We start from the raw sequence: 72089 nt of genomic DNA on the forward strand, positions 1-72089 counted from the left end.
TCCTCAGGTACAAATAAAGATTATTTATGACATTATTGGAAAACTTCTAGGTGGAACAATGCTGACTCCACTTAAGAAACCCAGTACTCGCACAGCAAACTTTATCAAATGTATTAACATTACTGAAATTTGGTTGATTAGAAGGTTGAAATGTCCAAGACAGAAGAAAGCGATGCCAACTAGTATGAATCACTGCTCGTTAATTGTGTCTGTTCTGTGGACTGTGGACGTAATTAACACCTCTCTGTGACTGCTGTTCAAAGCATGAGCGATGACTCATGAGCTGTATGTGCAAACTTTCTATTTTGGTTTTCAAGAACAGTCAACAGCAGACATACAAATACCACTGGTAAATCTAACCCAGCTTTTTGTTTCATTCATCTTTTACAGTAATGGTTTTAATTGTGGATAGTGCTGTTTGACATACCTCTTGCTGCTGCGATTTTAGCAGAAACGTGTCTGTTTCTTTTTTTTTTTTTTTCCTGCAAATTGACCTTGCTTTGTGGATAACAGTGATCCTTTTCAATTCCCATCTAAGTATATGCTCTTAAATTCACTGTGCAAAGATTTTCCCTTATAAAGCAAAGAGTAGAAGTCTTACCTGAATGAAATAAAATAAAATAAAATATGTATAATTCATAAGTACAGTAGACTGCAAGACAGAGAGAGAGAGAGAGAGAGAGAGAGAGAGAGAGAGAGTGAAAGAGATCTCCTTGAACAAGCCAACCTGGCTGCAGGGCCCCTGAACAACAGCAGACAATGAACCACACATGCGAGGGCATCCTGAGAAAGTGAGAGAGAGAAGGAACATGTACCTAAACTAGTATTATTCTGTAATTTCAGATTTCAAAGAGCTTCATGATGTAGTAATATCCTTTATATAATCATGTGTTCACAAAGTGGTGAACCTCGCTCCATCCTTGCTTGTGAACCACTGAGCCTTTCCAAGATGCCCCTTTCATACTCAATCATGATACTATCACCTGTGACCAATGAACGTGTTTACCTGTGGAATGATCCAAACAGGTGTTTTTGGAGCACCTGTCCCAACTTCTCTGAAACATGTTGCTGCATCAATCTCAGAATAAGCATATTTATTTCCAATTTTTTTTACAGCTGTTTGTTCGTCCCTGTCACTCTACTCCACAGCTACCTGAACAACCTGGCTTGACCAGACATAAGGAGAGAGGGAGAAATTATTACACTTGATTGGGTGCAACATGAAACATGATTCTAAAATTAGATCCAGAACTGTTGGAGCCCCCTGACAAAAGTGTGGCCTACAAAAACAATGCCACATAGCTTATGCTTAGCTATGTGGCATTGACTGTCTGCAGTAGCTGGCGTTCTCACTTTATGATAGCACTATGATTATGTTATCATTATCCATCATCATCATCTTGGCAAGGCGCACACACTTCCTTCCCACGTCCTCCCTGAGAATCCTTGTTTCCCAGCATACTTCTCCCTGCGCACTGCTTCAGCTGCATGCTCACTCTGTTCCTCAGCTTCCCTGCCACACACTGCTCCTCTTCCTGCTCCTCCTGAATGTTCATTTCTCTACCATAAGCCGTCTCCAAAGGCGTTTCAGACACTTTGGCACACCAGCCCAGGACCTCCACATCCAGCATGATCACCTCCAAGATTGTCTGAGACCAGCCACCCGGACAGCTGCTGCAACAATCGGTTTGCATAACCAAAGAATTTCTGCATAAACTGTCAGAAACCGCCTCAGGGAAGCTCATCTGTATGCTCGTCGTCCTCATCAGGGTCTTGACCTGGCTGCAGTTTGTCGTCATAACCGTCTTGAGTGGGCAAATGCTCACATGCCATGGCATCTGGCACGTTGGAGAGGTGCTCTCTTCACGGGTGAATCCCAGTTTTCACTGTTCAGGGCAGATGGTAGACAGCGTGTGTGGTGTTGTGTGGGTGAGCGGTTTGCTGATGTCAACGTTGTGGATCGAGTGGCCCATGGTGGCGGTGGGGTTATGGTCTGAGCAGGCGTATGTTATGGACAACAAACACAGGTGCATTTTATTGATGGCATTTTGAATGCACAGAGATATCGTGACGAGATCCTGAGGCCCATTGTTTATATTCTTCCATTTTTTTTTGGCCCATAACTTTTCCACGCCCCACTTCTTCTGTTTTTGCTTATCCATCCTGATAACTGACAAAAATGCCTGTTTTCACCCACAGACGTTTGGCTCTGGGCCACGGCATCTGACACTAGAAATAGAGAGGATAGGTGGGAGGGTTGGGGCTGGCCAAGTCAGAAGTGTGATTAGGCCAGTCTAGTGTCATTATAGTGAAGGAACAATGGGCCTCTGCTCCTGCTTTATGGGCTGAAAAACACGTCCTTGAATTTGCGCCCATCAGAGTTCCATTTGGTTGCTACTTGCTACCTGTGGATTACTTAATCCTCAAAGTCCCTTTGATTCAAATCACTCACAGGTTAGTAACACACACACATCCATACACACTGAGAGAACCATCATTGATTTTAGTGTCGGGACCAAATACAGAGAAGGTGCATTTAGAATCCAAGCAGGCTTCATCAGCTGTGAAGGTCAGCTAAAGGTCTTTTCTATCACTCTGTACCGCTCACTGCTGAGCCATCCCCTGCCTTACATTACTCACTTGAAGTCACTTTGAAAGCAAGGACGGACAGAGTGATTGACAGATACATATCAGTCTTTTCATGTGAAAGCCTTAGAAATCCATCTTCAGTGTTTTGCATCTTTGACTTCAATAAAAGATCACATCATCTCTTAGGGCTTATTTAGAAAAGTCTGTGATTCTCTGGCTTTGAAAGCTACACTGGGTAAACTCCGAGTTATGCTAATCGATCTAAAGCAGCAAGAAGGCTCAGAGCCTGCTGTACTTCATGAGGAGAGCCCTGTCGTTCATCTGCAGTGTCATGCTGCAGATGTTCTGTGCTCCGGCGGTGCCAATGTTCTCAGTTCTCAGACACCAACAGGATCGACAACCTAAAGCTACAGAGTATTATTAAGAACAACAGGCTCCTCCAGGAGCAGCTTCAGCACCAAACTGATGGCACCTACCAGGGCTGTTTCTGGATATTCTGGTGCCCCAGGCCAGAACATCCACAGCGGCCCTGAGGAGACTGATCTTTTCATTAATATAATATTTTAACAGTTGTTTTTAATATATAAATGTAATTCTGATTCAACTTAATGCTTATCTTCTGCTATGTGTCATGTTTTCACTGTTCATTTAGTCTGTCAGTTAGTATCTTTACATTCGTTGTTTCAGTGGAGTCTAGACAGGATAAAGAATTTCTTCAACCTAATTAGAAAATGCTGAAGTTCTAAAACGACACTGGTGTGGTGCACTGACAAAATGTCACTGAAATAAACAGAAAACAGCTACACTGCCACAGAAACTACTGATTGCTGTTTTTTTTTTTTTTTTTTTGTGGCTCAGTGAGCCACTCGGTCACAACATTGTGCCTTCAGTGTTTTAACAGAGCACAGAGGGACTTTTCTCACGGCTGTCATCTCTGGAACAAACATATGGATTTCTAGCTGATTACTATGAATCAAAAATTCCTGGATCGGCCCTGATTTCAATCCTTTGGATCATCGCTAACTTTTATTCTAATTCCAGGACACAGATTATTATTATTATGTTCACAGTACTGCTAATTAGTAGCTTGTCTGAATCCCATTTACAAATCTTATCCCAGGTACATTATGATGTTTGTGTGGAACACAAGAAACCTGGTTATTCATCCATGGTTCCTGCACAGCGGTGTGAGCAAGTGAACTGTGGGGGGTCACAAAATAAGCAGCAGCCAGCAGTTTCAGTTAATGATGTAACGGTGAGCTTCAGCCCCCAGGAGACAATCCTCATACAAACACTGCTTGTAGTCTCCTCTTATCATCATCTGTGTACTGCAGTGTGAGCAATGAGTGTATCTAACAATGCAAAGCAGGCGTTGGACATCTGTGAGATAGACTTTTAAAAGCATGCTGCAAATCTTATAAACACTCCTTACAGCACCTGAAAGCTGGCTTTAAATATGCATGGATTAATAAGCAACAATCACAGATTAAATGAACGTATAAAGTTTTAGATATTGAGAGTTTAGCACTTAAAAACAATCCACTTAATCAGGACTGCAAAGGTGTTGTTTCATCAGATCTGAGTGATTATCAGTGACCAAACCACACAATCAGATTCTGAGCCAAACGTTGCAAAAGCCTGATTTGTGCTTGGAAATAGGTGATGTCTCCTTTTCCTAACTGAACACTGAACACTTTGAGGGAGTGTGAAGAACAAAGGAAAACAAAAGAGAAATAACAGAATCTCTCTTGTGAAATGACCAAAACTGTTCAATCTTTGGTAGAAAACAGAGTGTTCATCTAAGTGTCTGTCACTTATATTAAGAAGGTAATGCAGAAAAGACGTTTTTAGGGGCTTTAGAGGAAAAACACTTTTTATAACAGGTTTTCGTTTTTTACCCCTGGCCATTGGTTCTATCAGTTGGAATAGCATTGTACTCGTCAAAGTAATTGCTGAGATCTCGCTAAAATAGAACCCACAGGGTGAGAAACAGAAGGGATCGGACTGTTTTAAACAAGCCAACATATAAGTCTAACTTATTTGGAAGCGAAAACTGGCACAAGAAGATTTCAAAAAGTTTAAACTGGCAAGTTATGAGTCTCCTCTTTTGGTTAATGGATATCACAGGGTGTGACACTATATTGTGATTTTTAAATGGGTAATTGTTTGAGAGGATGGCGTTCAGAATGGGGAGTGGAAAGAGGCTGCTGGGATGGGAAGTGGTGGTGGAGCAGGAGTCAGGGGGTGAGTTTGAAAATGAAGATATGAGACAATATGACAATGAAAAGAGGGGGATGGAGAGTAAGATTCCAGTAGGACAGTGATCACAGAAGTTTGTCTGGTAGGGATGTTTGCTGTGACTGAATCGAATGGGATGTTTAGGAATCCTAATGAAGTCGGTCGGTTTTTAGGAGGGAAACTTAGAGATGTTTGATCGCTCAAAACTACATGTAAGAGCATGTCTGCACTGTGAGGGAAACTATTGTGCAGAAGAAGTAAGCAAGTAAAATTGAATAAGACCTGAACAGAAAAGGGTTTGTCATACACTGCAAAAACAGCAAAAACAGAATGGAGCTGATCAGAATATCTGCATGGACATGAAAGGATTCAGACATTCAATGCCAAGGTGCTGGACGCTGACAGGAGATTCTTCAATGTTGTAGATCTACATGTTACACTGAGGGAAGGATTTGCACCAACTCAGACAATTAGGTCTGGATTATAGAATGAACAGTGTCATGAAAAGGATCGCTTTGGGTTGACACTGGAAATAGTTTTACTGTGAAACTGTTCCAATCCAGAAGGTGGCAGTAATGCAACTGCAAGAAACAGAAGAAGAAGAAGAAGAAGAAGAAGAAGAAGAAGAAGACCTTTGGGGAGGAGCCCCCCTGTTCAACAAGGAAGTTCAGTAAACATCTCAGAAGCAAAGACAATGTTTATAAGGTGAGTTGTGTTTTGTCGTTTTTTCAGTAAATCAAATCTGCTTGACACTCCCACTTCAGTCCCCTTTCTCAGTGCCTTTTAGTATGATGCTTCTTACACAAAAATGCCCGAGATAGGCCTATTTTTCATTATTACAGTTAAATCTGTGTTACAGTGGATGTGCTGTGAGGATGCTTGCGTGTTACCACAAAGCCTAATGTTGAGCTAAATGCTTGAAACCTCATTTGGTGGGACAGGACATATTATTGTGTGGCAGGTTTGTCTTTTTTAACATTTTTTTTTTGTCTATCGTCACATGAAGAAGGAGGTGTGCCTTCTCTACTCAGGGGAATCCATGCTTTCATTTGTCATACTTACACACACACACACACACACACACACACACACACACATATTATGTTCTTTTGTTTGTCATCTTGAGGCAGACACAAAAGAAAGATGATGAGTGCAGAAATACAGGGAGAGATTAAACGTCCTGAGGAAATCCCCCAAAAATGCACATTGAGAAACCATTTTCCTGACCTGTAGGACAATTTGCCCTCACAGTTTTTTTCACTAAATAGTGAACCTCACTCATACCCAATCATGATACCATCACCTGTTACCAGTGAACCTGTTGACCTGTGGAATGTTCCAAACAGGTGTTTTTGGAGCATTCCACATCTTTCCCAGTCTTTAGTTGCTCCTGTCACAACTTGTTTGAAACATGTTGCTTCATCAAATTCAGAATAAGAAGATATGTACAAAATCAATGAAGCTCAGATTTATTGTCTTTGTTCTGTTTGCAATTGAGTACATGTCAAATTATTTTCAAATCATTGCATTCTATGTGTATTTACAAGTTAGGCAGCAATCCAACTTTTTGGGGCTTGGGGTTGAAAATTAATATTTTAAATAAATGTTGAGAGCAGAAATAACCTCGCTGTTCAGCAGTGTTGTTGATATGATTTAATTATCAGTAGTTATCAATACTTACTAGTAGTTAATATTCAGCAGACTTAACTGTAAACAGTACTTGTGCTGTATATACAGATGCTATACAATGATTAATTGGACCATACTCTTGAGTTTTTTTTTCTTCAGCTGTCTTTGTCTGAATGTCAAATGCATATAATACAGATTGTGGTGTGGTCCGTCATATGGTGTGACTCTACATCATCTGGTGTGACAGTAAAAAGGTAAATAAAAATCGTTAACATCTCAATGGAACAGATGTGAAAATTGGATCAGAAAGTCACAAGTGTTCTGTTCAATTTATAAAAGGGTTTGTTAGAAATAATGTCAAATATACTGAAACAGTGAGGACAGATGTTTGAGTTTGAAAAACAGTGCAAGATGTAATGAATTTACACAAGGATATGCAGCATCTCAAGATAGTAATGATGAAAAATGATGATAAAGTGGTTGTCATATGTGTAACTTTCATGTTACACATATGACAGCTGTAGGCACACATACAGCTAACTGGTTGATAAATCCAGAATCCAATCCAGAATCTGAAAGACCAAATATGTGAGCCAGTACATCACAACTAAGTAATTTGTGTGTGTGTGTGTGTGTGTGTGTGTGTGTGTGTGTGTGTACACATACATATATACATAAACACAGTTTTTTGCAAAAAATAAAAAGGTTTTCATATTAGCGTATCATAATAATATATCGGTGATGGGCAAATATCAGTCAGGCTCTATTTATTATCACATATGGAGGCAAATAATGACCATACAAATGTACATTTTGTCAGCAGCTGAACACCTCAATGTGACATTTAATCACCACACAACACTTCGTGTTGAAATCTATGGATTCCATTCAGTCTTCACTCATCGTCTTCATCCAGGATGGTCAGATCACAATGTTTATGAATCTGAACACACTGATTTGAGCAATGCATGGGGAGATTTTTTTCCCATTCCGTAATCCTTAAACTAACAAACATGTCACCAAGATTTCATTTTATATTGCAGTACCGCATGATCACTTCTGATTTAGTGTGGTGAATGTGTTGAGTGAGGACACAATGATATCAATAAGGCCTATGCTTTCTAGACTTTTTTAAGCTTCATGTTTGAGGTTGAATTGACTGAAAATGAAATGCTATCAAAAGGTGAATAAAGAAAGGTGATATGGATAGACTTTCAGCTCCATTAAAACAAGAATACTCTCCTCATTTTTATCTCCAGGGTTCTTTTATTTCTATTTAATTTTCATGACTTGACCCCTTCCTGCTGTGATGCTATGCTCTTTTTCCCCATGTAACAGCTATTTGGGCATTGGCTTGACATAAGCAAAGAGATGAAAAATGGAGGAATGAGAACACCTGTGGAATTTGAGCAGGGGGATGCGCTGCAATGTGGGATGCAAGCTGTTGGCCTTTTTGTTGTTTGTTTTGTTTGTTAACTGCTGTAATTAACCTTATGCTAATTGTGATCGATGAATGAGAGCCAATTCATTATCAATTCATGAGATCACTGGCAAACATTCATGGGTGGCGATGACTCTGCTTTCTCAGTCAGTGAAATTATGATCAAATTTTCTCTTTTTCAGATGTAGCAACTGATATAGCATGATCAGGTTTGTTTAGGTAAATACCAAGTCCACACCTTTGAAAATACAGTATCGTATTGCTACTTTCTGTTTTTCAAATAATAGATTTGTGCATCTTTTAGGGAAAGGGGCAGAAACCAACACAGGACATTCAGAGTGTATGGCTCCCTCAGGAGTGAATAATAAGAAGAACTGAAGTAGCCCAAGTGGACCCAAAGATGGTGCCCACACCACAGCCACCCTATGATAATACATTTCCAAATGGAGTTTCATGATCAGGTGGACATCTGTGACAAAAGACAGATAAAAAGACGATTCTCTGGGTGTTTGTTCATCACATATAACAAAGCATTATTATTAAAGAATTATTGCTTAGCTCGTGCTTCTTGTTGAACCTACAGTTGGTGGGTTGGTGCAAAGGACATAACATCCTCTCTGTCTTTTGCCATAGACATCATGTTCCAGCGGACCCAAAGCATTCACTGAATACACACTGCTAGATGATATTTGTCTGATAGTCTCTGTGCAAGTGTGTCCTCGTTATATAAAACATACTAACAATCAAAAGTAAACTCTGCCCTAATGTTTAGAGTGCACTATTTTTACAGTCCATGTGCAGCAAATGAATGTATTTGGTACACACGGGAAGTCACCGGCAGCACACATCGCAGGAGCCATCAGCCTCATCGTCACACTCAGTTTGGCCTTGGACAGGAAAAAAACAAATAAATATCAACTTTGGAAGAGCTTTAGAACAAAGTAGACACCACTGAACAACATCAAAGGATCCAACCTCGAAGGCTCACAGTCACTTTTAGAATGAGGTGAGTGTGTGTGTGTGTGTGTGTGTGTGTCTTCTTTCAGCCTCACTGACTTCATGTACTTGTCTGGTCTCCCACAGAGCCCAGCAACACACAAGTGAAGTGGTTCGGTGTAGAGACGCAGAGAGCATCTAATGAGGCAGTGTGAAGTCCTTTCCTCTGCTGTTCTGTGGACATGTAGGACAGGATCCCCCACACACACTCCTCTAGAATTTCCTAATTTTAATATACAAGTAACATAAGCGGAATTCTTAAAAATATATTCTGATTGAAACTCTGACATTCCTGACAGTGCTTGTTGTCAACAGGACTCTTGATGAGGTCGTGTCCTTTTTCTCCACAGAAAGAGCTTTGTGGATGGAAATCACTTCAAATGTGTTCCAGGCTGTAAATGAACAGTGTCATAAAAAGCAGTTTACTCCTTTATGCCACAGATTGAATACCTTCAAATCACAGTGTAGAGGTTAACAGTCCAAATCTTCCGAAGTCAAAAGTCAGTCCAAAAATCAGTGACGTCTTAATTTAAACTTTTTTTTTTTTTTTAAATTCAGTTGTCCCTCCTGGCTCCCTTCCAGTCAAAACAGGGATTTAGTCATTGCATATTGTGCCTAACTTTAATGGATCATGACATATTGGTTAAGGAATTAATCTGGAAAATCTGGTCTGCAACAGCTAAGCCATGTTTCTGGTCTAACTGAAATGCCTTTGCTTTGTCATCTGAAGCGGTTATTGATCACTTGTGACATGTGATATACTGTACAACAGAAGTCAGTAAAGTAGGTCTATCAAAACTTTGAGTCAGAGCAGAGGTTCTCGAGCTGACAGTCAGAAATGTACCCAATAAATATTAGGCTGATCTATCAAGTAGAATGATCTCAGGACAGACAGACAGGCAGGCAGGCAAACAGACGGACACACACACACACACACACACACACACACACACACACACACACACACACACACACACACACACGACTGAAAACACAACCTCTGCCAGGCATAATGAATGCATGAAAGGAAAGAGGCGGTCCATTCCAGTCAAACCCAAGTGACAAAATCTCCAATATCAACTCCAATATTACACTTGTTTGATGAAGATAATGTAAGACCTCTTTTATGTCAGAAAACAAGTGTGCTGTACATTTGATAGCAAAAAGAAGTTGCATTTTCGTGGGTCATGCCTTCAGAAGGGGTCTGTAGTCTCATGTTAGAAAAGATTCAGCATACAGAGTTGCTAAAATACATGTTTGAAATTAACTTGAAGTCAGCAGCTGTCATGAAATGTGTTTGGACGACAACTTAACCTCGTTGGGTATCTACTCCATATTCAAATGCTGTCCTGCCACCCACAGCTGCTGGTGTTATTTGTTGCCCTCAGGTGGCATCAGATGTCTGTCCCACGTTTGCCAACATTCTTGCCAGCATCACATCGTGCAGGGAGATCAGATGCACCCCCTCTTTTGGATGCAAGGCTCCACTGGCCTCCAGATGTCTGAAGACAGACAGCACAGTATGTACCCACAACCACGCAATGTAAGTCACGACACAAACATTAAATCCAATTACATTAAATAACAATTTGATATTGGAGGGACTTCCCAGTGATTTTGGTCATTTTTGATGAATTGGGGAGGTGGGGTTGGGGGCACAGCAAGTAATTTTTCACACAGTTAAGTTTGCATCTGTGTGGTACAAAGCAGAGTTAATCTGCAAACGTATGTGCAGACATGTTTATTTGGCCAACAATTGCAATTGCTGCTGTGGTGTTGTTTGAGACAATTACATAACATTGTTAACTACTGATATTTACTATTTCACAGAACTGAAGAGGTGGCCACCTGCATACTTCAGTCTTTTCATGAATGACATTATATTTGGGGATTAATCCTTTTTAATGTTTTGTAGAAATGTTCTGTTATGTCTCCAGGGGATTACAAAGTATAGAAAGATGATTATTCTTTTGTCTCCTCGACTGCAGGCTCCGCTGAAGGTCATGCAATATGGGGAAATTTCACATTTAGAGTTCGTCAAGCCAACCACAAATCAGCGTCCTCAGTCAATTGCAAATGTTCGAATGCACTTGGATTCCAAGGCCAGTTTTTCAAATTACTGTGACTGTCCAACTTTGTTTAATGTTTTCCTACTGATCCTTTTTCAGGGTCATCCCGTATAAAATTAATCTGGAAACCATGATATGTTAAGTGATTACCAGCATATGAATGTGAAAAACATCAAGTTAAGAAATAAAAAATTTACCAAATGCTAACTAGGGCCATGGATGTTCCAGCATGTACCATGTGTGACGGCCACATCAAAAATGGCTTCCTGTTGAAGTTAGGCTGTGACACAAAGAGGCTTTTGTAGATCCACATATGATACACATGCCTACCAGTTTTGTACATATAGATGAAACGTACAGTGTGGCCTTCTGCGTTGAAATTTTGTAGGAGATGCTATGGAGCCATTTGTCACACACAATCCTCAAACTCCCATTCCAGATGTCTTCAGGTTGGGACTTTCATTGACCATGTGAAGTTTGGGGCACATTTGACCAAGTACACTCAAGTTACAAAACTGACTATTTCAAGACAAAGCATGGAATTCTGACACCACGCCACGGACACACCATTCGACCAATGCTAAAAATCTTCATAATTCAGCGACCAGAGAGGCAGAGACATCTAACACATTTGGTATGCTAACTGCCCCGTGGCTCAAAGTGGCTTATATTAGGTCACTAAAAGAGAAACATCTCAAAAGAAAGCGACATTGTAACTTATCTGGCCATTGCTAGGGATGAAGTTTAACAGGAGAAACTGAAGCAGCCTTGCTGCAGCTCAGTCTTGGTGACGTGTTACAGATTCTATGGGTGTAACCTTATCAAGCAGGTAAAAACAGGAGTAGTTCTAGAAACATCAAGCTTGACGCCTTTTCCTGACAGTTCACTGCCAGTAACTCCAGTGCCAAGCCAGATCCCATCCTGCCATCTACCTGCATCATTGCTGCTGTTTGCCGGGAATTGAGTTCTGTATCTGCCACCCCTGCAAGACCAGCCTGACCAAGGTAATGGTCCCATTAACGCATTGTTAGACCTTGTCTCAGTGACGGCTCTGCTCGGCTCTGCTACCCACTCCTCGGTCTTATGCTGGCTCATATCCCATTCATTTTGCCAGCAGAAAATTACCTTAAACCTCTTACCTGACTCTGTGTCTCTGTCTGCATTGGCACTGAATGCTGGCATTAAACATAAATCAAGAGATGTAGAATTGTGATCAGTGGACATAATTACTGTGGATAATGGGCTGTTGACTGTGTATTAGAAGTTTTATTACCAGCATGTGAACCAAGCATATGGTTTTGCTGTAGTATTAAACACAGTGACCCCATCAGTGCTTCTCTGTGAGGAAACTGTGTCAGTCAACAACTGTACTCCTCAAACTAAGCTACAGTATACTGTCACAGTACAGGACCACTGATTCAGGTTGTTATCACTTCCATCTCAATCACTGGCAGTTAACTTGCCGTTATATAGAAAAGTCAAGTAAGCAGGAGAGAGGGTGTGACTTTTTGTCAACGTGCAACGCTAAGGCTATTTCCTGGAAGCAGCACCCACCAGTGTTGACCTGGTGCACACTGAACTCAGCAAAGAGTATTTTAGACAGACAATTAGGTTAAATCACAGCAGCTATTACTACATACTGCATTGCACCATATCTGCATCAACTCACGTCCACGTCAGGTCCACAAATACACACCTCACTTTTAATTTACAAATACAGGTGTTCTTTGCCCATAGCTTTTTTTCCTTTTTTTTTTTTTTTTTAACTCAATGTGTTTGGGTGCAATCAGCCTCTGGATGTGATTTCCTCATCCGCTTGAGGGACTGTGTGTGGTTGAGGGGCTGGCAGGGTAACATACACAGCTCCTGCACTTCACTCTGGAGGAGCATTGGTTGGCTCAGCTGACATAGTAATTTTCTCCATGAGGTGCCTCTGCCACTGCAAACAGGAAAACGTTAGCCATGGCAGTGTACCACAGCATTGATTAATCTGGCAAAGATGGAAAACAACATTCATTGGCAAACGTTATTGCATTCTGAGGATAGAATTGGGGCAAATAGTTTGAGATTCTGAAGTTTGGCCGGACTTCATTTCAAAGATAAAAAAGTTTGCTGTTCATTTCTAATATACACAGACAACTAGGCCGAGCTTTCAAACAGTGACACTGGTGTCATTGAAGAAGAGTCAGCAGATGCCTGTCGTGTCTATCTGGATACAGATGGACAGACATGGAAGAAACAAAATTACAATTTGTGTCATGTTGTCCTCAGATATCAGGCACGCTGTGGACTGATGCTCTGTTGGACAAAATACATGCGAAAAGTATTTTCATTCATGGCAGTCTGAAATTATAACACAAATGTTCAGGTCAAACCACTGCTGAAAACAAGCAACACTGGGGAGAACAATATAGATTATCTTCATTTATCATGTGGAGAGAACAGCTGTGATAGGGAAAAAACAAAAAGCATCATATTTCATTAGAAACTATACCGCAATTCACAGTAATACGAGTCATATCAGCTAGATTTTACACTCATTCCTTTGTTTTTGGACTGAGGAGACTGTTACACTATTTAACATGACAAACAAAGTGTTTTATTTGCTTGTTTAATTAAACTAAGTGCTTGTTAAGAATGATGCAACATAAAGTCTGCCAAGAGATGAAAAGTAATTGAATGATGCCAAGTTCTGATTGGTAAAAGCGTTATATTACAACCATTATTCACTGTTTGTCATTATTTATGACAAACAGTCCTACAGCAGTACTGCATGCTTGATTTAACTCAAAATAAATAAATAAATAAAAATTAAAAATGTGATTAAATAACTTTTCACTTCCTCTTTCCTTAAGTGTCATGCAAATAGATATACAGTGAAATCAGCTGTGGTGGCAGAGCTTCAGGGTCCCTGTTAGTGACTCCGACAGCTGGCACTGCAGTCATCCAGAAATACTGTAAACCACAGCATTCATCATTGTAGAATGTGCCTGTGTTCACTGGGTGCATACAACCATAGCATGTTACTGAGGAGGTGCAGTGGTATGAGCAGAAGCCTTCAGTGCATTCTAATGGGGACAAATTGATTACAGAGGCTGTCCATACAAACACCTTGAATCTAAGTGAGAAATTAGCCTGTACTAGTTATGAGCAAGGACAAACTGCTGCCTCACTTAAAAAATATTTGGGATTGCATTTGGGATTAATCTTTCTATAATTGTACTATTAATCTGTGACTACCACTTGTACACGACCCTGTGGCATACATTTAGTTCCATACACTGAATGTGGGAAAGATTGGCAACACTTGTGTTACACTCAGGTTTGTTATTTGAAACACAGTAACACAGATGCATCTGTCAGCATTATTGTTATTAATCGTCTTGTTGTTGTTACTTAGGCCTCCATTACTGCAGCACTCATTTATCTTCCTCTACACCTATACACCAAACTTTTGCTGTTTCGCTCACTCTTCTTCTCTTGTTTCCCTCCTCTTGCTCCATCACTCCAGACATATGATACACTGTCCCCCCACCCCCCGTTTTTTCTCTCATACGCTCTCTCTACATAGTCTCACAATACTTATTATTATTGGGAGTAGAAATAGTCGTATTACTATTATTACTGTTATCATCACCATCATTATATATTTCAGTTTTGCCAGGAAGAAAACAGTTGAAAGCCTGGCCAGGGGAATTAGGGGCTTAACCAAAACTTTAACAGCAAAAACAAAGAGAAGAAGGAGGGGGAAAAAAAAAAAAAAAAAAAAAAAAAAAAAAAGAGCCTCTAATGAACTGGCTACCTCCCACAGCCTGGGGGCTGCTCAGGATGGGAGACAGGATATGTCCTCTCACTGGTCTGGGTGCAGCCAGGGCAGAGGCATTCCAACTAAATGGCTGAATGAATGGAGGAATGAACTCCCTTTCCAAACACACACACACACACACACACACACACACACACACACACACACACACAGGCATGAGCTAATCATCATCAAAAGCAAAAATCAGCAAAATCTGCTCCTTAACAACTCTCTCACCTCAATGAAGCCGGTGTTTCCGTGGTTACACAACTGTGGCTTCCTTATTAAAGCAGACGGTTCAGTGTGATAATGGATCTTGCCTTTCTCGCACCTCAATTAACAAGCTTCTGCACACCACAAATAATTGGCCCCAATATAAGGTTCAATTACTTCCTCAAATTACTTGCTTTAATTACTTACTTGAAATTCAATCACTTTTTAGATTAAACTCATTTTGAAGAGCAGTATCAACACCATTAATATTATTAGGCAACACTGGGGGATTGTATGTGGCCCTCCAGCCTGCTGTAACTCCACATAATTAGCAGGTAATGTGTGTATGTCAAACACCACTTCCACCATCTAATTCAGTTTGAGTATGAGTCTCTTAACATAGGCAGACATTAAATATGATTGCAAAGCCTATCGAAAATGACAACTGGTACTCTGGAAAGTTGTAGCTGAATGCCTTCAAATAAAGAAATCCTTGAGGAAAACTGTCACAGAAAAAGCTACAGTTCAGCATTTAGGTAAATATGCCTCTTCTCCCCATCCAGGCATTTTATTTCACTGAGTGAGTAAACATGGTTTTGGTGGCTTGTGATAATCTGGGCTATGTTTTGTACCATTTAATCACTTTCCGCAACTGAAAGTTAGGCTTTATTCCAGTGTATGGGTTTGACAGGGCGCTGAGTTCAACTGGCCTGACACACAGTGGCTGACCTGACAGCCAAAACCAAATGATATTTCAATGCATTGCTAAACTTTTATTCCCCATGCTAGTGAGGCTGTACTCAGCAGCACAGCACTGCTTGGAGCTAAATGCTAATGTCAATGTACTAACATGCTCACACAGTGAAAATGTTAAAATGCTGCAAATATTCTCCGTGTTGTGTGTTAGCACTAACATTTTAACACCATTCAGGACTAAACACACAGCTGTGATTGATGGCAGTGTTGCTGGTAACCTGTTTGGTCTTAAAGTACTGGACATTATGATGGTAACAGGTGAAAAGTCAGGGTATCACAAGTCATTAGATTCATTCAATGTGGACCATGATTGCCTGTGCAAAGCTGAAAGGCAATGGCCTACATAGAGAACATCCTTAGTTTTTAGGAAAATAAAACATGACCTGCACAACAGAAACAAATAAAACTGTCCTTTATTTTAATATCTATTTACATGAAGTTTATCAATGCTTGTCTTTTGGTGTTTCCTTCAAACACATTGTCAACTCCTCAGACATCTTGTATGTGAATAAATTCTGTGAGCGTAGTCAGTCTTCTGAATTACATTACAGTCACTCCAAAGCTGATGATTAAAACATGCTCCTACTGTCTGCAGATTGCTGCTTTATGCTGGAGGTCGCCTCCCATGTATCTCTGTGACCAATTTCCATTTTACATCCTGCTGTGGCACAAACGGGAATTAATGTGACCTCTCACACTGATTGGCTAGGACATCATTTCCAGGCATCCCATAATTAGGATTGGAGTTAATCCCTTTCTGTCTCGTCCCTGCTCGAGTTTTTCCTTGTGAGAGCTGACCTCTGTCGAAGATAAGAAGAACACCTTCCTTGTCTCACTCTCGTCTCTGTTCACACGAATACTCCCGAGCAAAGCTGATAAACCTCGCTTTGAGGAGACGTTTTGTTAGAACCTTGCCCTCCATTTCTTACTAGCTGGTTGTCTCTCAGTCAATCGGCAGCCAATTAAGAATACCTCATATTGGTTCTCTGCTCCTCTGCCATCCTTTCAGTCTCACAGATATTCACACAGTCTCTGTGTGAATATTTTGTCTGAACATTCTTGTTCACCTGTGAGTGTTGACAACACTGAAAGAAAGGTCATAGTAAATTGAACATGTAATGTTGTAAAATCTGGGTACAAGATAAAAAAAAAAAAAAATTGCTTGCCTGAGCTCTATGTGTGGCTTTACTTGTGTAATCCACAATTTTCTTCATGTGTGGGTGGCACCATGGTTACTGACCAAAGTGGTCTTACACAATAAAAAGTATAAAACAAAAGAAGTACAAAAACTAACAAATGACTCAAAGACCATGACAAAAACACACAAGGACATGCCTAAGAAACATTGAAATCCAGAGAAAACTGGTGGATTTTTAGCCTGGATTTAAAACATTCAATGGTGGGGACTGATTGAACATGTGCGGAGAGACAGTTCCAGAAACTGGGCCCAGTGATCACCTTTACACCTCAAACAGCTATGTGGGACGGAAAGCAACAGTTTATCAGTTAGCCTCTGTGTTCTAGGCAGACAACAGGGGTGCAAGAAGTCACTGTGGAGCTGGAGCTGTCTTGTTAAAGCTTTAAAAATGGAAACTAAAATGCTATAGTCAGTTCTAAAATCCACTGGTAACCAGTGCAGTGATGGCAAAATCAGAGTAACATGGCATGATTTTCCATCAGCAGACGTGTGGCACATTTTGCACCAGCTGAAGGTGTGACAGAGGAGTCTGGTTTACTTTGAAATATAGTGAAATAACCTAGACAAGAGGAAATAAAGGCATGATTTACTGACTCAAAGCCTCTTAAAACTCCTTTAAGGTAAACAGGTAAACAGATAAACAGGTAAACAGATGGCATAATAACAGCATGGATTCATTTATCAACTCTAAGAACAGGCTCAATGAAAACCAAGATTCTTAGCATAGGGTTTGACATAGCCATAGAGTGGTCCTAGGTCACAAGCTACATTTTTAGCGACACCTAGAGATCAAAAAACTGTAATTACTTACTCCTGTTTAGTTTTGGGATGTTACCAGCCGTCCAATGCTTGATGTCATTGCTCATCTTTATCACATTGGAAAATATCAAAATGTTCTTCTATGTTTAAAAAAAGAGACTGAAGTTGCTGGAAGTCAACCTTTTCATGTATCTCGAAAAGGAAACAAAGTTTTGAAATTGGTATTTAATCATTTAGATCTGTACGGTCAAGGTGGGAGATTTTGTGGCTGCAAGGTTGCATGTTTAGAGAATGCCAGTACTTGAAATAAGAGAGTTTTTTTAATTAGAGAAAACAGAGGTACCTACAGTGCCAGATCCCTAGAATCTCTAGAATAGCGTCAAGTTGGTAAGAGGAGGCTTTAAGTTATAGACAACTTTGATTTGGTGGGAGAGGGAGGTAAAAGTGAATTAATGAAGCTGTCTGCATTGGAGAAACTACAACATGGGCATCACTGGAACATGCATTAGCTCAGATAGATATTTTACTGACAAAGAAATTTAGAAAACTATCACAGCTCGGTGAGGAACCCTTGGTTGGTGTTTGTGTTTCGCTTCCAAATCTGAAATAATACCTCATTTTCACAGACACAGCCACTTTAAAAACCATTAAGGAATATTTCAACATGTTTCAGCATCTCATAAGACACTTCTTGCCTATCTTTCTTCCACTTTCTTTCTGCTCTTCTGCAGGCTTGTTTAAGCACTCTAGTGGTATTATCAAACAAAAGCTGAGATTTGGCTTTCAGTCTTAAGGGGGGTGTTACTGATGGAGGATGGTTTTGCAGGAGGAATTAAAGACATTGAGCAGCTTGTCTGGAGTAGAATTTTCCAGTGGGCTTTCCAGAGTCGATGTATTACATATTTGCAAAGTACTAATATTGGACCCACACAATAAAACCAGATCAGGGATGTGCACGCATTCATGCATTTATGAATGTTGAAATCCTCCAAAATTGGTATCATATTCATTTGGACACAGTCCAACAAAGGAAGTATGAGAGTCCAAATTACCACTTGCTTTAGGTGGACGGTACACCACAGAGGGATGCATCAAGCCCAACCTTTATCAGCTGTAATACAAGGCTCTTATAGGATATTGCAGGTAGCAGGAAAGAGCTACAACAGTTTTTTTAATGTAGCCCGTGGAATTAGAGGCCACACAGGACACAATACGTCAGGGGTTCTTGCAGCTTTAAATTTATTGTTAATCAGTCATTTATTGGCAATCAGAGTTTTTATGAGCTACTAGGTCTGTTGTAGAGCAGCTTTAATGCTTTCACAGTTAGTGGTGGTTTAACCAGGTTAACAAGTGTTGTTCAACAGTAAAAGTGGCAAATAAAATTTTAAAAAAAGAATGAAATAAAGGGAGCAAATACGGCAGTGGGCTGAGACTATTGACAGAAAAAAAACAGAAAACATTCCTGTCAAATGTGTGTTTCACGGTTATAAACCCACTTAATTCACTCTGCAAATGTAGCCTGTTCACTTACATTTCAAAACGTTTCACCACACACGAGGAACTCTCTGGAGATTGCTGAACCCAACACTGTCATGTACCTTCAAACAGAATTAAAATTAATGTAAAACTGTGTTCTAGTAACAAATAACTAGCACAGTATGGCTTTATGCATGCTAACTTTACCATGCGGCTAGGAACACAGTCATCACAGCTGCCGCCCGATATCGTTCAACATCTGTTTTTACCTACTTACTTGTACCACAATGTCTCAGCACCACTGTTACCGCCAATCTCTAGATTGTTCACATGTAAACAGGAAGCATAGACCATAATGCACTTGGCAAAGTGGCTACTCATTACAACCACCTTGCGGCCAAAACATGGAACCGCACATAAAATTGTCAGAACTTGCTTACAATTTGTTTTTCCATCTTAATTGCATTTTTAATTATATTTACAGACTGTGCACTACAAGAAAACAACAAAGAGTACACGTATAAACATTTTAACAACTGCGAGAGCTATTTACAACCTAAGTGTAGATAATATTTGACTAAATTTACCACCTGGTTACAATAAAACTGCCTGACAGCCTGGGTGAATAAAAAGCTGCAGTCCTCTGGAGAAAGTTCAGCTAAGGTGCCCGACTCACTGGCATTCATCCAGGTCTCGCACATGAGAGAGATGACCCCCAGATTTCTTTAATTTTCAAACTTTGTGTCTTCAGCCCCAGCTGATGCTGACTCGTGTGACCTGAAGGCATTTATATCAGATTTCACACTGCTGACTCCTGGAGATCAGCAGCTTCCTCCTTGCAGATGAGAGGAAGAAGTCACACTAAACTCCACAAATAAAACATTCAGCAACGCTATAAAATGTTTAACACTTTATCATATTACACCACGTATATTGAATACATATAATGTGAGACTTTCAAAATCGAGGAGTGAATCATATTGTATTAAGACGCAGAAGTTTTTCATTTCACACATGAGAACACACATCAGATGTATTCACAGATCAAAATAACCTCCTGATTAAGTGCTCTCACGTTCAGTTAAAACAGCGCCGCAGCAGATGGGCCGTATAACAGGAAAAAGTCACACTTCTTTATCAGAAGAGGTCACATCTGCAAACATTTGCTCTCATGTCAGACAGTGATGGAGATGCTGCATAGTGGGTGAGGAGCAGCTGCTGCTAATGTGAGAAACCAGCTACTCATGTGTATGTTAAGTCAAATGCGATCATCCTTGTGTGGCCGTTCCAGCTTCGGCTCAATCAGATGGTTTTGAAATGCGTTGAATTTGATCTCTGCCCTGTGGCTCCTTGTTAAGCTGATTTAACCGATGGAATACACACTCGGGAAAACAAACTTCAGCTATCATTCAGCGTGAGTGACAGAACGGTGTCCGCCTTTTTCTTCCGACACATGTTGAAATGTATAGTTTCCCAACAAGCTGACAATCCGCTTCATCCCTGTCTTCTTATTCCTTGTTAAGTTAATTTAAATGATGTATGATATCCTTCAAAAAACCAACCGCAGACATAAGAACATCACTCAGCATGAGCGACAGATACACGTCTGCTTTTTTCTGCTTACAGTTATGGAGGAAAGCAGTCAACACTTTCTCCCTGACTTTTATCTGTCTGTTTATTCACCATTATTCTCTATCATCTGTTAGTGGTGCCTCTATGTTCTTCTTGACAAAGTATCATTTTGGCAGCTGTTTTGAAGCTAGCTGTTAGCGGCCCAGCAGCATGTTTCCTTGCCTGCACCAGGACAGCAGTGAGTCTCTCTACTGCACACTGCAGTAGCTTGTGCAGATTGGCTGCAGGGCAAAAATGGACAAATATGAGAGAAAATGAAGAAAAGCTATGATTTCAAGAGTCCAAGACTACATAGCATTATATTCAATATAGTTGAAAGCAGTTTGGTTAGCAAAGCAATTAAGCAAACGATACATGGGTTTACCCGATTTACCTGTGAACCTTTTATATGGTAAATAAATGACATTTCCTAAAAGATTTCGAAGCTGATCCATAGAGGGTCCTTTTCTAAGAAAGGACCTGTCTCATTTAGTTGTGCACCGAAAACACAGCCTTATGGAATTGCTGCTCTTCAGAGAGGTGATGGGTGTGAAAACCTATTAATGAGTGAATTTTAAAGACCCACTGAAAATGCATTTTTCAAAGTGCTAATTGCTTTTGCTAGGCGATACACCCACATGCTGAAGAATCTGAGAGAAAGTGTGAGAATAGAACAGCAATTCAAACATTGGGAAGTACTTTAGATTGAAGGGATGCTTACAAAGAAAGTCAGGCATGTATTTATTGTTTGTCTGTCTCCTGAGTACCAACAGTATGACTTGGTGGAGACAAACTCATTACCACGCATGATACAAAGAGACAAAGCTCAGCTCAGGCTGGCTCTGGCTCAATTTACCCCCTGCTGGGTGTTTGGTTAAAATGGAGTTAATACCCTTGAGCGCAACAGCCAAATTGGTGCTTTGGCTGCAGGAGAGTGTTTAAAACCTGACCAACTTGTCAGCATTGCATTGCTGGATGAGGAAAGAGGCTGCCATTTTCAAGTGGAGCAGACTACTGTTAACAGTGATCATGTGATGGTTGTTTTCTAAAAATGGATCATCAACACTGTCTACTCATGTCTATATTTGTGTATGTGAACTAAGTGTGAATGTGCACTCAGAGCAGTGTTCTAGTACTCAAGTCAGTCAATCTTGGACCAGGCACTGAGAATGAGGAGGACTTTAATTTTCAGCTTTCATTCATTCACCCCAGTGATTAGCCTCTTAACCTCTGCACCTGATAATGTGGCTGCTTGGCTGTGTGCTTGACTGAAATCTCACGTCTGTGTTTTACAGCCACTGAGAGGACAGTGTAACACAGTGCGGAGGTGAGAGTATGTACTGTACCTCTCTACATGCATTATATGAAGAACAGTGTCAAATGTATAATAAAACTGAGTGGGAGAGAAATTATTGTTATCACTCATTATTATCACTGTGCTGAGAAATCTTACAGTGGAGCACAGAGGGTTAAGTAATGGATGTACCATACCGCTCTGTTCCAGTTCCAGGTTCACTACAAGTCAGTTTACCTGAGATGACTTGCTTAATTGCAAGTTGTACCAAAGTTCAAAAAAAAAAAAAAAAAAAAAAAAAAAAAAAGCTATGACATGGCCTGTATTGTTATTTTTTAGCCAGTGGTGGAAAGTAACTAAGTACATTTATTTAAGGACTATTAAGTACAGTTTTGAGGCACTTGAACTTGAGTATTCCCATTTTATGCTACTTTATACTTCTATTCCACCACATTTCATGTCCAAAATAATGGACTAATAAATTATGACATATTATTATGGATGAAGCTACTCAGCAGTATATAAAGTAGCTTTACCAGCTGCAGCATTAATGATGTTTACACATAATAATGCATCAGTGATTAGAATCCTTTTCTGAAATGAGCCATTTTGCACGAGTACTTTTACTTTAGATACTTTAAGTATATTTTTATGCTAATACTTAAGTAATTTTATTCAGGATTTTAAGCGAAGGACTTTTACTTCCAACATAATGTTTCTTCATTCTTTATTATAATTAGAATCAAATCAAAGTATAAATACATTTATTATTTGTGTTAATATTGTGCTCACATGGTGCATATTCCTAAATAATGTTGTGCTTAATCTAATTACACACAGAAAACAGGGTGTGTTTTATTTCTTAGCTTGGAGTACTGATTGGTCTCTGGGTTTCTGGGCATATAATAAATCTGCAATATATAGTCTGTTGTGGGCCTCACCACTGTAAAGGTTAATTATTATAGTGATCTGTTTGGCTTAGAGTACCTGGGTTTGAATCCAAGGCTAAGTGCAGGGCTAAATCTACACACTTAATAGTTTGCCTAATAGATTTCTGGTCAAGCCGGGTAAGCCCTCATCATCATCTGACTGTGAAACTCTACAATATATAAAGGCGCAAATGAGGAAGAGACTGAAATAATCTCTCATTCATACTGCATTATGTATACTGCATCCTCTGAAAATATTGATATTGAGGTCCAGAAAAAGTCCAGAATGGTAGGCAGAGGTCAAAAGCCTGGGCAGACAGAGCTCAGGCAAACTCGAACACCGTGGTGTAGAATGCTGAAGAGATCACCTGGAAATGAGTCGCTTGAAATCATAGACTGTGTAACTAGTTTACGGAGCTCCTGGATCAGAAAAGTGAAGCCAATGTGGAACTGCTTTACCTAAACTCTGTCTAATACTCAGCAGGGGATGACTGCACTGGTTGCAAAAAGAAATCAGATTGGATGTAAGTTTTTGAGAAAACGACCATATGTCTCAAATAGACTTCTGCTTTCGAGTGTGGCTTCCTTGCGATTGACAAATTGCTCCCATGGCATGTCTTTTGGTTCAAGGAATAAGGGAATAAGCAGGTGTGTGGATTGGGGTGGGGATCAGGTGCCTGTTAGGAACACAATGAGGACAACTGCTGCTACAACACCCAATGACAGGATGTGGAATGATGGTTGAGTTAGCGACTGGCAGGTTTAATGGACAGGAGACGATGTGCAAAAATTCCATCTGCGCTCCTCTTGGCCCTGCCCATGTGACATTTTTTATGAACCAGCCCGGGCAGGGAAACTTGCTTCAAGAGAGTGCAGCTTGCATGAGGCAGCAGTTCTGATGTTGAATCTCACTCAGATGAAAATCAGATAGCAGCAGGTAGTGGAGATACTGTGGTGAACTTTAATTTAATCTTTTTTCAGCTTTTAAGTGGGTCCACTGACAGTCAAGAGCATTTTCCATTTGCATTCATCCTCTACAGTTTTTGGCTCTAGAGATGGTCACCACTGGTCAGCTGGACCAGCTGTGGTCCACCTCTTTGGTCCAGACTGTAATATCTCAACCGATGTTGGATGCGTTACCATGAAATGTTGTACAGCCCAACAACCCCTAACCTTTCATCTGTCTCCATCAGCAGGTCAAGATTTGCATTTGTCCAATATTTTGGTTCAAAATCAAATACCTGCAAAATGACATTACCATCAGTCTCAGCTGTAGTGTGTGTTTACTGCTAATGAGCACAAGTTAGCATACTAACACACTAACCAAGTATACTAAACATCACCATGCTAGCATTACCATATGTGGTACTTTGTTTACATGCTGTACCAAGTTGTTGATTCAGGTCAGCATGTTCTGTTTTGTGTGCCTGAAATTGAGAGGAAACCATGTCCAACCAGCACAGTTGTGGAGTGTACAGACATCACAAATCACACTTGATCACTCTAGTATGAGATATGATGAAAGCAATAAATAGTCAGATGATTAAAGATCATCAATCCGAGGACTTGAGCCCACTTTGTTCATGCATGGGTGTCAAACCTAATTTAAATTCTTTCCTGAATGTGCGTTTCTCATGCCATGGCAACATGGCCAGAATGGTGCCCCATACTTTTTAATGCTTTTTCACATGAGCAGGTGTGTGTGTGTGTGTGTGTGTGTGTGTGTGTGTGTGTGTGTGTGTATGTGTGTGCGTGCGTGTGTGTGATGTACAGCAGCATTAACCAGAGTGTCAGATGTTGCTCCCAGCTGAGTGAGAATTTAAAGACAGCTTAATGAACATTGTAATTTTGCTCCCTGCCCTGTCAGCACTGCACTCCGTTTCTTTTTACTGTCACGACGGTGCAGGCCACACAGTACTTTCTAAAGTTTTAATCTTAGTTTTTATGAGTGCAGACATCCCTCTTATCCCTGACTTCATAAGCTAAACCATTGATTTTCCTGTATTCATTCTCTGAATAATGGATAGTCCTCTCTCTATAAAGGGACATACTGTACCAAGACAGTGTGCTGATTCCTGAGTAAGAGAACAGGCTTTTTAAACTATTCCCATCATGCAATAAAGACATGGTCTGTTCATTACAGGAGAATATTGATGGCATTCCAATGAAAACTGCCACTGTCATTGTCATTGTTTAGGTCTTGAAATGCTCTGTGTTGTTGTGTAGTTTGTTGCATATCCTTGTGCACTTTTAGCAAAAATAAACATAAGAGAACAATTGTTTCTTAAACGAAAACCAGGGTCAGATTGACTGGAGGTCATCCTAATACAGACAATGAGAGTTATCAATGAGTATGTCTAATGCTGCCTCTACCTCTGACATAATACTGGAGGCATAGGTTGCACTTTTGAACAAAATACCAGTGAACAAATATATTTCACTGTATTGAAATTACTTTTAAGCCCATCTTATTTTTGCCCATGTTTAATTTTCAAATCTCAATTAACAGCAAAAAGTGACATAATCATGTTAAATCAGTGACAGTGCTGTCTACGCAAAGTTAACAAGCAAGAATCCATTTACACCTGGTATTAAAATGCGACCTGTGTCTGGACTCATTATCCAGATAAGGACAACCGTCTGTTAATGCAAGGTGTTAACGTGTTTTGATCAAAATGTTGCATTATGTCCGGATGGTACGTAGGTGTAAATGTAATCTGTACGACATGCTGACATCTGTACACAACAGGAACCTGATAGCATACAGATATTTGTTTTAAGCTGATATAAAATGAAGGTTATTCACATTCAAAAAGCAAGCAGGTGAGAAAGCTGACAGAGACGCGGCTCTACTTGCTGATTATATGTCTATTCTGTGCCTTGAAAGCGCCAAAAATACATGTATTTCAACAGAACTATGTAAAAAATGTAGTAGCATATGAGCAATAAGTAGCACATGCCAGGACAACTTGACACATGTTTATTCATATAACGAAAGGAATGGCGTCATGTTTTACATTTGCAGGCAGATAATTAAGAATTTTCATAGATAGTGTTTTATAAAGTTTACAAAGTTTCTCCTAAATCCACAACCACAAAACTCTGCGGGTGTTTATAAGAGCCTAAGACTCATTTGCCACCACCTCTCTTTACCCATGCACAGGTTTTGCTCTGGAGGACAGGGATCCGACCTCAGTGAGGATATCTAGAATGCACTAAAAATACCAGGTGTAAATGCAACCAATAAAATGACCAATGTGAGCTGATAGCGCCAGCTTTAATTAAGGTAATTGAGCTTTTATTCTTACTTTTACTTCACCAATAAAACAGGATGCTGCCGTCATATAATTTCAGTCAGTGCTTCTGAGGTGTAAATGAAGTAGTTTGTGGTAATCCTGAAATAGTGCATGTACATCTGCTGGACTTGGCTTGGTTCCTCCATGTGTATACTTACAGTATATATATCTCAGATGTTTTGTCTGGCAGAATAACCATCATCCTCAAAAACTGAAAATACTTAAAATAAATGTTTATGCCTGATGGCGGTACAACAGTCAGTTGTTCATTGTGCAGGCTCTGTTCATGTTTTTGCCTGTTTTTTGGACATTTTCTTACTCTGTGTTTCTTTGATTATTGAGCTGAGTGCCTGCAGCTTGTATCTGTTGTTCCGCTGCTTAATAAATTTGGACAGATGGAGAGCACTTTGAAAATGACGATTTTATTATTTCTGAAGTTTGGTGTTCCTTTTTCAAAGAAGGGGAATAAAACAGTAGTTGGCCAGGAGTGTTCTCATTTTGCCTTTGGCAAACACAGCAATGTTTAGCTTTTACAAGGCTGTTGCTCCTCCTGTCCCTGAAGCCATGTTATGGTTCTTGTGCTTGCACAGCTTTTACAGTACAGTAAACCAATTATTCTCAAATGAATTACTCACTTACAACATGCACACTTGACAATCATCATCTAAACAAAGTGTTTCTGAGGAAATAAACTCCTCAGGCCTGCCTATTCAGTTTGTGTTGGAATGTGAAGGGTTAAAGGAAATAAGTCTGTTTATCTCCTTGAGAATTTGCTTTCAGCTCTGTGATTACAGAGAGCTGAGCAGCAGTAATTCAATGAGAGACTACTTGCAAATGACATGAAATGTATCAATCATATCTTCCCTCTAAATGGGTGAGCTTTGTTATGACTGACTTTATGACAAGTTCCGCCCGCTGTGGGGGACATGAATCACAAGCTAGTGTGGATGTTTTCTCAATGAAGATGTTGTTCACAATGGAAGTTGCCAATAATGTTCAAGCTAGTCAGAAGGACACTGTTTGGAATTTATTATCCATGAACTTTTAATGAAAAACTGGAGTTAATTGGCATAGGAAGCCTACACCAGAGCTTAAAGCATGTTTGTCTTGAAACACGTGGGGGAACCAGGATGGAGTTCCAGCTGGAGGAGCAACCAGGCTGGGATGTCACTGCTCATAATGGGAAGGTTAGGAGGATGTTGGATATTTTGAAACACCTCATGAACCACGTGGTTGTCTTGGGCAAGCCAAAGTTGCCATTCTGAGGTCACAGTGAAGGAGCAGGCTCCTTCAAAAACCTGGAAGGAATCATTGAGGATTCAGAATGACCTGACCACTGCCAGTAATTGGGAAAACAGTCATTATGCACATTCACAGTAACGTTTCCCAAATAAACTCTTATATATTTGATAAGCTGCTCCGCCAATCTAATGATATTAATCATTAACAATATTGCTTGTCTGTGGCCATGATTGCAGTTTGTTGTCCATGCTGCTGAAGTGTCTGTCACTAACGGTTGCTAAGCTGTGTGCGCGGTGGTTGATGTGTCGGCTTACTGTAAATTCTGTTGGTTTTGTGTGGTATTGTAAGAAGGGGTGATGATACCAATATTTGTGAAGAGGATTTGCATTTTGCCTTAGAAATTAGCTGTTTTTTTTTTTGTTTTGTTTTGTTTTGGTAATAGTTCTAAGTCTCTCCATGCTGTTTGCACGTCGCATCGCTAAGGCTGGGCTAGCGTCTTCATTTTGGTTTCACAGCTGGAATTGCCATTGGTAGGTTTTTCAGTATTATCGGAGAGGAAGCTAGGCTGGTAGCTTGCTTTTTTTTCCTGATGAATGGGGTCAGAGGGCCAAGGTTTGAGATTCATGGTTCACCACTGATCCTCCAGTAGTTCAGCTGAATTATTGCTCACCTGCTGTCGGACTGTCTCTCTCTCATGTCTGTTTCCCTCCAGTCTCTCTCTCTCTCTCTCTCTCTCTCTCTCTCTCTCCTTTGTTGCCTCTCTCTGTCTTTTTTCCATCCCTGTCTCCCCTACCCTCCTTCTCCTTATGTTCCCATCAGGCAGAGGCTGTAGGTTGTTTGTTGTTTGGGTTACAGGGTCATACAGGTGGGGTGAGGCTGAGATGTGCAGTGCAAGACCTTCAAGTAGCCCATCATGATGGAGACAAACAGGCGCCAGAAAGCTGCCTGTTCTCTGCTCTTCTCACTTCTCTGATTCTCTCTTTGTCATACATATGACTCTGTCTTTCCTATCAGGATACTATCATGTGTGTAAGGCTTTTTTTAAAAAAGTTTGTTAAATATATAGCATGTCAGTCATATTTTAGTGATATGACACTAATATTTTACTCATGCATCAGTCACCACAAGTCTATGGTGCTGAACCAAGGTGCAGTTGCAGTAGGTGGCAGTGTCACCTTTTTTAAGGTAATTTCTGAAAGTGTAAGTTATATGAATGGTTACTGTATTATCTTTAATTTACTATTAATTGATTGACGCCACAGTCAATAGTGTTCAATGCAGAACATGTTTGTAAGGACTGCAGTCATCTGGTGTGTGTGTGTGTGTGTGTGTGTGTGTGTGTGTGTGTGTGTGTGTGTGTATGTGTTTGTGTGTGGTGAAAACAAACTTATTTAGACTGACATACACTTGCACTTAATGTCACTTTCAGATGGAGGCAGAATTTAGGTTGAGTTTTCATTCAGTTTTGAGGTCCCATGACCTGGTTACTTAAGCACAAACACACTAAGTGTGAAACCTGAGTGTTAACATGGGTAGTGTAGACATTGAGAAGAGAGTTTTGGTGGGTGGTGGTGGTGGAATGCATTCTTTGAATATGTTTAGAAGCTAAAAGCACAACATGTAACAATACGTTGACGTGTCAAATAATTGCGATAATCTGTTAAGAATACTGGGTGACAAATGAGTGATAGTCTATATCTCGTGTCACTGCTGTTTTTCTTTTTAAAATTGAGAATTTTCCAACATTAAAGCCACACTGCTTCCTGTCACAGTATGTGGTGATAATTGATGAGACATTGAAAATTATCCCTGTGCTTTTTTAATTATGTAAATTGCATCCAGTGGAACAAATTAAATGTGACATATAATACATGCAGGTATGGGGTTGTCAGGCTAAGTCTAAAACTGAATGCGATGATGATTTCTTAAGGTTAAATTGCTCTGGCTTACAAATTTCTTCATATGTAGTTTTCTCACTACACCTGCAATGTGTGTCACTACCATAAGATTGGAAAATGTACTTCACAATGTGCCAACATGCCATTTATTAGAATTGTAATGATTGCAACACCTCTGTCAACCACTCTTTCCCTTCATTAACCCAACAGATTGATAAAATGTGCGGTTATGACAGCGGCCTGATAAACTCTACTCGTGCCCGCTGAGGAAAAGGGGACTGCTGAATGCATCTGCTCCTTCAGGGGTGATCTCAACAGTTAAAGAGGTGATACTTACTACACATCATTAGACTATTTGGTCTGCTTGAGCACAGGAAGGAGCTGGTTCAAGAAGCAATTACAGCAAGTAGAGTGCCGTGATGGAAATTTTTGTCATAGTCAATGTGTACTGAGGGAGCCAGAGGAGAATATCATTTGGTGAAAGAACCACTGAGGTATAGACGACATCTGAAGTGTGATGATTCATCCAGCTATGATGCCATTGCAGCCAGACGAGTGTGGGCTGCCCAATTAAAACTAGGCGCTTGCTGTCTAGAAGCATTTTGTGTGCACGAAGTACAAGAGTGACTTGTCTGCCATTTGCTGACTTTTTGATGACAAACAGGTCACATCACATGCTAGGGAAAAACAGGACCTGTGTAACATGGTTAAAAAGTTGTGCTCATCAACACGTGTAGATGTTACTGACGGATGATTTCATCAAACACTCCCCAAAAGACTTTCAGCCAATGTCTAACGCACAGCTTTAGATCTTATATTGACAATGTTTTATGTCCTACGTCCTCTTTATTGACCTGTTGTCTTTGAATCTTTGATGCATACCATTGAAAGGCATTCTCTTTACAGGTGCAGTGCAGTCGCACTTTGTTTGACTGAGTTTTCCATCATTAATCCCAATCCTTAAACCTGCAATCACTGATCTATTAGCAGAGCTGACAACATTAGGTTATGTGACTAATATTTCCTCAAATACAGTCTTGTGTGAAGGGTGTGCGGTCGCAGTTTCAAAAGTGTTTCAACCAATAAGCCGTTCCGAATGTTGGAGCCGAGCACATACCCCTGGAGCGGTTAGTTGATTAATTTAACTCTGCGCTGCTGTCAAGAGAGGCTTAGAATGTACGTATCCCAAACTTTAACATTAAAGCTTGAGTAGGTATTTTTACATCCTCGCAGAAATCAATGATCAAATGCTGTGACCAAAAACATTTCAAAAAGCACATTCAATTGAAAGAAATGGCCAACCAACCTGTCTAAATCCATATCTGCCCCCCACAGGCGCAGACGTGTAGCAAAATATCTGCGTGTTATGTGCAATGTCTGCACAGAGCTGGAGACAGAACATGGTTCGCCTAGCTTAGCCGGGACGGGAAGCATGAGAAAACAGCAAGCCTCGCTCTGTACAAAGTAAACAAAAACTTTTTAATCTCAAACAAACAAAAACTCTCTGGAAAGAATGAATCAGTCAAATGAATCTGGGTCTTACTGGGGCTTCTCCCTCCTGGTTCCTTTGTTGCAGCTCGATATGCGCTTTCTTCTGATTAACTCCGATTTGTTTGAAGAGTTTTTTTTTTTCTTTTTTTTTGGGTTACAACTTTGGTGGATAGCCGTCTTACAAATGTTCTCAAACTTTAGAAAAATATCAGCTGTGGGGGCTGAGGGCTGCTGGCCAGGCGATGGCTAATCTCCGCTGTAAAAGTAGGTGCCACTAATGCGGCCACAATGCTGGCATAGTTACTGGTTTTGCAGTAATTGGGGGAAGATTCTTTATTTTGTGTGCACAGTTAAGGCAGAAAACTTTTTCATATGAGGCTTGTATTAATCCTATTTCGCAAAGAAATATCTCAGTATTGATACTTTTGGTATCAATCCACCCATCAAAGCCTGAGAGAATCAGTGGAAAAAAAACCCTTGGATCAGCCGTCTTTCAAAGAGAATAATAACCTTGGCAGAACTGCTTGCAGCTTTTCTTCGATTAAAGTTTGCCTACAAACAAATGCCCCAAATCTTTCATTCTGATTTGAGGGAGTGGCAAGAAAAAGAGCTCAGGCATTCTTGTAGGTCATGGTTATGTGTATGTGTGTGTGTGTGTGTGTGTGTGTGTGTGTGTGTGTGTATACGGTTTCTAGTAACCAAAGCAGGACAACATGTGTAGTGTAGATTGTAAGAGCAAACACTGCCCATCTTTCTGGTGCAGTAAAATAAATGATAACTGCGCTGAGCCGGTGATTAAATATGAGTCACACACCTACCATGTTTCATTTTGCCACACTGACAAGACATTCTGGAGACTGTAATTTTCACAACAGGCTCAAGCTGAACCCAAGCTAGTGCCTGGAGGAGTAATGGAAACATGTTCTTCACAGACATGCGTCACATTAAACTTGGTGAACAGAGGCAAAACTTGTATTGATCATCCCCTCCAAATCCTGGTAAGGCAGCAAATAAGCACACTTTCCAAACTGTTGTGTTGTGAGTGTGAGTGCTATTTGCAAAACACCAGCGTTTCTGAATAGCACATGTGCAGTTTATTTCTTTGTGAATTAATGAAATAGCCATTTTCCTTTACAGTGTTAACTTCTTTGTTGTAGTTGCCCAGTGTACACAAATTGCTGCAGACTTCAAGAAAACAATTGAAAATCTGCAATTAATTGGCCAAAGAACTAACTTCAATACGAAATAACAATATGATCTGTTTTTATCTAATAAATCTTGCATGCACTAGCGGCAACAATAATTAATTGCAATTTGCAGCACAGTAGAAGAGCAACGAACACAGCTCCTGCACTGATGTCTCGTCTGGTGAGCCTGTCTTCAAAGGGGCCCAATGCTGGGTTTTTCTTAGTTTCATTAGTTTGGTTTATCCTGTGCTCACATGGTGCAATAATGTTGTGTTTAATCAAAATACCTCAAATTCATTGACACAGAAAACCTGGGGCCAATGTTTTCCAGCTTGTTTAGTATAAGCACACCGTGCCTACTGTATATCTGTTTCACTATATATACCAGGCCATGAAATGTTCCCTCAGGGTGAATACATTTACACATAAAACGAGTTACCGTTTTATCTTAGCTGTGCGCACCAACGCTCACTGGGAGGTAGTGGTATGCATCACATATGCTGGTACTTCACACCAGTAAGTACTGGCCTCATCGAAATGTGGTTACTGGGATTAGTAACTTAGTCACGTTAATAACTTTCATTATGTAGCCTATAGTATGTATAATTTACCCTCCTAAAGCAGTATGAAGCATCCTTGATAGCTGACAGAGGTGGCCTTTGATGGCGCAAAACGTGAAGAATAGATGCGGAATATTGAAAAGATTGAAAAAAGAAAAATGTACATACCTGTCTAGGAAATTTAGCGTGTGTATGAAAAGCTTATCCTGTCAGGCTGCACTCTGCTGACCTTACATCCATTTTACACTGATTCGACATCTGCTCCTGCCTTCTCCAGCCCCACACTTCTGCACCTGAAGGCCTTTGATGAATAATTGAATTGCTTTAGTGTATAGACTGCCTAATAGTTGTTGATACAGGAAAGTGCAGATTGAAAGCATAAATAACATCTTTCTGCATGTAATAAACACAAAAGAAAGTGACATTAGAGTCGTGCAGCATGTGTGTGTGAACTTGTGTGAAGGGTAAAGGAGGATCTTGCTTTACTGCATCTTCACCACCCACAAAAAGAAGAAAATGTTCTCCTACGCTGCCAAGAGAGCGTTGGAGGAATTTATGGATTCAAGCTCAGGTTATTAAAGCACACACGTAGGTGAACAGTGTGACGGCAGCGTGTCGTGCGGAGCAGCTTTAAAATATCAGGTACAGGCTTCAAATCTGCAGTTTGATTTTTTCCGAAAACAAAGAAAAAAGAAAAACATTGTGTCCATACACCTGTGAGAGGAACCACAGCAAAAGGATAGAGAAAATGGAAAAGAGAAAGAATAATTTATGTGGACCAATTGCATTAACTTCATGAACATTTGTGTTTGTAATAGATGTCTTTGCAGGTCTCCACCATGCATCAGTACCAGAGTTACCATAAGAAACCAGTCAGATTGTGGGCCATGGTTCTCTGTAGAGACCTGATTTTAACTTTCAATCTAGACTTGATGAAAGCAAACTGCTTTTGTTTTCTGAGCTGTTGCTGGAGTTCTTTCATTGCCATCCATATTTAGTTTTAATTTATTCAAGCTGCTGAGCACCTCCTCAATTTCTTTTGTGCATTGCATTGTGGGAGTACAGGGTAGATCAAAAGCACACTCAAAAATCAAGTGTTTCCAGTATAAATACTGACTGTTGAGTGTGCGTTTCTTGTCAGTTTTCCACTGTGAAAACACTCAAAACTTATTCTGACCCTGCTTAGAAAAATGCTGTGCAGTATGTAGACCCAGCTATAGTCCTGTTCCCACTTGTAGTGCAGTGATGGTTCTATTCACATGTACCCTTGAGAGATGGAATGGCAAACTCTTGATACTAACAGCTCAAAGGTGAAAACCTTTGTTTTTCATCATTTCTGGTTATTCTAAGTAAGCAACACATCAGACAGAGCCCAGTGCCACTGATCGTTTGCCTTCAGGGAAGAGTCCAGCAGTCTGTTTGTAGTCTTTTTCATACTTCCTGTTTCAGCTCTTGTCAGTGTTCTGTGCTCAGTCCAGGGACTCACCTGCCAGCATCCACTTTCCTAATGATGACACTAATCTTGTCCTCTCTGGACAGGATTAGTGTCATTGGGGAGTTCTAATGATTTGTAATTATTACGCCAGGACTCCACAAATGGTATGTTATCCAGAACAAAGATAGTCACAGTGTTATTTTCTCCAGCAGGAAATTCCACCTTAAAAAAGCTGTTGTTCTTAGAGTCAGCCCTGATCCCTCGGTAATCTCACTCAGTCCTTTATTTTAAACCATCCTCTAAACATGTGGAAAAATGTATCATGAGCAGAAATAAATGTTAAAACTGATTTGAGTGCCAAAAAACAGAAGTCACTCTAGTGAATAGATACTGTATCATGGGGACTGTATGAAAATGACAGGGATGAAGATGAGGGCTGAAGACATTTTTGTCGCCTTCATGTATACTTAAGGGTACTCAAGCAGTTCTTTTACAAACTTTAAGTGTACTTAAGTACACCAGATAAAATCATTCATGAGCATTCAAAACACACTTTCAGTACAATTGTATTATATCACCAATGTGAGGAAATATATTTAAATACACTTAAAATGAAGTGAAATGAAAGAACACCTTAATGAGGTATGCTCATAGTGTATTACAAAGGACTTGAAAATAAGTAGACTTTACTTAAGTACACATCATTTCTGTTAATAGTGTTTGTAATTTAGTACAGAATTTCAAATATACTTACCAATAAAGCAGACTTTGTATCAGTACTTTGAAATGCCACTTTAAGTATTAAAGCCGTATTAATTAGTATTTTTACTGAACACTGAATTTATTGGTATTTTTATTACTTTTTTTATTTATCATCTTAAAATAAATTTTCACAATGTGTGCCACCAATAAGCACATTATATATTAATTCCCAAATTTATGGCAAAAATAAAATGATGGGTTTCATTTATCCCCCACTGACTCTGCTGAACGCTGAATGGGGCACAGGCACCAGCTGTGGCTGCTAAGGGGCTTGAGCCCTTTCAGATCCACTGTCCACTATCTGTCTACAACCAAACAGCACAAAGAGCTGTAGCTAGCTTGTGAAGAAAAGTCAAACATTTGGCAGCTAAAACTCCAGATATTTTACTCAAGTGTTGCAACAGACTTTGTACAGTTCATTCAACCTTACAGATGTTCTGCTTTGTGTTCTGATGCAGAATGGAAGAGTGACTCAGGTAAGATAAGTGAGAAACATGGAGGACTCTTCGCTGGAGGTGAGATTCAATCAACAGATACGAATATGATCCACATGTATTGTATTTCTCAAAAAGTTCTACTTGCTTCTTGTTTGGTTGTGCTGAGGAACATGCAGCCCTGATAAAGCCACAGGACTGCTAGGAGTAAATACGACAACACCTTCCACTTTGTACAAGGAGCTTTACGGGGAAGCTATTTGATCCGTTTATATATAATACATCTTGCATGGGGAGGCTGAAATAAAATCTGAATATGGGGTAGAAAAAGGTGACAAATGTGTGTTTTGGGTATCCAGTCAAAGTTCTGTCCGGTGTGCTCAATTTACATCTTCGCTCACCTTCAAGACTGAGCTTTGTGAGTGTGACAAAATAAACGACATGACAAGACACATAAAAATTGAACAAAAATATTTATGTCAAATATAAATAGATACAGTACTCAGCAATATACAATGATTACTCTAATCAGGAGTATCACACCAGTGAGTACGAACACCACCTGTGGAACATTCCGACGCCACCTGCAGACAAGAAGAGAGACACTTCATGTATCTGTAATGTAACTGACCCAAGTAAAGCAGCCATGCTGTAATGTGGAGGCAGGTAAGAAGTGAGAGGAAAAAGGAGAATAAATAGTTTAAGAAACATGACAGATGATTCCAGGTTTGATGAGTATGCTATGGCCTTCATCGTCACCAGATCTCAACCCATTTCAACACCGGTCAGAGATTTTGAAGGATGCGTTAGAGATCATATCCAACAGACTCAAAGTAACATTAGTATTCATTTAAAATCATGTTTTCTGAACACCTGATGAATTCAACAGTCACTCTCCTCTGATCATGGTTTAAAAAACTCTTTAGCTGTTTGTCTCTTTAGCTGCTAAATATTCCACCATGATCACCAGCTGGTTGCTAATGATGTTTGTGTGCCATTTTGTGCTGGGCAAGTAGCATATAGATGGTTTATCAGAGTTCTTTTTAAGTGAAAATAGCTGCTGATGGGAGCCATGACAGGGGACCAAAACGTTAAATTTGAAGTTGTGTGACACATTGTTGAGATATTAGTGCAACTTTAAAGCAAAAGTTCAATATTTTAGGACATGTGTTTAGTTTCTGGCCAAGGGTTAGATGAGAAGGTTGATATCACTCTCATATCAGCGAGCTGGAGGTCTCCTCTAATCACCCAGCACCATCACAGTGATGATGAGGCTCCAGGTAGTCAGCTCTCGGCAAACAAATAGTCCAGCGTATAATTTCCCGTAAAACCATGTGTCAGCTTTGCTGTTGGCTGATGTTTCTTTTGTAAGTAACTTGTTACATTACAAGACTACTAGGATTAAAAAGTAGCTGTCACAGTGTTGGAAAGGTGTAGCCTGCTGTGCGTTGAGTGCATTGACTCTACTGTCTTTGCATATCCTTGTCTAAGGCTCATAAGGCCTGATTTACTAAAGCTTTGCGTGCGTAAAAACGTGCGCAAAAGCGACAGCACGCGCAAAGAGATGATGATGCTGATCTACCAACCGGGCGCACCGAGGATTGCGTCTGTCAATCGGGCAAAATAACACGCGCTACTCGTTTTGCGCTTCTGCCTTCATGGATATGCAATATAGGCGTGCCAGCCAGAGCGCGCAAAAATTTTGGGCGGAGTAGATGTAAATAGAATCTTTTTTCGCACGCAATGTGATTTACCAAACCTGAAACTAATTGCGCTGATTATTTTTGCGTCCATATTTAGCACGTTTGAACATCATGTCTTAGGCTGCCTGGCACAGCCGTGCGCACAGATGGCTGCGGTCATTGTTGCGAGGTGGCGGCGTAGGCAGGACAGGCAACGGAGAGAACGCATCTTTTCTGAAGAAAATATAATAGAGACATATCGGTTATCCGGCGATGCCATTTTGGAGCTTCTCCGTGAAGTAGGAGCTGATTTGGATCCAGTCACAAGGAGGAGTCCCCACGGCATTAACCTTCTCACAGATTGCCCCCCATATTGCGTTCCTCCTTGTGACGGTCAAATTCCTTTGCTGTAACTCAGCAATGTGCTTGTTTGACTCCTGTACCAGCACCTCCAATTCCATGGGTTCGAATTTGCTCTTGCGCTTCCGTGGAGTCTCCTCGCTTGCATTCGCCATGGTGAACGCGCAAAAACTCACGCAAAATCCTCATTTAAATAGGGAGGGCTCAACTACTTTTGCACCTGTTGTCAATTGCGCTGTTAATCTTAGTAAATCAGCCGCAAGCCCCAAACAGGCAGCGCGCGCAATCTATCCATGTGCGCACGCAATTTAGCGCTCTTTATTTGGAATCTTAGTAAATCAGGCTCATAACCTGCAACTAATAACAACAACAACAGACGGAATGTGTTTGATTTACAAGCAAATGTTAAATCAAGAGGATCCCGGGGCTTAACGCATATAGCCTAAGAAGTTCATTCAACATGTAGTCCTTTGTACAATGCAACTGCAATGAAAAAAGTTATTTGAAGTATATGAAAGTAAATAGAAAGCAAAGGACTGAGTGATGTGAAGCTTCTTTAGATTTTAAGTTGAGCTCTTCACAGCTGACAGATGCTTAACACCCAGGCACAATTTGCATTTTAATGTGGTGTTCTTGTCCTTTTCACCCCCAAATTCATAATGATTCTACTTTCTACCGTCTTGCCAGTTGAGCTACACGTGTGACTGTAGGGTGTATGCAGCTACACCCGAGAAGGGGGAAAAACACAGAAACAGTGCGAATGTGTCTGGGATTTTCTTCTTTTTGCTTTTTGTAGCAACAAAAGGAACAGGGAAATGCTGTAAACTTTTAACAGCAAGATTATTTGAAAATGTAACCTACAAACTTGAATTGCAAAATGAGCGTATTGTGGTACTCATTACAACAGACAAGTAACCTGAGTACTCTAATGCAGTACTCTGTAACACATTACCCAACACTGGTCATTTTTACACTTCAGTTTTTGTGCAAATTAAATAAACAATTAGATTTTGTTATCTCAGAGCCAGGCTAGCTGTTCCCCTCTTTGTCCAGTTGTAATGCTAAGCTAAGCTAACTGGCTGCTGGCTGTAGTCTTGCATTTACCATAAAGACACTACAGTGGTATCAGTATTCTCATGTAATTCTAGGGAGAAAACAAATGAAGTACTTCCAAAAACGTATAACTATTGTGTTGAAGGGGAGCAGATCTAAGTTCCCAGGGTCCTGTGTTCCCCAGCTCAAAATTCTGTCAACACACATAAACTCTCCTATTATGTTTGGGTCAAATTTGACCTATTTCAAGTGAAAATAGTGCATAAATATTACCCAGTTTCTTTCTTTGGTCATTTGGTCACTAATGTATCTAAATCTGGCTACCCACTGCTGTCAGATTTGTCTGAAGAATGCTTTATTCAATTTAAACTTTGCATGTTTAAAATACATGCTGTTGGTGTGATGGTTCATGGGTTTATGTAAAATTAAACATTTAATTCAGTGCAGCATGACTTCATTTATGCCTGCAATTACAAGCAACACCCAGGTCATAAAATAAAAGCAAGTAAAATATGGTGCTGAGGTCGAGATGAAACGTTCGGAGACCTAGATTATTATAAGTGATCAATATTTCAAAATTTTTAGCACAATGATTTAAATGGAAGCTCCGCTCATAAACTTGTCCAGTGATTGTCTGCACTTTGCTCCTCCACTGCTCCTCCCAAAGTCTTAATAAAAAAGACAGAAGTTTTATCAGATTGTAGATGATGAAATCTGAGTTATCAGTGAGAAATACACTCTCCTATCTTGACTTCTATCCTCCTCCTCTCCTCAATCCTTTCTTCCCACTTAACAAATGAGCAACCCAAAAATATTGACAGCCTATGAATATTAATGAATACAAATGAAGTGCAACAAAAACACCTCCCAAATGTAGTGCAAAATGTATTCAGGCTGTAAATTATTAAGCAGAGTTAGCAGCAGGTGAGAGTTATGCAGTATGAAAGTCTTTTTTATCTCACGGCCCGGTTAATTATCTCCCAGCTTGACAAATTCATCCAGTGCACATCAGCGACGGATGGGGGGTCCGATGAATGGAGATGTTGATGGAAGGATGCGCAACATGTTCGTATACTTTTGTTTATATGCTGTTTACTGGTATACATGCGGTGGTACCTAACCCTAACCCTAACCCTAAGCTGCTTTTGGTCAGTTTGCTGTCCTGTAAATCTAAAGAGAAAAATGGCTTTCCACCATTATTTCCCATATTACAACCCACTGCTGTGTCACAATAAAATACCACAAGCCCTCTCAGCCCTCAATCAATCAATATCCTCTTAGAAATCAAGTCCTTAGACCTCAACAACAAAATACTGTACTTGTGTCTTGGGAAGATGGAGACGTAAATGATTTGTGAACAGGCAATTGAGAGAGCAATGTTTCGCACAGGGTGTGTACTGAAGGGGTCTGGACAACAATTTGGCTCCACCCTTTGCAACATCAGCATCATATTATATATTAACAGAATGTGAGATCAAGCTGACAGCCATTCCAGGTCGTTGTGTTGGGTTGGTGTTCCTTAGGATTGAGTCCCAACAGCTCCCACCAACAGACACACACAGCTGCAGTTTGAACACATGCCCAGCACAAAATGTCAAGTACCTCATGAGCTACAGACATAGATATATTTCTCAGGGGTTGGTGGACCAAACCAAAGCTGAAAGGCCAGTGAATATTGGACTTGCACTCAGCAGTGTCAGAGAAAGGGGGAGGGGGGGGGCTAGCAAGGCTGCTCAAAAATGATACTGACCTAAAAAAGTTTTCCTGGCTGCCATCCTCATTGGCCCTGTTTGATCTGAAAAGCAGACAGCAGTGAGTCAATTTAAGAGGAGTGAAGAATGATTATTCACAATGTTTTAGATGACCATTACAGATTAGGAAATAATTCTCTAAAATAAACCGTCAGTGTGATAAAATAACAATGAAATTCTACTTTTAAATGGGACAGAAAAGGTTGAATCCCTGCATGCTAGCCGCAGTGAGTTCATGGGAGACGCAGTGTTTGGGTCATGGAGCTTCATCAAGCGTGCTAAAAATATCATCTTTATGCTAAAGCCACAGGGTACATGTTTAAATTGGCAAAGGGCTTGATAAGCTATTCTTGAAAGGTGGAAGCAGATCAGACAATGAGAGGCCAAGTGTCAGATCCAAAATGGGAATACCTTAACAAATCATCATCTGTTAATGAAAGACACTAAAATCTATTTCTATTAAGGAAATATTAAGTCAAGTCAAAACTTCGGAAATAGCCTAACGTCGTACAACATTTGGCATAAATTTGAATGTACTAATGATGACAATTAATGTAAAAATAGTAGAAACTATTCTTTCAGGAAATATCACACAGAACAGGCCATTACACTTTTCAAAATACCAAAAAAAGTCAAATAAGTTTAAATATCAAAAAGCAATATTAAGAAAAAAAAAGGATCCATCAAGCAAAAATATTTAAAAATGCAACTTGCAGCAAAGCGTTGTGTCTCTAACAGAATGCACCTGTCCACCAGTCTACCTGTCACACAAGCTAGACTGTGACTGTGGCTTAGATCAAACTAATACTCAGACTTTAGGCAGATGTCTAAATGATTCCATTGCATAAAGCTGTCTCGTTATCTAATTTGCCAGTCTGGGTAAGTTAAGATTTTATTTCAAATTAAAAATCATGGCTGACCAAGAAATGTTACCATGGAAACATAGCATTTAGGCAATGGAGGAGACGTTTAGGGTTAAAATGAATCAATCTTTATGTGTGTGATTTTGCATTACTTGCATTACACTGCTAAGACTGGCCTAAATGTAAAGATCAGTGAGAAATATGTTTGAGAAAGCGACCCTCTGTATGAATTTGATAGCACTGAGCTTAAATTAAAAATTAAATTACTAAAACGCAATTTCTTATTATGTGTTGCTTTTGCAGACACCTGTGAGTACTGTGGAGCACACAATGTCTGCAATGTAATACTGCAGTTACCTAGAGACAGTCTCTCTGTGTGTGGTTTCACTCCGGCAGACTGGACAGTGACTTAGGTGAGCGTTGTATCTCCCAGTGTGTCCACAGGGCCGAAGCACTGGGTCCTCCTCCTGGTGATGTACCTCGTCTGAAAACAACAGATTTGTGAATTTAATAAATTAAACTTACATGAAGAAAAAAATGTATAGACTTTCATGGTTCTTTATAGATGGTTTGTCCCTATTTACCAGAGCTCCAGAGCCGCTGCAGTCCCTCACCCACAGCAGATGAGTTATGCATAGATGAGGCCTGATGTCCAGACTGGTGGTTCCCAATGTGGGAGTAAAGAGCAACACAGGGGTCAACAGGACAGATGAGATGGGTCATTAGATTATTAATATTATAGGATTATTAATATTATAGGAAAACAGATGAAAACAAACAAACAAACAAACATTTTTCTGATGTTCCTCTCATCTTGTGAATTACTGATATTTTTACTTCAGGACTCTAAAGCATAAAACAAACAAACAAACAAACAAGCAAACAAACACTGATTGAATTGGCTGCTGTATGTAACAATATGCAACCAGTGACAAGGGTTCTGAAGTTTGCTTTTCTTTGTTTTTAGGGGTCACAAACCAAAAATGTTGGGAATGCTACGAGCAGTTGTAAAATACAAAACACCTAAAATCACCAGGTACAGTAAATGCTTATCTCAGTGTGTGTGTACTTACAGAAATTAGGCTATATGTTATATCATCATACACCACAACACCATTCTGACCAGTAGGATTGGTCTCACATGGGACCTAGAAAAGGATGGTGATAAACAGAGATCAGGAATATACTTTTCTTTTATTCTGATATCAAATTACCAATATTTCATGGTTAAATATTAAGTCTGCAACGTCAAAGATGTTTATTGTGTGTGTGTGTGTGTGTGTGTGTGTGTGTGTGTGTGAGGGAATCTTGAACAGTGCAGTGTGAATACACAACAAATATGCTGCAGTACAACATGAAAGCCAAAATGGAGGCCTAATCATACTCACTGGAGGAGAGGACTCTTCTTCTGTGATTCGAGCCTGGGTGTGAAACAGCAGGACATTGATATGTTACATTAAAAATACTAGTTTGTTGTCTGACATTAACATTTATCCTCCTACACAATGCCAAACTCAATGATTGGCCCGTTTCTACAAAAAAAAAAACTTTAATAATGACATTTTGAAAAGAACGAGCGTGAGTGAGATTCTTCTCAGTGTTAAATTGGAAAATCCACTCTTCCAACGATTACATCACAGTTACAATGTTCGTCTTTTTCGCTTCCACGTCGCATAATGTTGCCGGATGAGTTTATCGTAACTGGCCTCCTCCACGTTGAAATGAAACTCTCCGTTTGACACCAGGAGAACGGACAAAATGATCCTGTTTATCATGCAAATCAAAACAAACTGTCCTCATGAACTGTAATGACACTAGAAAAACCAGTTCTAAGCAAATCTAAGAGGCGACATAAAAAGGATAGATACGGCTACCGTGTCGCAGTCATACACGTGCTAACAGGCTAGCCGGCTTATTAACAATAACATGCTGAATCACTAATCATCATCACTATTGTCAGTGGTATAAGTAAGTATAGTTACAGACAAACGGGCATTGAAACTAGTGACAGACAACACGAGATAACAGCAGCCTTACCATTTCACTTTCTTGGTTTCGTTTTAGGTGTCTTTAGCTTGCAGACCTGACAGACTTCTGCTTTTGTTTGCTAATGCTAAAGCTACTGTCAAGAAATGACTTACTCTACTTACGTACTTGCTGACGTAACAGAGATGGAATGTTTTTTATTCTCACAATACAACACAAGATCAAGACCTGCTCGTTCTTCAGACCTCTCATTGTATCACTAGACTAAATCACAGTGCTTTTTGTGAATAGAACCCTGAATTTGATTTCAAATGCATAACTTTAGGTTTGCCAATGTACTAAATAAATGACGCTTTGAGTTAGTTCAGATCGGGGGGGTGGAGCGCATTCAAATGTACCACGTGGCATTTATATCTGTCCGTTCTGGCTAAGCTCTAATGCTCATGTATATTCACAGCTATCACTGATCCCACACCATTTTGTGTTACGGGGAATTATTTCCAGCAACAGAATCCTTGCTGCTGCTTCAGATTCTTTGAGAGTTCCCTCAGACAGCAGGGTCTTTTCCACCACATCTAACTGTAAAATCATCTGCAATAAAACCATTCCTCAACTTGTGTATCTCTAACTGAAATTTAAGAAAAAAGAGACATCTCTGGAGGAATAAAACCAATCTACTGTACATCAGGAATGAATTTCATCTTACCTGGGATGTTGAGTTGTATCTCTTGTCCAATGTATCTTGTTGTCTTGTTTCAAAGCAACTGGAAAAACAAGGCTGATTAAAAAGGATGTCCAATAAGCCATGTGTTGTTGAATTTTCTTGCTAGTTACGTCCACAGAAACTAAAAAGACTTTTAAAAAAAAAAAAAAAAAAAGAAAAGAGAAAAAAGAAGAAGATCCTCATAGTGTGTGATCCCTACATTAAGTCCTTTGGAGTATTGCTCACATTCCACATGATTTTGTGAAAGAAGCAGTCAAGTACTGTAGTGTTGAGCAGTCCCAAACAAAACTGAAAAAAACAAAGCAAAACTGTAGTGTCCAGAATTGTGCTCCATTCCATTTGGTCCCATGTCTGTAAGAAAACAATGAAATTGTTAATTAGAAGTCAGAGTGACCATGGAAATAATGTAGTTAACCTGCTTCTATAAAGCTTGAACAGCTTCTCAAGATGAAGTTACCAAGCTGACTGTCTGAGCTCGAGCTTTGATTGGTTGACTTCTGGAATGCAGTCCCCTTCTCTATTGCTCATGAAGTGAGGGTGTGACACTCTATTTTTAATGATCATTAAGATCTACAAGTCAACACTTGCCAAGCTAAGAAAATTCACATGTACCACCCTATAAACTGAATGCTCCCAGATGCCAACTTTAATAGATGCCACTAGTTACATCTACTGTACCTGCATCTACTGGATGTCAACCTGGCCTTATAGTTAGCTTGAGCTGTTTGAGGAAACTATTACATCGAGGCTGTCTGTACAGAAGCTCCACAGAAAATTACCTAGACAATTACATAGAAAATACTTCTACATTTAATATACTTAAAATGTAAGTGATTTACCTCTTAAATAAATCTCTTTGGCTTTGTCCATGTCTGTCAGGCAACCCTGTCCTCTGACTGTTGGGCTTGACACAATCAGTAGATTGTAGAGTGGATTATCTTGCTCTACAGGTTCCTCATTTTGTGGGTTGAACTAGTTTAACCACTAGTGCTAGAACAATCACACTCACATTATCAGAGTCACTTCTGCCCCGCTCTCTTCCTGTTCTCTGTATTTTCATATTTCCAGATTGTCACATAAACAGTATAAAATAAAAATAAGTTCATCATCTGTTATTTTAGTGGCTTTTGGAAACAATTTATGGAAGGAAGTGGGAGTACATGGATCCCAACATCCTGAACTGAAACTCCCACTGATCACAGGCTAAACAATCATTGTGACTGGCTTCACAAACTCCCTATGTCACACGCTGTCAATTGTACACTGCCAAGAAATGACAAGAACAAACTTGTTTGCTTTCAGTTAATGAGTAGTCCATCAAGTTCATTCTCCTCCCTCAGTAAACAGCATCATCATGCATTAAGACAGTTTGACAAAGGAAATGAAACTTTTTCTGTGTGAACTGAACTTTGAGCTAGCTGTTATGAAAAAGGAACTTGCATAACACTTACACTTTCCATGTAAAGAGCCAAACTTACTTTTTATGCTACCTGGAGAACATCACACACATGTCGTGGTCTTCCAGCATTGATATGGTGATACACATGGAGAAGACAAAGATCATTACAGTTCATTTGGAGTCATGTTTGCGCTTGGTTGAGTAGCCACGCCTCTGTATTTCAGGTATGTAAACACATGTGGATAAAGAATACTAACCTGTTAATATAAGTCATTTCTGGTCACTTCATGATACATGCTGTCATCCTTTAGATTGCTAATGAAATAACCACTCAGCTCATTTACAGATACATTCATTTCAATTTCATTTACTGACTTCAAGTAATCATAATGTTTGTTCCATGAGCACTAATCCATTTCACTTGCCGGTTTTAACAGCATACACAGGAACCTCTGGCCTCTGGGCTGCATATGGCCTATGACACTGTTTGATCCGACCCACAAAAAAGGCAAAAGGCAAACCAGTTTCTAAGTCCATATGTGGTGAGATGCTTGTAGAGTTAAAAAAAAAAAAGTCCAATGTCAAGAACATTTGCAACTCAAAACATGCTGAAGTGGATGAGCTACATGGACAGCTAAACTCATCAGCCATTTGGATGCCCAGCAAGCAGCTATCACATGACCACATCTCTGACAGAGACGGTGTTATGCAGGCAAGTTTTGTGGTGAGTGAGCTAATAGTGAAAAAGCTGAAACCTCAATCAGGCAAAACAAAAGGAACAGAAGGAGTTGAACATATTTGCTATGCATATAATGTGGAACCAGCTGATGTGTCTGACAACCAACATGAAATCATTGAGCTGAAAAGCAACAACTACTATTAAGAGAAGCTCTTTTCAAAGCATTTTCCTCACTCTGTTTCCAGTTCCCCCTCCTCCCAGCCCCAATTGCAAAATCTAATGAATGTCTTAGCCTCAGCTTTGCTTAATGGAACTTGTAGGTCTAACTTTGTTTGGCCAGAATATCCACCTGCCTGTTTACCCTCAACATCACCAGGAACCCAAAGGAAGCAGGTAAGTATCCCCTTAATTTCCACCCTGTTCATTATGAGACACATTTCATTGATAATATCTGTTCTAAATGATGATGTGCCAGATCTTATGCTTGTTAGTGCTGAAAAGCTGTCAGATGTAATAATGGTGTTATCTATTTCCTTCTCCTCATTCCACTGCATGGCCAAAAATATTGACAATAGCTCTGTGGTGTATACTGCCAAATGGTTTCATACTCCTTTCTTAACAAATGCCTCACTGTCTGGGATATATACTGCTGCACCTGCACACCCTGTATGAGGATCTTTGGAGCCATCTGTGAATATAAACACAGTCTGAAAAATGCTGACTACAATAGTTCAGGACTATGCGCCATACTGGAAGTTGCTCTGACTTGGCCTTTAGTTCCTGCTGTATGTTGAGGCCTATTCTTGGCAAGGGGAATAACCACAGAGGAAGAAATTTAAACATTGGGAAGGTGCTGTAATTGTAACTGTTACCTGCGTTTGCATCACCAATAATATCACCCTAGAGATTAACCCAGTACGCCAGCATTAACTTCACACTTCTGATCTATAAAGGCATTTCTCCCATTTTGACCTGCATCACTGATACTGGAGATGCTTTGGATGTTCCACTGCAGATTCTCAAGGCTTCAGCTTGTAACTGATTTTGCTTCTTGAGGTTTAATTCTGTTGCTGACATGTAAGCTATACACCCACAGTCAAAGACAGAAATCATGACTGCGCACTATAAATTTTGTAGAGATGTTCCACTTGCTCTCCTTGTTCCAAAAAATGAGAATGTAGTAGAAAACATAAATACAAAGAATGTAATAATTTGCTGGTCATTTTTGACATATACTCAATTGAAAACAATACAAAGACAATATATTTAATGTTTTAGCTCGCCAAATTCATTGATTTTTGCCAATATGTGCTTATTCTGAATTTGAGCACGTTTCACAAGTTGTGACAGGAGTAACGAAAGACGGGGAAAGTTGTGAAATGCTCCAAAAACACCTGGTTGGAACATTCCACAGGTAAACATGTTCAATGGTAACAGGTGATATTATCATGATTTGTATGAAAGGGGCATCCTGGAAAGGTTTAGTCCTTCACAAGGGAGGATGGAGAGAGGTTCACCACTTTGTGGACACATGATTGGATAAAGAATACTAGTAAAATCGTACTTGGCAATAAAGCTTTTCCTGATACTACTACTAATACTAACACTTTGTTAATCTGTTGTCAGTGAACACAGTGTGTCTGCAAATGACTGCATTCTGTTTTTATTTCCATTTTAAACAGTCTTCCAGCTTTTTTGGAATCGTGGTTGTATATTGATGACCTTTTGAGATTTGTTCTGAACCTTCTCCGACTGAACATTCCATGTCAGCTTCTCGTCAAACCGCAACCCAAGAAATCTAACAGCTTTAACTTGCTGTAGTTTATACAATTTTATGGAGATGAGTGCAATTTTTGGCCTCTTGAGAAACACATTTCTTGTATCTTTGCTACAGAGAGTTTGACTCCTCTTTTACTTGGTCCTTTTTTCCCTTCATCTATTGCAGATTGCATTTTCTTTTTGAAATAACATACATTGCAGCCTCATCCATAGAGCCTCGTTATCCCTGTACAAAGATTTTCCTGTGCTTTGTTCAACCTGATAGAGCATGTCATTGATCATTATGGTGAATAACAACTAACTACATACACTACCACTGTATATACACTGAAATATTCTGCACCTATTCTTATTTTTATTTTTCTCTCACATAAAAACCCAATTGCATGCTCTACTGCCAATTCCCAATGACTTAAATCGGTAGCACTTCTTCCAGAGGACGTCATATGCCCTTTTCATATAAAAGAAGACAGCTATCGCTACTTCCTTGTTGGTCTGTACTTCTGATGTCTGATTCTAAGCACAATAGAGACCCTATTGTATTCTGAATCCAAGGAAATCACTTTGACTGGGACAAAAAAGCAAAAGAGCTTTACTTTGTAAGAAATATGTTGCTTTCTTTGACCATTGATTCCATGATTTTCTGTAAAAAGGAAGTCTTAAAGGGACAGTTCACTTCAAAATCCAAAGTATGTCCCAAAAATAAGTCAGATTGCAATGTAAGGTTAGCAGGAAATGAACCTATTTCTAACTTGATTTATTGCCTCAGTCAACAGTTTCCTAATGAGTTTATGGTGTCAATTACTAGTTTCAAGTCTTCTTTATCACGGCATGATGTTCATATTGAAAATTTTGGTCCCATTTAGAGTAAAATTTATGATAAAGTAGGGTATACTTAAGGGCATGGCTACTTTGTGATTGACAAGTTTCTACCAAGGTGTAGTAATGTGTATCTATGAAAGTTGCACCCTCTCATCCCAATATAGTCACTTCTGCTTCCAAAAAATGAGGTGGGGACCCCCATAATTCAAAACTCATGGTTTCAAAATGGTGCTTCTCAAACCAATGGGTGATGTCATGGTGGCACCATCCACTTCTTTACAAGCAGTCTAGGGTTTCTTCACTGCCTGGCTTCCTCTGTAAAATTATTTGAACTTTGAACTTTTCTAAAGTTTGTAAGTTGTGTTCATCACTAGTAACTCATAATTTCTTCTGTCTTACACCCCATTCGGCTGTACTTCTCTTCCAATACTGCTTCCAATATTGCCTCCAAAATGTGTGTTTTTATGTTAGTTCTTCTATTGTCTGAGACATTTTAGACTGGATCAGAGCATCTTGAGAACAAAATCTTTATCTTTGGCTTTTATGGCCTTGTTACAGTTGCTTTTCCACTAGCCTCTTGGTACACCTAGCTGCTGTACTCTTAGGGCTGTTTCCTAAGCTGACAGAATTATTTCATTAATTAGCTCAGCATTGTATATGTTTACCTCCATCTGGTTATCCTCTTGAATCAAACATCTGTTTACAGTGATCTCTTGGAAAGTATCTCAGTTAGCATTTCTCAATTTCCATCTGGACATTTTCTTTATCTTATCATACTAAATCTTTGCACAAACATACTACAGTGGGTGGTCATTGCCACCCACTGTAGTATGTTTTACCACACTCCATGGCCTTACACTTGCTATTGCATTAGAAATTAATGTGCTGCTTCTGTATTTCACATGGTATTTTAGTGTGTTCCTTCTGCATGATTAATACACATCAAACAACGATCATCTATAAATTCCTTAATAGAAAGCATTTGCATCTGTGCTATAGCTCCCAGATAATGAACTATGTGAATTGAAATACCCACACCACATTACACCGTCTTGCAATGATCCCCCAACATGTTCTAATATATCTTGACTCAGTTTCCCACGTGGATTATAATAGTTAATTATATCTATATTACCTCCTTCAGTCCATACCTTAATCACAATTGATTCATGATCTGTTCTTACATGTATCACCTTATGACTCATTCCATTCTGTATAAATGTTGCAACTCCTCCACCTTTGCTAGATTCTTTTTCTTACTATGGCAAATCCCTTTATGATTAAATCCAACGGTGATTTCAACTGTGTCTCCTTACAAATTACAATAGTTTTCTCTTTCATTATCAATATACTTCTTAAGTTCTTAGCCATTTGCAGTTAGGTTTCCTTCATTCCTGTGTCTGAGGTGATTGTGTATCTTCATTAATATTGTCTTTAACTGATTTCCAGTGCAGCCCTTTCATATCAAGGTTCTCCAAAGTTATTTTAATCCTTTCATTTTGGCTTTTCAACTGTGCCGAACAGTTGACTATCTCTGTCTCACTTGCTCACTGTCAGAGTTTCCTCATTTCAACTTATTGCATCCTTCATATTTACCTATATCATTGTTCCTGATGTCATTTATTTCTTCTTGACGCCTGCGTGTCTCCTCGAACCATCTTTACTGCCTCTGCAGTGGCTGGTTTCCGTAAAATTGACATACTCATGGTCTCCACCACATCTACACCTTTGCTTCCCTTGCACACTGCCACTACATGCCCAAATCTCTGACACTTGTGAGTGGTGTGGAACATACAGCCTCACATCATAACATATATCCAATGAAGATCTTCCCTGGGAGACTTTCTTCATTAAACATGATCAGAACTGAGAGACTATCTCAGACTATCACAGACTTTTGACCTCACGTACATTTGCATTTGTTACATGTCCTTTAACTTCATCTGATGCATTGACTGGAATCCCTCAGAAAACTCACATGACCATTTTTTACTTGTCGGAGAATATTGCACATTCCTGCTATTTATTGTATTCATTCTGATTACTCTCCGCTGTTGTCCTCCATCCTTGCATATAGTCAGCAGTGATCCATTTCTCAATATTTAGCACTCCTTACCTCTCTCTTTACCCTAGTCAGTGAGTAAGTTTAACAGTCAGCATGTATAAACATTTGTACAAGCTTTTTCCTATTCTCAGTTTGATTACTGCAACACTCTTTACTCAGATATCAGCCAGTGCTCCCTCCACTGTCTCCAGTTGGTACAAACGCTGCTGCTCCACTCAGTACTGGAACAAAGAGGCATGATCACATCACCCCTGTGCTTGCCTCCCTACATTGACTTACTGTCAGATTTAGAAATGATTTTAAAATCTTATTGTTTACTTTTCTGAAATGTTGACCTCGTATGTGCCTTCACAACCATTAAGATCCGAGGATGGAGCCCTGCTGGTTTCTCATTAAGGGTGATCGGGCTTTTGCTATTAGAGCCCCCACACTGTGGAACTCTATGTCCACTGAACTCAGACACACTTTTCAATCTCTTCTTAAAACTTGTCTCTTTGTTAAATGTTTTGGAGATGTTTGATTCATTCATTCATTCATTCATTCATTCATTTTCTATACCGACTATCCCTTTTGGGGTTGCGGGGGGGCTGGAGCCTGTCCCAGCTGTCAACGGGCGAGAGGCGGGGTACACCCTGAACCGGTCGCCAGTCGATTGCAGGGCAACATATACAGACAGACAACCATTCACACTCACCTCACACCTAAGGACAAATTTTAGAGTCACCAATTAACCTAATGAGCATGTTTTTGGTCTGTGGGAGGAAGCCGGAGTGCCCGGAGAGAACCCACGCATGCACGGCAAGAACATACAAACTTCACACAGAAAGACCTTCTTGCTGTGAGGCATGCACACTACCTGCTGCGCCACCGTGCCACCCAGAGATGTTTGATATATGTTTTATTTATATTGGTTTTATTCCTATTAGTTTGTTGATAGAGGCTCAGCAAATCCTTATAATTATCATTTAGTACTTTAACTCTGAGTAAATACTGAATATTATCTGCACAATATTTTCTTTGTAGAGTTCCCACATTTTCCGTTGCCTGAGCTGTGAATACTGATTTTAGCTTTAGGGATGGCCATGTTGGTCTACAGCCAGTCAGGTTTGATGGTGGTCCATCTGCCCCATTGGTCCAGACTGAAGAGCTCAATATGAAACTGATGGATTACTGTGAAATTTTGTCCAGGCAATCATGTTGCTCAGAGGATGAATCCAAATGGTTTTTGTGATCCTCTGACTTTTCCTCTTATATCACTGTAAAATGAATGCGTTTAGTAGAAAACCAAGATGGTTAACATTACACCTGCTTATTATCAGCATGTCTGCATTATCATTGTGAACACTGTATTTTAATTTCCTAATGTTAGCATTTGCAGTTCCTGAGTAGAGCCTCACAGAGCTGCTAGCTTGGCTACATAGTCTTGTTACTTTATTGGCTGCTTTTGAGGAAAACAAAATACCCTGAAGAGAATAGTGTCTTTTTTATACTTTTCATTATGCTACAGCAAATTAAACATGATGAGATGATTCCAGGTCTAACTTCAGAATTGATGCAGATCAATGTGGTTGGCAGTAGTCTGCAAGATTACAACATTCCCTTTATTGATGGAAGAACAATGCTACTGTCTAGGTTATTATCTAAGGTACTTATAATGTTCATAAAAATCATTTGACAGCACAAGCCTGACTTCATTACTCCTCATTGCACAAGTCACACATTTGTTTAATAAAACTGCTGTTGGTCAGACTTCACAGTCGCACTTCTACTGAGAAATCACACATTTTTAAGCCTCTATCATACCCCACTGATGATAGGAAAGGCCTTGGAGGATATTTAATTCAACTGTGTTGTTTGTAAAACCATCCTTACTTTAATTTAGCAACAGTTGAGTTGATATTATCTCAGCCTGTAGAAAAATCACAAGTGATATTGCTGTAAGAAAGTAAACAAAACAAAATTCCATATAACACTGGAGCAAACTAGAAAAATAAGAATTGTGAGCCATGAGAGGCAAAGATGTCATGCCACTAAAAAAATGTGACATCACTGAATAATTTGGTTGTGTGTGTCAGTGAAGTTACCTGCTGTATTCTGAACGTTTCTTGACTCTTGGTCTTCCATGGCACTACCCCCAGTTTCTGCTTTACTGGCTAATCACAAACTTTATCTGCTGTTTGGTGGACATGTAGTGAGTATTGAATTTCAGAGGGCCACATTCAGGATAAATTACCTGTAAAAATAAAGCACATGCATAAGAATCATATAATGTTAAGATACCCCTCTTTCTCTTTCTTGTTCGCTCACAAACTAAGTCTCATAATAACCACTTGATATTACTCTGGTGCATGCCTACAGTGTTCATCATGAAGCTTTGCCCATAGTGACATTGCAAAACACTCATATTAAAGTTCATCCACTGCTTGTCTGAAAAGCTGGATGCTTGTGTGACAGACATGTCATGGCAGACTAAACACAGCTGCAGCTTTAGCCGTTTTCATCAGGATGGGGGCCAATTATTTCAGTGCTGAACGTAACATTTTCATCAGGTTCTTTACAAAGGAGGAAGTAAGCCTCCTGGAGCGCTTTAGAAAAGATCGAGTTTTCTCTTCAGCATACTGGCAGGTTTTGTCAGAAAGACGTAAATGCATCTTAGCCTGTTATACCAGCCTGTGACTCACAGGCTAACAACAGTCAGGACACAATGATTGACTGACACACATACAAACAAGTCAGTGTTGAGTTTAGACACATTGTGCCTTGGTCATGTTTTATAGTGGGTTAGGTAATAATGACAGGGTAAATGTTGATGTAAGTGCTGAAAACAAGTATAATTTAATTATTTTAACATTGTTGAAATCTGGGACAATTTGGTATTGAATGTTGAAAACATTGATCACGATATACCTGAATTAATTACAGGCAAATCATAATTGTCATATAATTGGTTTGAGCTGTTTGTGTTGCTGTGAGGTTTGCTGAAAGGCACTGTGTGCCATATGAAGCTGAATGACTATGAATTACAGAGCCTGGCTTTGCAAACATACTAATCTTTCTCCAGACAAGTTAGCGTAATAAGATATAATAAATATATGTGTGGCTTTTATGTGTGAAGCATTAGTGCTCGCCTCAGAATATGTCAGTTACTGCTCCATTAAGCACTACACCTTATCCCCATCAGATTGATGACATGGCTACATCTCCATTTATTTTCCATTTACAGGGAGACTCCATTTCTTCAGACGAGTCAGACAACTATTGGTAATTAAATAAATAAATGAAGTGAATAATGTGACTTTAGTTACACCCTCAGCTATATTTTGTGTTTGCACACAAGTTACATGTTGCAGCCTAATCTTTCCCTGTACCAGAGACTGCACCTCTGGGATTTTATTCAGGACTGATTACTGAACAAGAAAATCTGACTTTTTTTAATGAACTGTGAAATGACCAGTATTGCTAGTTACAGCACTTGTATTGTGCATGAAGTCTTAGTGATACAGTTAAATAGAACTTCATGTTATTACGCATATTTTAGAAATGACTGTTCTGGTGTAAATCTGAATATCATTTGTCAAATTGTTGACAGCCACAGTATTTTAGGCAAGTGAGATCTACAGTTAAAGCTGTTTCATGTGATTAAATCTCTGCTTTGCTACCTTGTTGCTAGGTTGTCTTTTGGTCATGACGCAATTTTCACTTTAGGAGCATAATTTATATTATAGTGCAGTCCAGTCTCATCTTAAGTAAACTAAGAGTTATGTGTATTTTGACATTCATCTTAGGACCAATCATACAGCTTGTGCTCATAAGTGACCACTTTGTTACTTTAGTCTCCCAACAAAGGTTTTATTGCATCTGTTTTGCCTGCTGTTTCAGGGAACCTGGGCTTATTCTAATCATTTTGTCCAACTACTGTCTGGTCTGGGAATTCCTGCAATTCCAGAGGAAACTCACTGTGACCAGTACCTGACACACTGCATCAGCCACATTCTGCCTGTTGTCATTTGGGCCATGCTACATCCGAAAATACATGTGTTTTTCTCTTGACATAAGCCAGTGAAAGAGTGTATGTATTAAGAAAGTGCAGCAGTGAGATTCACAGAGTTTGGGTGGTCTCAGGACAAAATTATCAGTCTGTTTGAATGAGTTTGTGTCCCAGAGGGATATTTATTAAGTAGGGCTTGTATTTGACAGAAGTTCAAGAGCAACAGTAGAAATCGTAAATATGGATGATGCACATGTTCAAAAATATGTAAAAGGACAGTCATTATGGTTAATTTGGTGTGGCTTATGAAATATTTAATATGGTGGTCATGGTTATTGATAAAATGAGGCTTAATAAGGGAATGCTGCCAAATTATTTTTCCTCAATAATTTACACTCCAGCTGCTTCAGTGCTAGAGGTCAGAAAAAAGGCAGCTTCCATTCAGTGAAAAATTCATGTGTGCAACATTAACAACTGTTTTCCAGAGGCAGGGCCAAGGACTTCAACCTGGTGTTATCTACCTCATATAATCTATTCTCTCTACCCGCCATACGGACAATGTCTGCAGGACTGTGGGAACTGATGTGACTGTGAAACACAAAGGGGATGCTCTGAGGACATTTTCACATTCAAAAATGATCAGGCTGACAGAGTCAACACACACACACACACACACACACACACACACGTGCACACACATGTGCACACACTGAGTGGTTCATCCATTGGACCAGAAAGGTCCTTAGTTTGAGTTTGAGTTGTTAGTCAGAGTAGCATGATGATATAGCTGAATCTGCTGAAATGCAAGCAGACTGTTAATGTGAATATGCAGAATTTAGAATAAATGTATTTCTGGTCTAGAAGTGTAAATATTTTAAAAAAAGACTTCTTCACTGAAGGCTGCGTATTTAAAGATTACAAGTGCACCTAAATCAAATCACGAGTGAGCATCTGCTTTTAAAAGTATGGCAACAAATAACACAATAATAACCGTTTTAAATTATTAACACTCCAGCTGCTGATCGCAACCCAGTAGAATATCATGTTTGCCTGATGAGGTCTGGTGCTGTCACATGTGGTGACATGCTCCTTACAGCCAGAGATGAGTCAAATCCTCAAAGAGAAACAGGAAGTGACATATATGGAAATAAGCCGGTTGGTTTGCTTGTAAAAGATGAGGTAGAGGAAACACAGGACATGAGAATCTTTTCACTGTTTGCAGCAGAGTGTGGTGGGTTATCACTCGAAAGGTGTATTCCAACAATTTAGTATTTCACTTTCACAATGCAGAGACTGACTTTCAGGGTGGCAAAGCCTATCCAATGAGCTTTTCTGCCCCCCATCAGAATCTACAACACAATGTACTTTGAACTCAGATGAATCATCAGTTTCCAAATCCCAGGTGACTTCCAAGTCAGTTTTCCTCTAGCATACACAGAAGCAGCCCAACCTCAAACACCACCACCATCAACTGCTCCACCACCTTGGATGTAAAAAGCCAAATCAGATGAAACTGGACAAGTATTCAAGCCACATTGATAATTAGGAAAAAAAAAAAAAAACAACAACTTTCCTTTGTTACTTAACCATCTGGATGGAGCCTAAGAGATGTCCCACATTGATTATTACAGAACAGCTGATCTGGAATCAAGTATATTACACATTGCATCTGCTGATGAAGTCCATGAGATGTTTTCATTTATAATGTCCATGTATGCACTGTACACATGCTGCATTGTGACTTATCACTGAGGACAGCCAAAATAATTTGGCACATCCAGTTGGTGTCCTTTATTAATGTTTAAAACATTAACTGCTTGGTTCCATTATGGTCATGATTTCAGCTGTGTGCACCTTAGCCATGAATCGATTTTACTCATGATTAATAGGTAGATAAGTCATTTTTGCAGTCCTTCCATCTTTGAAACTGCTGAAAGCATTTTAGCAATAAGGTCATTTGGTTTCGTGGTAAGTTAATGGACCAAAAATGATCTCACACTACAGTCATTAGGAAACTCTGCCAAGACCTCAAAACATCTTTTTTTCCCTACTCATGAGGATAAAATTGATGGTCGCTGATACACAGAGCATTTAATACAAATCAAATAAACACAGGAGGAAGCAAACAAAACTGAATGTTTAAGAGGCATCTGTCTTCAACCAAATCTGACAATAAATATGGATCAGTTTTGAAACTTAAAAAAGATAACACATAAGGTCACTGGGTCTATTAAATATACAATTAAAACCCCCTAACTTTTATTGAGAGGGCTGACCACATCAATTACACTGACTAATGACAGCAAACAGCCAATTGAGAGCTCAGATGTTAGAAGTCATTAAATGCATCCTTCATTTCATCAGTTCAATATCATTTCCACAACCTGCCCTTTACATCACTCTCCATCTGAGGCACTTCTTTCACTCTCTCCCTGTCTAATCTTTCATACTGATGGTTTGCTTCACTCCTACAGGGGGGCAGAAGGGGTTTTGCACGTGGTGGCCACAGACAGTTGTTCTCTCCTTATCCTGCCTGACTGATTCTTCTCTCATTTTGAGTTCTGTTAGTGTCCTTGTCACTACCGGTAGCAAGAGGCAGTACCAGTCTCAAGAGCATGAAGGAGATACCAGGAAACTGGCTGTTACACAAGGAGAGCTGGCCAGGGCCACAGAAGGACATCAACCCAGCAGCAGGACCGGTATCTGCTCCTTTGTGCGAGGAGGAACAGGAGGAGCACTGCCAGAGCCCTACAAAATGACCTCCAGCAGGCTACTGGTGTGCATGTTTCTGACCAAACTGTCAGAAACAGACTCCATAAAGGTGGCATGAGGGCCCGGTGTCCTCTAGTATGACCTGTGCTCACAGGCCAGCACCATGCAGCTCGATTGGCATTTGCCAGAGAACACCAGAATTGGCAGGTCTGCCACTGGAGCCCCGTTCTCTTCACAGATGAGAGCAGGTTCACACCGAGCACATGTGACAGGCGTCAAAGAGTCTGGAGATGCTGTGGTGAACGTTATGCTGCCTTGTAACATCATCCACCATGACTGGCTTAGCAGTGGGTCAGTGATGGTCTAGGGAGGCATATCCTTGGAGTGTGGCACAGACCTCCGTGTCATAGCCAGTGGTACCCTGACTGCTATTCGGTACCAGGATGAAATCTTCGGTGCGATTGTCAGACCTTACGCTGGTGCAGTGGGCCCTGGGTTCCTCGCCCGGCCTCATGTGGCTAGAGTGTGTAGGCAGCTCCTGGATGACGAAGGCATTGATGCCATTGACTGGCTTTCACGTTCCCCTGACCTAAATCCAATTCAGAACCTATGGGACATTATGTATCGGTGCATCTGACACCACCAAGTACTGCCAGGAGCTCATGATCCCATGGCACAAACCATATCAGGACTGCACCAACAGCACACAATGAGCAGTCAGGACTGACTGAATGAGTATGTGAGAGAGGGAGTGTGTGTGCGTCTGTTGGTTTTGCGAGTGTCAGGTATATTTGGGGGGATGCCAACGTGAAACTGTAGCAGGTCAGACATTCATGTATTAGCATATTTAATTGCAGGTGGAAGCACAAAGCAGAGAGTGTGAGATACTACAGACGCTGCAGCTGCAAAACTATGTGGATTGTAAAACATTAGTGAACACAATTAAAACAAACACATAAATAGTACATGTGAGTTACAAACCATCAAGACAATCAAGACCAGCACCTGACCAGTAAAAAATGAAAAATATGTGAATTCAAAGCATTACAAAAGGAAGACTAAAGTAAGATGAAATAAATAATTAAGTACAATACAGTGCAATATACAATAATTAGGGCAACGAGGCCCTATAGGCCTAATTCAGATGAGCAAATCAAACTACTGAAAGATGAAGCCAAAAAGGAATGACTTGAATTTAATTTTAAAAGACAATAACATTGAACACACCTAACACGGCTGAGGATGTTCCAGCATCTTGAGGCATACAAGATAAAGACAGTTTCAGCAGTTTTCATGGAATAACCAGACGGCCTGTTGAGGATGATCTGAGAGGTCTAGCTGGCTCACAGCTCAAAAGCATGTCATGACATAGCGGGGTGCCAGACCATGTAAGGCCTTAAAAGACGAACATTAAAATCAATTTTAAATCCAGTGTAACAACCTCAGCACAGGTGTTATATGGTCATAAGATGCACTCTAGAGTAACTGCAGTCAATTGAGATGCTTTTGGGATATTTCAGTGAGCAACACATTGCAGTGGGATAAATAATACTAATAATGATAATAAAACATTTTTTAAAGGAGCATAAGAAAATGCAATCGCCACATGCAACAACAGTGCAGAATTCCCTGTGTATGTTTTTTTTAAAGTGGGTAACATGATGGAGAAAATGCATAAACCTTGCACCAAATATCTCAATCAAACATGATATAAAAACCCATAAAAATAGAAATCCCTCCATGAACAGACGGCATGTAAAATGTGTAGGGGATGATCAGCCTCAGGCAGGATACACATGAAGAAAAGATAGAGATAAAACTCGTGCAACCTTTCAAGCCATTTTTCTCTCACAATAACCTGCAGATATTTACACTCACCATGTTACCATAGCACGCACGCACACACACACACACACACACACACACACACACACAGTCTAAATTGATTTTGCTCTTAGTCTCACTGTAGATTAGCATGGAGAAGAAATTAAAATTGACCAGATATTCATCAGCTGAAGTCTAATGATCAACCACAAAAATATTAAAGCCAATATGTTTGAAGTATAAACATGAGGCTCACTTGGGAAAACAAGCACTTGTATTTTATCATACTGACTGTCTTTCTCTGCGTCCTTTTGTGGCTGAAACGTTTTAAATACATCTTACATCATCTAAATACACTTTACTCCAGAGAGGCAATTAATTCCATATAGTTTTACGTAGAAAGGGAATAAAATCAAACATTTGCTGTCTTTTTTTGGATGCTTCTACCTGGATAATGTGCTGCTCTTGGGAGGTGAGGCCACCTGCTGGATAGTCTTAACACTCAAATGTGATTGGTGAGCTGTTACAGGCATATGAATAATAAATGAATAAATAAATGTTTTCTTCCAGCTTGACATCAATTAACTTTTGTTGTTGTTGTTCTTGTTGTTGCTAATTAAATACTTTCTTTCAAGTTCATTAAAGTTAATCACAGAGAAACATCCACTTTAACTGAGGTTGTTCTTGCCAAGTTTTGCATGCTGTCACATTGAAACAGATGTATGGTGGCGTACATGGTCTGCAACTTTAACAACAGGAGAGCTCAACCCATTATAACCAAACTGACAGCTGTACAGCTTGGACTGTACAAAAGAATATAATTAAGTCATTAAGCTCGATCACTTGTAATTCTGTTGTACTTCCTGCCTTGCATCTTGATATGTGCAGTTCGAAAAGTCGGAAGTGAACACCTGATCCAGCTATATGTCATGTAGAGATGACACAGTTACTAGATACACATTAATGCCAGATATGAAGGTGAAATCTCTGTCTCCAAAGGGGCAATGTCGTCCCCAGGTCTCAAACCTGCTAATCAGTAAACCAGAGAGAAGATATATGGCCGTTAATGGGAATGTGATACCTCTCATTTTTCCTGGGGACACACTTGAGCAGAGTCTTCGGATTTGAGGATCATAAACTTGAGGATTGGTCTTGGGGTTTTTGACCGAATCCAAGTCTAGGAATCATAAACGTGACAGGTATAACTGCAGAGGGAGCAGCTTCACCCTCCCTTACAGTGTGCTGCTGCAACAAAGGGAGGGTAAACATGAAGCTGATGCCATATAACTCAACAAATTCACAACTTGCTCATCAGCTTTTAGTTTCCATGTTTAAATTAGAGCAGCATCTCTGTTGAAGTCGTTAATGAGAGTTTTTGCCCTGTGGCTGGTTTGAAGATGAACTGCTCCTTAATGTTTGCTACAAGATATGATTACAGTACACACAGTATGTTTCCTGTTCAATCAACAGCCAGGTCCATAATTGGACAAAGGCTTTGTGTGCCAAAATATGCCCTTACCTGTTCTGTGCATTTGTGTGTGTGCATGTGTGTGTGTATGTGTGTATGACTAACACTAAATCCCCTGACAACTGGTGTTCAGATGTTAATATTAGTATAAAAATATCCTCCAGTATTATTTTTTAAGAGTTTAACACTCTCAAAACTCTAATCTGCTTCATCTGGACTGCATGGTTTGATCGAGTTTGCCTGCTAGTGGGCTGGCAACATACACGCTGCTATACTCTGATTGGCACAAGGAAGTATGTGACATCACTCCTTTCCAACTGAGCCCGCCTACCTCAAACCAGTGAGAAGAACATGAACAAAAACACAAACCCAGACATTTATTTTGTGGAACAATGAAAACTGTTCAGCAGAAGCTTTTGTGTCCCACAACATTCATATTAAATACTGACACATAACTCACAGCTGTTGACTTGAAAATCAACATTTTAAAGATTTGAGGTTGGCATTGGGCAGTAATTTAGAGTGTAGCCTGAAAGCTCAACCAATAATCAATATTAATCATCATGTTTGTATCAACTAAACAGCAGACAGACACAGTTAGCAGCTAAAGAGACACGTACTTTCAGGAGCTGATAGAGACCAAAGCAGAGCTAAAAGGAGAGTGAAATAATGAGCTGTGGAATTAATCAGATTGTCAAAAACACGACTTTAATTGAATAAAACATGACCCAAAAACATTTGTCTGGGGCCATAATGTATGTGTGTCAGTTTGTTGTAGAGTTCCTCTTCCCCCTGGTGATTAAACAAAAAAAAAAATCAATTAATATAGCTTTAAGCAACCAAAGACACAGCAGGGACAGAATATTCTGTCAAGAGAATTAATGCTCACCCCAGTCTTAATGAGTAGCAGACATTTTCAGACACAACCGAAGGGCAACAAGATTATCTGCACAGCTGCATCAACCAATTCTGATGTTGAGGAACAGTTGGAGACCAAACCCTGATAACCTCAGTCTTGAAGTGATGTTATAGGAAGGAGCTGTGCTTGTGTCCTGCTGACTGACTGACAAAGGAAAACACACATTGCACACACATGTGACAGCTGTAAGTGACTGTCAGAGGCAGCCTCACATCTGTGGAAACCACTCTCCTTCCTCTCTCTTGTCTCTCCCTCTTTATGTTTGTGCTCTCCCTCACTTTCTCATTTTCCCTTGACTCATCTTTTCATCATACATATCTTTCTTTGTCCTTTCCCTTTTGCTCCCTCTTGCGCCGTCTCTCTCAGCCTTGACACTGTGGGGGATCAATAAGAGTGTACACACAAACAGTGGGAGTTATCTCTGTTACCACCATCTTGGCGGAGAGACGTGAAAACAGACACAGTTTGGCAAGTTTGTTAAGATGCTTTCTTCAAAGGGCAGCGTTAAGCAGAAAAATGTTTCTTTTTTCCAAAAACAAGTCAAAACTCAGAGGAAGTAGAAAAGCCGGAGCGTTATTGTGTCTGTCAAATCCCCTGGTTACGTTAGTTTTTGTTTCTCCCTGTCAGTTCATTGCCTTTATTTTGTCTCATAGCCTCTGAATGCACATTCAAGTGTCTCCTCCCTAATGATGTGGTTTGTTAAATGCCTAATAGCTAAGTTTAAAGTGTCAATTTTGAGCAGGAAAGAAATAGAAATAAAATGAAATAGTGGCGGAAATGCAGTTATCTAACAAAACGCTTGTATAATCTTTGTGGCTCTGGAGGAAAAATAACTCGGATGACATCATCAGCTTGAGGAGGAAAAATCAATGTAGTAAAATCTTAGTTATAAGTTGGAGGCATGGACTTTTTGATGTCGGCTTTTACCCGACATGGACTATACTCACGAAAGACACTAATGAGGTACGGGGACAGTAGGATTTTGGGAGAGTCCTTTTGCGAGGCACTAAACGTCAGGATGTCCCCCCCATGCTGCACAGGTTTTGATCATGTTTAGAATCTGCTTCCTGGAAGTGCTACACTAAATTTAGCAGCCCTTTAAAAGCTATACGTTTAAATGCAAATCAGATCAGAGCAGACTTTTGCTGCATTTTTATCAACCACAACAACCTGCCAAAGTTGCACAGCACTAGTTGGTGCCCTTTGAAGTGCATTTCCGTATTGATGTCGCCACATGAAAGCATTAAATACAATATTTTCATCAATCACTGACACTAACTGGTATGTGTAACTATTATTTTCTGATCAGATGGAAAAACCTTTTATATAAACAAAAATGTTTAACAGCAGTATTATGTTAGCTTTTGAAATTAATTGGAAAAACAAGCAATGAATTTCTCTTCCTAAGAAGCATTGTCTGTGTAGGATAACACTGCCTCTGGGGAGTGTTTACGAAGACTATAGATGTAAACGAGTCCAGCCGCAGATCAGCAGATTTACATAAAGTGAAGCTAAATAAGTTCTGATGCTCGGTTTGTTGAAAGCACACCATGCACTTATGGAAAGTAATGGAGTGCAAAAGAAAGTGTTTTCTGCTGTTGAGTATTTGCTGAAGAGATGACACATCTGGGACTTCAAATGTGCATTCATCCCACACGAAAAAGGTTTCGTGTATGAGAAATATTAAATAGCCCCGATGCCGTCAGCTCCACAAAAAGATCAGTGGTTCAATGACGAAAACTTTTAAACTCCTTTGAAACGATCATTTCTGTAAATGGATGAAAACGATCAGGATGGCCTACTTGGCTGCTTGAATAATTCCAGGCTGGACTGGAGCTGCTGCGAGCCATTAAAAGTCAGGAACAATACATGAGAGGGAACAGCAAAGTGTGGAAAAATAAGAACATGGTAAAAAAGCAATAAATAACTTGACTCTTTTGTGTTGTGTTGTGCCGAGCGGTGAGCTCCGGTGAGGCGTCTCTCTCCGTCTCTCTGTCCCTCACACTCGCTGTTTGGACCTGCCTGTTGTCTCTCACCCTCTGTGTGTGCATCCGCTAAAGCTGTGCCACAGATTTTACACCTGCTTTTCTCAGAAGTTACATTTCAGACAGAGTTTCCTCCTCCACTTTCCCTCCTCCCATATTTTGCACCTCAGAACACGAATGCTTCTAATGTTGCATGAGTACAAAAACCCAGTTTTGGCTTTTCTTTTTCTTAACCAACACAAAACCTTTGTGTGGTCCTTTAGTAAAATATCACAAAATCAATTTGACACCCAAAAAAAAGCTTTTCTTTTTAATTTTTTGTAAATATCAATGTTTTCAGTCTGACAACATGACATAAAGTTAATTAACAAAAGTTAATCTTTCTTTCACTCTTATTATTATTCATTGTCTTACTTGTATTTAGTTTGGAATTACAGTTGCCATGAGTTTAGGGCTTTGGGGGATGTAAACTGGAAGTATAATGCTGCCGTGTTGTCAGTTACATTGTGGGCTATATACAGTTTTTATCCTTTGTTTGCAAATTGGCACAGTTAAAAGTACATTTAATTAGCCAAGATCATATCATGTTTGCAGTGTACCCATGGATGTACAGAGAGAAATGTCACTGATTACTTTGAGACTGCATAATACTTAGAAACCTGCCAAAACGGCTAATTTAGTCCCCTGAAAGCAGTTTGAGGATTGTTATCCTTGGATGAAGTTACGCTGAATACTAGTTTGCGCTTATTCTAAAATAAAGGCAAAATGAGTAGAGAGTTGAAACTAGTGCTGATCATGTGATTGGAGGTACATGAGGTTGGTGTATTGGGAACCCTCCCAGCATGCACTGGGGGAATAGATTCATGGACATAAGTTTCATTTTATGTGTTCCTGCATTGTTACACATGTTATTTGTCCTAAATGATGCCTCACAGTGTTACTACTGTTTCCACATTTACTCACACACACTCACATTAAAATGTCTAAAAATATCTACACCTACATTATATACTGTATATTGTTCAACAGTGCTCAAATCCAGAGACATCTGTAATGTTATCGAAGGTTTACCACCTCGAGTTGCTGTAACTCCAGGGGAAACACAGGAAACATCACGGTACATCAGACATGAGTGATTAACAACCTGTTTCAGTGGGAGCTTATGGACAGATAAAGAATATCCTAGTCTGCCTTGAGCCAGGTTATGCCCATGGTATGTGATGGCATATTTTCTTTGAGTAATGCTTCAGGTTCCCTTTCACAGCAGCTGAACAGACCAACATCAAAATGCAATTTACAGCAATGTCCGGTCTCCCAAATGTAATTTGAGCTATAGACAGCACATATCATGCAGTAAGAGCACCTTAGATGGATGAATTTGTTTGCATTAATCAGAAACCTTTTCACTCTATCAATGTCAAGATCATTTGTGATGTGCAAATGATGCTAAAAAATGTGGTTGCCACATGCCCTGGGTCAAGCCACAGTTCATTTATACTGTCTCAATGCTGTGTGGGAGGAAGACTTCAATTTGGAACAGTACCAGATGGATGACTTCTTGGTAAGATGTAAGTAATTACTGACTTTTGATGATAATGCTGCTTCCATTTCACACAATGTAAACCATTGAATTTGCACATTTTATACCCTTTGCAAAAGTTCTTGATGTCATCGGCCTCATCACAGATGGGGACAACAAGGAGTACAGAGAAGTGACCCAGGGATTTGCGGATATTTGTCAATGGATCACCTCCAGATCAATGCAGGGAAAACCAAAGAGCTGGTGGTGTACTTCTGCAGGTACAAACACTCTCCTCCTACTCCAGTGAACATCCAGGGAACAGACATTGAGATGCAGAATCAGAAATCAGAAAGTACCTGAATGCTCACCTGCATAAATAACTGGACTGGACTGACTATACAAATGCTCTATATAAGAAATTGTGGTGCCACCCGCCATCTTCTATGGAGTGGTCTGCTGGGACAGCAGCATCTCAACTGCTGACAGGAAGAGATTTATCAGCTCTGTCCTGGGATCCCCCTCAACCTGGTGGAGGTGGAAGGAGGAAGGATGGAGGATGAAGGCTAAGTTATCACCCCTGATGGAGATCAAGTCCCACCCCATGCAGGACAATGAAAAGCCTGAGCGGCTCCTTCCGTGACAGGCTGCTTCACCCACAGTGTGTGAAGCTGCCTCCTTCTTGCTGCTGCTGTGAGACTTGACAATCAACACTGCTCCCAGTATATCACACACACATCCAAACCAACTAAACTGCAATATACACTGAACAAAAATATAAACGCAATTTCTTCATTTTTCATGAGCTGAACTCAAAGATCTAAAACATTTTCTATATACACATCAAAACCATTTCTCTCAAACGTTGTTCACAAATCTGTCTAAATCTGTGTTAGTGAGCACTTTTCCTTTGCTGAAATAATCCATCCCACCTCACAGGTGTGGCATATCAAGATGCTGATTAGACAGCATGAATATTGCACAGGTGTACTTAGGATGGCCACAATAAAAGGCCACTCTGAAATGTGCAGTTTTGCTTTACTGGGGGGGACCAGGGGGTCAGAAAACCAGTCAGTATCTGGTGTGACCACCATTTGCCTCACGCAGTGCAACACATCTCCTTTGCATAGAGTTGATCAGGTTGTTGATTGTGGCCTGTGGAATGTTGGTCCACTCCTCTTCAATGGCTGTGCAAAGTCGCTGGATATTGGCAGGAACTGGAACACGTTGTCGTATACGCCGATCCAAACATGCTCAGTGGGTGACATGTGCGGTGAGTATGCTGGCTATGCAAGAACTGGGATGTTTTCAGCTTCCAGGAATTGTGTACAGATCCTTGCAACATGGGGCCGTGCATTATCATGCTGCAACATGAGGTGATGGTTGTGGATGAATGGCACAACAATGGGCCTCAGGATCTCGTCACAGTATCTCTGTGCATTCAAAATGCCATCATTAAAATGCACCTGTGTTCGTTGTCCATAACATACACCCGTACTATAACCCCACCGCCACCATGGGCCACTCGATCCACAATGTTGACATCAGCAAACCGCTCACCCACACGACACCACACACTCTGTCTACCATCTGCCTTTAACAGTGAAAACTGGGATTCACCCATGAAGAGAGCACCTCTCCAACGTGCTAGACGCCATCGAATGTGAGCATTTGCCCACTCAAGTCGGTTACAACGACGAACTGCAGTCAGGTCGAGATCCCGATGAAGACGACGAGCATGCAGATGAGCTTCCCTGAGACGGTTTCTGACAGTTTGTGCTGACGTTCTTTGGTTATGCAACCCGATTGTTGCAGCAGTTGTCCGGGTGGCTGGTCTCACACTATCTTGGAGATGAACATGCTGGATGTGGAGGTCCTGGGCTGGTGGACATTCCTGCAGTCAGCATGCCAATTGCATGCTCCCTCAAATCTTGTGACATCTGTGGCATTGTGCTGTGTGATAAAACTGCACATTTCAGAGTGGCCTTTTATTGTGGCCAACCTAAGTACACCTGTGCGATATTCATGCTGTCTAATCAGCATCTTGATATGCCACACCTGTGAGGTGGGATGAATTATCTCGGCAAAGGAGAAGTGCTCACTAACACAGATTTAGACAGATTTGTGAACAACGTTTGAGAGAAATGGTTTTGATGTGTATATAGAAAATGTTTTAGATCTTTGAGTTCAGCTCATGAAAAATGGGAGCAAAAACAAAAGTGTTGCGTTTATATTTTTGTTCAGTGTAAATATTCATTATGTGCAAAAATGAAAACCATAGTCTGTTTTATTGATTATAGTCTTTACTTATTTATCATTCATTGCCTTTTTCTTGTCACTGATGCTTACTATTACACTACCCCCTTTACCCCCCTGTAAATTTCCCTGCTGTGACATTAATGGAAGATTATCTTATCTTACATCCACTGTGCATTAGGTCAGAAATAGCCACTGTGCAACATGATTATTTCTAAGCAATGCACTTTGCTTTGCACGTTGATTATGTCTAATTTAGCTATTTCTGTATTTGTATTTGAACATTTGTTTATGTGTGTATCTCACTCACTAACAACTCGGACAACAGTTCCAGGTGGATTTTAAACCAGCTTTGAAGAACCAAAAGGCAGATCACCATGTTCTAATCTGGATCACTCTGATATCAAGGTATGAACGGAGCCATGAACAATTTCAGGAAGCCAGATACAAGTGAATAAAAAGGATAAAAACAGCCACTCAGCAACTGAGGAAAAGTTGAAATAGCTTTTACTCTCACCTGAGATGGCAGCAGCAGCTTCACAAGAACTGCTGCAACACACCTCGTTGGCACAACCGCTGAGTTCGGTTTCACTGGAAAAAATAGAGCTATTACAGCTAGGAGAGCTATACTGCGCTAGTTCCTTTGACATAATAACCAATGCCCATGTAGTTTACTCTGAAATAACTTCTCGATTGCATTTTGTACGTTTAAAGAGTAACTCCCTATCGCTTGGACTTCCTTGTTTATGCTGCTTTACCTGCTGGATTGATAACTTGAGAGGAATTATACTGTGTTTGGTGTTCATCAGAGTGTGACTGCATGGCTCTTTTATGTGTTTTTAATAGTTTTTGGATAACCATACTGCTCTAACAGGGGAAACTATATCAGACTGAGGCTACACAGGCAACATGTTTTTTTCTTGTTTCATCAGATTTTTGGATAATGATAAAAACATTAAAAACCAGCTTTATCTTTTGCATTCTCTTTAGAGACAGCTAGAGTCTCTCCCTGTCTCCTTTTTGATGACTTGTCCCTTTTTCTTCCTCCCTTCCTCTCAATCTGTGATTCACAGTAATGTGGATGGAAGAGGAGGATCCAGTTGAACAACTGGATCAGAAAGGCCAGATGGGAAGGAGAGTACACGGAGAGCTCTTGGGGAATTTGAATGAGCGTTGGGGATTTGTTCCTTTGTAAAAATTCAAATGTTGTTCCCTCAGCTAAACGTCGATGCACACTCTTACACAGATGGACGAGGCTCGGTAAACCCACACTTAATCTGGGAAACACACACACATACTCACACAGACTTGTACTGGATACCCACCAGACTACAGAGCAGCTTCTTTCCTCAGGCTGTGAGACTCAATTCATCCTCCACACTATACCATGACAAACACTTTTTTTTTTTTTTATGACTTATTATTTATTTATCCATTTATAGATTTTTTGCTCTCTGAGTACCATAAAGGGACTACAACTAGCATTTGTTATACCTATAACCTTGTGTTGTAGAATGATAAATAAATGAACCTTGTGCCTTGAGAGTGCTCTAACCCCTTTGCATTGTTGTTTTTTCGCCAACATGAGAGGCGGCTATCCATCAAAGCTGCTAGCTAGCCCTGTGGTGCTTCAGAGGACTTTTGATAGAACAAAGAGTGGCAGAGAGCTGAAATGCAAGGGCTGAGGTAGACTGAGCAGGAGCTTGTTTGGGCGAACTAGTCACAATGTTTGTCTGAGATAAAACAGCACAAAGTAGCCTAACTTCCTGCGTGCCTCTGTCTCCCTCTTGTCGTGGAAATTGCTAATTGCCTCTCCGATTCACTGTTTAGTTTTGAAAGAGAGAGTGGGAGATGTACGGGAGGAGAGGGACAAATTTTTGTCTTGAGGGGAATCATACAGACCTGTTGTCTTGATGCATAAACAAACAGCAGCAACCAATTCAATATCTATCCTACCTCAGGCTCTTCAATTTCTTTTTTTCTTTTTTTTTTTTTTTTTTTTTTTGTTCCTGAAGAATACTAGCATGTAGCCTGGGTAGTACTTAAAAGGAGAAGATGAGTTTCAATTGGATTTTATGTCCCCGTGTTCCCGAAAGTTGTGTATATTCCCTGAATATTACCTCTGCATCATCAAACAAAACTCTACAACCATGCCAGCAGTTTGAGGCTTTAGTACACAGCAGTTTGTAGGTACAATTGGAGCACCACAGATGAGTTTGCTCATTGTGTAACATAAGTCTTTACATAAACAGTACAAACCTTCTCCAATCACTCCCTGTTACTGTAACCTTGTTTCCACTGGACTCCATCCACTGGACTGGCAACTGGGCATACCTAGCTATGATAGTGAACCAGTTTACATTTGTAAGCACAGGACTGCTTTTCATAGTTAGGTTATTGGGTAGATGGCGTCGCCACACTGCTTGGTGTGAGTTATGCTTCACACAGGCACAGGGTCTTGCATGCAAACTAAGCATCCTCTTTTTCATCCTGGCTCTATTATCCTACAGGGATCACATACATATAATATGAACTGGCCTCAAACATAGCCACACACATCTCGCTTCATGTACTCATTCATAGTGGACCTAATAACTATGTTCATACCTGTGCATACAGAACCAACAGTTTGAAGACAAAACGAGGAAACATGCACACATAAATTCTGGTGCGCACCCTCGAGCATGCACTCACACGCACTTTTGGTTTTCATCACTTTTGCTGCCATTACACTGACTTACATTCATTTCCTGGAGACGTACTTGGCTAACCCTAACCCTAACCCTAGAGTCAGATCCTGACCCCAACCATGACTCCAGCCCTGACCTTAACCGCTCCTCCTGCCTGGAGCCTAACCCCAACCTCCCCCCTGCCCCGGGTGATGACCCCTCACCCTGACCTTAATCCCCCCACCCCTAGCGCAGACGTTAACCCTAGCACCAGCGCTAATCCTGCGCCTAACCTTAACCGGCCCTCGGGCTGTTGTTTGGGACCAGCTGGGATGGGGAAAACACGGGCTGAGGTCCACCTGGTGAGACTGAGCGGGGATGAGATCTTGGGGGAATGGCCGGGTGAGATAGTGCCATTCCCGGTGCCTGATAGTGAGGTTGGGGAACATCTGAGTGGGGGATGGGACCACTCACACCCACCCGACAGTCCCCTGTTCCCTTCTTTTTTGGACGGGGACCCGGGTGAGGATGCGGAGGCAGTGACGGAGTGTGTGGCAGGCAGGGCGGTGGTGTCAAACGTGGCGGTGCTGAGTTCTGGAAGAGTTGAGGGGGAGGAGGAGGGAGATGGCAGTGATGGGGGGACCCCGGCCCTCATGGAGGAGGGTCCCACCGACCTACCAGGTGGGGGAGACTCTACAACCCCAGGGCGGAATGCCAATGGCATCCCAGCCCTTATGGGGGAGAGTCTCACTACCCCACGGGATAGCGGGGACCCTCAGACCCCTGAGTTGAGGACCGAGACCCCCCTCACCAAACCAACTCGCCATACTGCCACCTCCCAGAAAATAAGATTCTGGTCGCTGGAGGTAAAGAAGCCGATAGTGGTGATGGGTGACTCTAATTTAGCGAGGATCCCTCCCCACCAGTACTCGGCGACTCAAATCGACAGCTTTCCGGGAGCTCAAATTCACCATCTGAAGGCCGTTCTGGCTAAAGTGGAAGAGTGTGCTACAGTCCAAAAGGTGATATTATCAGTTGGCTTAAACAATTGTTTGAGAAACAACTTAATGGAAACGATCAAAAAGCAATTTCACCAACTACGTGCAACGGCACGAAAAAGCTTTCCTAATGCACAAATATTTGTGCCTTTGATCCAGTTTTCTGAAAAACTATCGCCTAACACACGGCATCTGATTGAACAAACAAACATCTACCTTTTGGCAAATTTTAATACTCTACACATGATAGAGGAGAAACGGTTTACTGTACAGACACACGATCCGATACATTGGACAGCCAGAACGGCTCTGAGCATTTTAGATTCTTGGATGACACAGTTAAACTAAAAGCGGGGAGACCGAGCTTCCTCACCCCGACACCTTCCAACATCCTCAACTTGTCTCTGACATGCGTTTTGGACGAGTCAGAGAAGGAAGTGTTAGAGAAGGGCCTTTTCTTTGTCCCGACACCGGTGCGTACAGATAAAAACAGTCTAAAAAGAGATCTCTATGACTATCACAGGCGCCTCAAGCTGCTACATCATTTTGATTTTAACACAAACTCTACTCAGGAACCTTTTATAGACCCCTCACGTTGGGAACCACATTGGGACTCCATCCCCGAATCAATAAAAAACTTGATCGAGGAGGATATGCGGGGTTTGAGTAGAGTCCCGAGCAGACACATGGACAAAGACAACCTGTCCATGGAACAAAGACGAGCACTAAATAGGCTCCGGTCCAGACGTGATGTGATTATTAAACCTGCTGACAAGGGTTCAAAGATAGTGATTTTAGATAGAACACAATATCTCATAGAGGCCAATCGGCAATTGAACAACACAGCACATTATAAACCTCTGACACGCTCACTGCAGTCGGAGACGCAGGCCATGCTCCGGAGGATTGTGGAGGACTTATACATTAAAAAGTACATCTCTTCCAAACAAAGATATTATCTATTCGGTCAAGATCCTCCTCGTCCGCGAAAGTTCTATCTGCTGCCAAAGATCCACAAGGATCCCAGCACGTGGACAGTTCCCCATCAGATCCCTCCGGGCAGGCCTATAGTCTCCGACTGTGGCAGTGAGTCGTGTAGAGTGGCGGAGTATATTGATCATTTCTTGAACCCATTGTCACAGAAACACGAGAGTTACATCAAGGACACGTATGAGTTTGTGAATAAAATCAAGACAATAAGTGTGGCGCCTGGAGCCATGTTGTTTACAATCGACATAGATGCTCTGTATACAAATATTAACACTCAACTGGGATTAAAA

General features: G+C 40.3%; 1 protein-coding gene across 1 annotated transcript; it reads right to left on the bottom strand.

Moving 5' to 3' along the window:
- Positions 1-1731: 1731 nt before the first annotated feature.
- LOC143329214 (uncharacterized) lies at positions 1732-43820 on the bottom strand. The gene is made up of 9 exons (XM_076745020.1): positions 43710-43820; positions 42406-42438; positions 42091-42165; positions 41602-41674; positions 41375-41501; positions 40154-40198; positions 35832-35892; positions 4488-4552; positions 1732-1861 (listed from the first exon to the last, which is right to left on the bottom strand). The coding sequence occupies exons 4-9, from the start codon at positions 41651-41653 to the stop codon at positions 1732-1734; spliced, it is 480 nt and encodes a 159-aa protein (XP_076601135.1). The 5' UTR covers positions 41654-41674; positions 42091-42165; positions 42406-42438; positions 43710-43820.
- Positions 43821-72089: the final 28269 nt, after the last annotated feature.

This window comes from Chaetodon auriga, chromosome 12 (genome assembly GCF_051107435.1).
Source record: "Chaetodon auriga isolate fChaAug3 chromosome 12, fChaAug3.hap1, whole genome shotgun sequence".
NCBI classification, from domain to species: domain Eukaryota; kingdom Metazoa; phylum Chordata; class Actinopteri; order Chaetodontiformes; family Chaetodontidae; genus Chaetodon; species Chaetodon auriga.

What these genes read in the sequence shown, in the direction of transcription:
- LOC143329214 (XM_076745020.1), bottom strand. Translation starts at nt 41,653, where the DNA reads ATGCATAACTCATCTGCTGTGGGTGAGGGACTGCAGCGGCTCTGGAGC. An exon ending in CACAGAGAGACTGTCTCTAG is followed by an intron (nt 40,199 to 41,374) that starts GTAACTGCAGTA and finishes TCTGCTTTTCAG; the next exon opens with ATCAAACAGGGCCAATGAGG. An exon ending in GTGTGATACTCCTGATTAGA is followed by an intron (nt 4,553 to 35,831) that starts GTAATCATTGTA and finishes GTTCTATTTTAG; the next exon opens with CGAGATCTCAGCAATTACTT.